Raw genomic sequence first — 72,089 nt, 5'->3', positions numbered from 1 at the left:
TTTCATAATTTAGGCCGCAGGGACCTACTTTAACCTTTCCTTCAACTAGCAGTCACATTAGTCCATTACATGGTTCCATTATGCTGATTTGACTTAGAAAGGAAGAAGTATGATGCTGCACTTACTGGTAACACATCTGCATGCTAAAGGGTGGGAAACCAACCCAACAAAAACTCAGCCGCCTTCTACCTCAGTGAAATCTCTAGAGGTCCAGTGGTGTGGGTCATGCTGAGCTGGTCCTACCAAAGTGAAGTAAAAATGATTGAATACGGCCCTTTCCATGGCTGAAAAGGAGGTACAACAGCAAGAAGGCTTCTTTGGATTTTGGAAGTAATATACCCTTCAGCTGCTAGTTTTGAATGGGACTCAGTGTTTATCATGGAATTAACTATTGGTCCAGTTGTGAGGATTTGTGTTTTATTACAATCCATAACTCAGCCTGCAGACCTTGATCTTCATCATCAAGTATTTCAAATGCTCCTTGCTTTTAGCAAGCAATGTTATATTGTCAGCAAATCACAAGTTGTTAATAAACCAATACTGATGCTGTATTCTTTTTTTTATTTAATCCAGCGTCTTAGATTATCTGCTCAGCATACAGATTGAATAAATATGGTGAAAGGATATGACCCTGTCACACATCTCTCCTGCTTTCAAATCACCAGTATTCCTTTGTTCAGTTTACATGACTGCCTCTTGTTCCATGTATAGGTTATGTAAAAGGACAAGAAAGTGGAATTCCCATTCTTCTTAAGGCAGTCATAGTTTGTTATGATTCACACATAACTTGTTCTTGAGCATACTGTATAAGCAAATAGAAGAAACTATGATGTAAAAGAGCTGAAGGTAAAATTTCAAAGGGCAATTTAGAAGACAAAATATTATAATGAATGTGCAAAGATCTGGAATTAGACAACCAGAAAGGAGCAACATGTTCAACATACATGCATAACATGATGAAAACCAAACTCACTGCCATCAAGTCAGTTCTGACTCATGGTGACCTTATAGGGCAGGGTAGAACTGCCACTGTGGGTTTCCAAGACTGTAACTCTATGAGAGTAGGAAGCCCCACTTTTCTCCCACAGTGGGCTGGTGGTTTTGAACTGCTGACCTTGGAGCTAGCAACTCAATGTGTAACCACTACATTACTAGGGCTTCTCAAGCACATTGAAATGTCCTGGAATTCCGATTCTTCTCAATGCTACTCATAGTTCGTTATGATCCACACACCTTTGCATAGTCAACAAAACACAAGTAAACAACTTTCTAGTATTTGATGACATCAGCCCTAATGTCCCTCTTTTCACATCCTCTTTTTGAGTCTGGCTTGAATTCCTGACAGCTCCCTGTCCATACACTTCAGCAAACGCTTTTGAATTGTCTTCAACAACATTTTGTTTGCATGTGATGGTAATAATATCATTTAACAATCTCCACATTCTGTTGGGTCATCTTTTAAAAAAATAGACACAAATATGTGTTTCTTCCAGTTGGTTGGCCAGGTAGCAGTCTTCCAGATTTCCTCAGTGCCTGCTCAGCTTGTTAATCGGCATTCCATCCATTCCTGGAGTCCTATTTTCCCGAATGCTGTCATGCATTTTAGATTTCTTCCTTTGGGACCATTGGTTCTGAATCATATACTGCTTCTTAAAACGGCTGAAGGTTGACCAACTCTTTTTGGTAGTGACTCTGTATTCCTGCCATCTTCCTTGGATGCTTTCTGCATAATTCAATATTTCCGCCCATAGTATCCTTCAATATTTCAATTGGAGGCTTACATTTTTCTTCACTTCTTTCAGCTAAATATATGCTGAGCATGTTGCTCCTTTTTGGTTTTCTAACTCCCCATCTTTGCATATTTCATTATAATATTTTGTCTTTATAATTTATCCTTTCAAATTTTATATTCAGCTCTTTCACATCATAATTTTTTCTATTAGCTTATGCTCTATGATCAAGAGTACACTTCGGAGTCTCTTTGGATACACACTTCTCTCTTTCTTTCTTTCCTGTCTTTTAAAGGACCTTCTGCTCTCCTGTATGATATTCTTTTTTTATGCCAATCCAGTTCATGTTCTGCAATTTCCAAGTTTTCTAGATTCATACCTTGTATATTCTTTTTTTCCTCTTTATTTTTATTTATTTATTTTAAACATTTTATTAGGGGCTCATACAACTCTTATCACAATCCTTACATACATCAATTGTGTAAAGCACATCTGTACATTCTTTACCCTCATCATTTTCAAAGCATTTGCTCTCCACTTAAGCCCTTTGCATCAGGTCCTCTTTATTTTCCTCTCCCTCCCCACCGCCCCCTCCCTCATGAGCCCTTGATAATTTATAAATTATTATATCTTGCCCTCTCCAACGTCTCCCTTCACCCCATTTTCTGTTTTCCATCCCCCAGCGAGGAGGTCACATGTAGATCCTTGTAATCGGTTCCCCCTTTCCAACCCACTCACCCTCTACTCTCCCAGTATCGCCCCTCACACCCCTGGTCCTGAAGGTATCATCTGCCCTGTATTCCCTGTGCCTCCAGCTCCTTTCTGCACCAGTGTACATCCTCTGCTCTATCCAGACTTGCAAGGTAGAATTCGGATCATGATAGTTGGAGGGAAGGAAGCATTTAGGAACTAGAGGAAAGCTGTATTCTTCATCGGTGCCTGACTGACTCATCGCACCCTGACTGACTCATCTCCTCCCCTAGGCCCCTGCAAGGGCATCTCCAGTGGCCAACAGATGGGCTTTGGGTCTCCACTCTGCCCTTCCCCCTTCATTCACTATGGTAAGATTTTTTTTTTGATGATGCCTTATACCTGATCCCTTTGACACCTCATGATTGCACAGGCTGGTGTGCTTCTTCCATGTGGGCTTTGTTGCTTCTGAGCAAGATGGCCGCTTGTTCACCTTCAAACCTTTAAGGCCCCAGACACTATCTCTTTTGATAGCCGGGCACCATCAGCTTTCTTCGCCACATTTGCTTATGTACCCTTTTATCCTCAGCGATCCTATCATGGAGGTGTGCAGTCAATGATATGATTTTTTGTTCTTTGATGCCTGATAACTGATCCCTTCGGAACCACGTGATCACACAGGCTGGTGTGTTCTTCCATGTGGGCTTTGTTGCTTCTGAGCTAGATGGCTGCTTGTTTATCTTCAAGCCTTTAAGACCCCAGACACTATCTCTTTTGATAGCCAGGCACCATCAGCTTTCTTTACCGCATTTGCTTGTTCACCTGCTTTGTCTTCAGCAGTTGTGTCGGGGTGGTGAGCATCGTAGAATGCCAATTTAATAGAAGAAAATTTCATGCATTGAGGGAGTGCTTGAGTAGAGGCCCAAGGTCCTTCCACCACCTTAATACTAAACCTATAAATATAGGCACATAGATCTATTTCCCCATACTCATATATAAATTTGCATATGTACACGTCTTTGTCTAGACCTCTATAAATGCCCTTTGCCTCCTAGCTCTATTCTCTATTTCCCTTGACTTTCCTCCTGTCCCACTATCAAGCTCCGTCCCCATCTGGGTTTCAGCTATACCTCTTCGTTACCTTACCTTGATCATTCCCTACCAGGCCTGCCACACCCACCTCACCACCAATTTGGATCCCTTGTTGTTCCCGTGTCCCTGGGTTTGTTAACACCACTTCCTTACTCCCCACCTCCCCCTATCCCATGTACCCCCGGAACTGTCGGTCCCGTTGTTTTTCCTCCAGATAATTAATCCATGTATGATATTCTTGATATCATCCCACAACTTGTCAAGTTTGTCATTATTGTTTAATGAGTCAAATCTGTTCTTCTGATGTTCATGAAATTCAGGTGTTTTTTACTCAAGGTCAAATCTCAGCTTTCATGGACTTTGTTTAATTTTCTTCAAATTCAAGTTAAAAATGACAACTTGATGATCTGTTCCATAGTCAGCCCCTGGCCTTATTTGGCTGATGAGATTGAGTTCCTCCATCAACTCTTCCCACAAATGTAATCCATTTGATTCCTCAGTTTTCTTTTTTTTTAAACATTTTATTAGGGACTCACACAACTCTTATCACAATCCATACATATACATACATCAATTGTATAAAGCACATCTGTACATTCTTTGCCTTCATCATTTTCAAAACATTTGCTCTCCACTTAAGCCCTTTGCCTCAGGTCCTCTTTATTTTCCTCTCCCTCCCCACCACCCCCTCCCTCATGAGCCCTTGATAATTATTTTGTCATATCTTGCCCTATCCAGCGTCTCCCTTCACCCCCTTTTCTGTTGTCCGTCCCCCAGGGAGGAGGTCACATGTAGATCCTTGTAATCGGTTCCCTCTTTCCAACCCACTCACCCTCTACCCTCTCTGATTCCTCTGTTTTCTGTTTGTTGAAGTCTATGGCTGTACTCGGTGCATAAGGAGATTAAGAGAGATTTTTGCAATGAAGAAGACGCTGGTCTTGAAAAACCTATCATGTGAACTCTAGTTTAATTTCTATCAGTCATATTTTCAACTATTGTTTCTTGCTCTTGATTTTCAACGTCTGCATTCTAATCATCAATACTTAACGATGTACTTTGCTTGAATATTTTCTCAATTTCGGAATGTAGCTTAGTAGAATTATTTCATTTCTCTATCCATACCTTTTGTGGTTGGCACATAAATTTGAATCATAACTGCATGAAGTAGTGATGTAAAGGCTCATGCCACCCACTCCTGTCACATGACCTCCCCTCTTAGTTCACAACTATGGCCTCATGGGGGAATTCCTTATAATCAATTGACAGAAGAAGAGAAAAGTAGTGATTGGTTTACAAATGTCTCTGTGGACTATACAAGTACCACCCAAAATCAGACAGCAGAGCACTACAGCCCCTGCCTGGTACTTCCCCAAAGGACAGGGTAGAAGGGAAACCCTCCTAATGGGCAGAACTTCCAGCAAAGGACTTAGTTGTTCATTTTTCTTGGAAGGAGAAATTTCCAGATAGGCAGTTGCATACTTATCCATGGGCTGTGGCAGATGGTTTCACTGGATGATCAGAGACATGGAAGGAGCATGAATGGAACATTGTAACAGAGCTTTCTGAATAGGCAAAAAAAAAAGTGAAGATATTTGTGTCTCGTGTGAAGGCTTACTTCAGTAGAAGAGGATTTTAGCAATAAAATGCATAAGAGGGCATGGTCTGTGGAAACCAGTCATCCTCTTCCTCCAGCCTGTCATCGTTACTTGAGGGTTGCATGAAAAGATAGCCATGGTGGAGGTTATGCATGGGCTCATCAAAATAGATTTTCACTAGCTGTCACATTTGACTACGGTCACTCCTAAGTGCCCAATCTGACAACATCCCAAACCAACACCGAGTCCAAGATATAGGACCATTCCAACACTGAGTCTAAGATATGGGAAATCTCAGTGTAAGACATGAAAAAATAATAATTTATAAGTTGGCAAGGGTTCATTGAGGGAGGGAGGGTGGGGAAGGGAGAGTAAAATTAAAGAGCTAATACCAAGGGCTCAAGTAGAAAATGTTTTGAAAATGATGATGGCAACAAATGTACACATGTGCTTGACACAATGGATGGATGGAGTGTGATAAGAGTTGTAAAAAAAAAAAGAGTTGTATGAGCCCACAATAAAATGATTTATAAAAAAGAAAAGATCCCCCCCAAAATATGATGGGAAAAAAAGATATGGAAAATCAACCAGTAACTTGGTTATAGATTGATCAGGCCTAGTTACATCAGGCCACTTTAGGGAAAGGGCAGAATTTTGTTCTTATTGAAATAGACACTCTGGGTATGAATTTACCTCCCCTGAAGGCTATGCTTCTGCCAAAACTATCTGTGAACTTACAGAACTTACAGGATGTTTTGCTAACTGGCATGATACTCCACACAGAATTCCCTCAGATCACTCACTTCTGAGCAAATGAAATGTGGCCATTGGTCCCTGCTCATGGAATCCACTGATCTTACCATGTTCCCCATCAGCAGGAGCTAGTTTGATAGAGCAATAGGATGGCCTTCTAAAGAGTCAATTAAGATGCCATCATGGTGGCTACACCTTGTAGGGTTGGAATAATGTTCTCTAGGAGGCTGTGCTGTTGTTAAGCGTTGTCAAGTCAGATCTGATTCGTAGCGACTCTACCACAGAACGAAATACTGACGGGTCCTGCACCATCCTCACAATTTTTCTTATGTTTGAGCCCATTGTTGCAGCCACGGTTCCAGTTCACATTGTCCAAGGTCTTTCTTCTTTTTCCCCAGCCCTCTACGTTACCAAACATAATGTCCTTTTTTCAGTGACTAGTCTCTCTTAATAACATACCCAGAGTTCATGAGAGTGACATCTTGCCATCTTTGCTTCTAAGAAGCGTTCTGGCTGTACTTTTTCTAAATCAGATTTGTTTGTTCTTTTGTCATTCTATAGTACTTTCAACATTCTTTCCCAGAATCATAATTCAAATGCATTGATTCTTCTTTGGTCTTCCTTATTCATTATCCAACTTTCATAATCCTACACAGCAATTGAAAACACCATGGCTTGGGTCAGGTGCACCATATTCCTCAAATAACAAAGTTGCTTTTCAGCACTTTAAAGTGGTCTTGTGCTGCAGATTTATCCAATACAACGTGTCCTTTGATCTCCTAACTGTTGCTTCCATGAGCACTGATTGTGGATACAAACAAGATCAAATCCCTGACAACTTCCATCTTTCCTCCATTTATCATGACCTTACCTATAAAAAGTGGTGTATGCTCTAAATCAATGTCCAATATACGCGTATGGTGCTGTTTTTCCAATAGCCACAGTTCAGGGGTCCAGGAACCAAGAGGTGGCAATGGGAGTGGCACCACTCACTCTTTCTCCTAGTGACCTGTTGGCACCATTTCTGTTTCCTATTCCCACAACCTTATGGCCCCCCAGCCTGGAGGGCTAAGTCCCACCTAGAAACACAACACTAATTTCAATGAACTGAAATTTAAGAATGCCTCTCGGTTGATTTGGGCTCTCTGGATCAACAGGAAAAGAAGGGTGCAAATGTATTGAGTGGTGTGATCTATCCTAATCAGTAATAGGAAATCGTATTGATATTACCCAAATGAGGTAAAGAAGAAAATGTTTGGAATACAGAGTGTTCGTTAGGACCTCTCTTAGTACTACCATACACCGTGATTAAAATCACTGATATACTAGAGCAACTCAGTTTCAAAATGGCTTGTGATGACTCAGATCCTTTAGGAATACAGATTTGGGTCATGTCTCCAGGCAAAGAACCACGAGCAGTGGAAGCACTGTGGTAATCATTTCTTTTGTAAGAATTCATACCAGACCGGTTCCAAGGAGATGGAGATTGAAGTTGTCTCAAATGTCCAACTCTTTCAAGATACTATTTTGCTCTATTTCTCACCCTTGAATATAATCCCTCACATCCCTGGGATTTGCTGCCCAGTCTAAATGAAACTCACAGACTTTGAGGAAATGTCTCACATGGTGGTGGATGCTGTTTAGTCCAAAATCCAAGGGTCAGGCAGAGGTGAGCCAAATGCAGGGTCCAGAGCCAGAAACCAGAAATGTCCAAAAGTAACAGCAGGTCTTCTTGCTTCTCCCAACGCTCCATCAGGAAAATAAAGATCTGGCCTTCCAGGTGAGGCAATATGTGTATAACTGTATGGTGGTGCCATTGAATATTCAAGGAAAACAAAGAGTGTGGCCTGGTCCACACCTGTACTATGGTAAAGTCTTTATTATTATTTAAATCATTTTATTGGAGGCTCTTACAGCTCTTATAACATTACGTACATCAACCATATCAAGCATATTTGTACACATGTTGCCATCATCATTTCCAAAACATCTTTCTACTTGAGCCCTTGGTTTAAGCTCCTCTTTTATCCCCCTCCCTCTCCCACCTTCATGAATCCTTCATTAATTATATATTATTATTATTATTTTGTATCTTACACTGTCCATTGTCTCCCTTCACCCACATTTCTGTTATTATTCCCCTTTGGGGCAGGCTATATATCCAATCTCAAGATGGGTTCCCTCTTTCGCCTCCTTCCCCCTTCCTGATCATCCCCCTACCCTCATGATATCACTTCTCACATTACTGTTCCTTAGGGGTTTATCTGTCCTGAATTCCATGTGTCCAGAGCTCTTATCTGTTTCAATGTATGTTCTCTAGTCTAGCTAGATTTGTAAGGTAGAATTGGGTTATGGTAGTGTGGGGTGGGGTGGGGTTTGGGGGAAGAAGCATTCAGGAACTAGAGGGCTGATGTGTGTTTCTTTGAGGCTATACTGCAAAAAGTAAAGTCTTAAGGATGTTATCAAGGAAACAAATAGTGTGGCCTCTTTCACACTCAGTCCTAAAGTAGAGTCTCAAAGATTTACTCAAGGAAATAAAGGATGTGGCTGTGCACACACCCTCCACCAAGGTCAGGGCTGAATCCCAGACCATCAGTTTAGAAGAGAATGCCCCCCAAAATGAAACCATAGATAAAGGCATATAAAGTCTAGAACTGTAACATATTATGTAAGGAACAGTGGCTAGAAGGGTCATATTAATTCATCATAACTCAGGTACTTACTGAGGGCAAAGGGAATACATGGTAGGAAAAGGTCATATGAATCAATATAGAAATGAGGATTGTAACTGTCATGAGTATTTCCTCCTTGTACGTATGCATCTTATATTTTTGTTTTGTTCACTTACAAAATTTAAGATATAAATGAGAAAGTATGTTTTCAATTGTACATGTGTTAGTTGTGTCAAGTTCAGCACAAGGGTGGTTTTATAGAGAGATTATGTATGGTTTAATGAGATTAGGTATTACAGGTACCATATTGACAAGTTATGGGTTGTGATCATTATGTTTTTATATCAATTTAGCTAAATGAGGAATCTCAGTGGTTTGGCAGTTAAGACCTAATAATCACCCATGATAAGATCTCTTAAAGGTTGTGGCCTGCTTCCAATATAAGTGGACATTATGGGGAAAGCTTGCTTGCTTTTTTGCTGGGTCTGGATCTTGCATCTGGCTCATTGGCCTCCAGTTCTTTGGACTTGAGTCAATGGCCTGCTGTATTGCCTGACAATCCTGAGTATCATCAGCGGCCTACCATCTTACCTGCTGGCCTTGAATTTGCTCTCTTTGGTAGCCACAAGCCTGACCTGCTGACTCTGAATTGATTCATCTTTGCAATCATTAGCCTATTATCTTTATGCTGATCTTCAGTTAATCGGACCCTGCTATTACACAAAAAGTTTCCATCCTAACAGCTAACTCATGGATTTTGAACTTGCTTGAATATGGAACTTGCCTGCTTCTGCAACTGTGTGAGTCATTTTCTTGTTATAAACTTCTCTGTAGATTAACATATATCAGCCTCATTATTTCTGATTCTCTAGAGGACCCAGCCTAAGGCATACACCATAAATTAAAAATGTTATATACACTCCATCATAAACAAATCACAAATGCATTATGATAAGTGAAAGAAGTACAAAGATTACAGAGTTTGATTCTATTTATAAAGTTATCTGGAAAGGAAAAACTATAGTTACAGAAACTAAAGCAGTGGTAGCCGGTTCTGGAGGCAGGAGCAATTAATTACAAAGGGATATAAGGAGTATATTGGGGTGATGGAACGATTCCGTATCTTGTGGTCGTAGTTATAGGACTGTATCTAAAACCAAACGTATTACCAAGAAGTCAATATTGATTCATAGTGACCCTTTAGGACAGAGTAGAACGGCTCCACTAGTGAAACTTGCACATTGTCCTTCCATTGAGCGGCTAATGGGTTCAAATCACTGACCTGTCAGTTAGCCACCACGCACTTATAACACTGCATCAGCAGGACTCCTTACAGAAGTGTACATTTGTCAAAATACACAGAATTACCAGTTAAAAGAATGGAATAAGGGTTCTGTTAACTAAAAGGAGGAGGTTGGAGGAAGAGCTAGTGTCATGGTTGTAGAATCAATGTTCTTTTTCAAATATATTGAACTTGAGCTTCCTGTTAGACATCTAAGTGGAAATGTAAATTACTTTATCAGTATATCCCAGTCATGCGCCTTTTCCCACGTCTATATTCCTGCCTGCAACTATAGTGAATTGATCTGCTGTCAATCATGATTTTGTGACCCATTTGGCTAATTCTCACAATATTTCAAACTTTTAAAATAATGCTATTACAATTAATAGATTACAAATCCAAACCCACTTCCACAGAGTTCATAATGACCCCATCTGGTATTCCCAAGCTTGTAAGTCTTTATGGGAGCACAGAGCCCCATCTTTCTTCCTTTGAGCAATTGGGGGGTTTGAACTGCTGGGTTTCCCATTAGAAGCCTAACCCACAGTAGCAGGTCTCCTTTAATAGACTACCATGTAGTGTCAACATAACTTTTAAATGTCCTAGGGAAAAAATAATAATTGTAACTTTATACAATTCCTCTGGTGGCATAATCATTATGTTTTGGGCTACTAGCAGCAAGGCTAGCAGTTTGAAACCTCCAGCCACCCCTCCAGAGAAAGATGGGCAGTTCCACCCTATCCCATGGGGTCGTTCTGAGTCAGCATCAACTCAATGGCATTGTGTTTGAGTTTTTGAGCTATGCTATATTTGTTTTATTGCGATCATCTGAAATTATACCTACGATATTCCTGATGTATGCCTGAACTGGTTAGTGTAGGTGCAGACTTAATCGAACGAGGTACCAGTGAGTCAACTCTGATTCATAGCAACCCTGCCCACATATGTCGGGGCAGGACTGTGATCCCTATGGCTTCCAGGGACTGATTTTTCAGAAGCAGACTGCCAGGCCTTTCTTCTAAGGCATCTTTCTTCTGAGTCTTCATAGGACTCAAACCTCTTAGCTAGCAACCAAGTGTATTGACTATTTAAAGCCATCGAGTGCATTTTCTCAATTGGTCCATCTATAAATGTGGTGAGACAGAGCTATTTGCTAACTCGTTGCTATTGAGTTCATTTCTACTCACACTGACCCTGCAGGACCGAGTGGAACTGCCCCATAGTGTTTCCAAGGCTGTAATCTTTCTGGAAGTAAACTGCCACATCATTCTCCCTCAGAGGGACATGGAATCCAACCACCAATTTTTGGTTAGCAGACAACCATTTAAAGTACTGCTCCATCAAGATCAAATCTAGATGCAGCTGGTGAATGGCAAGTGTCTGTAAATACAACCTTTGCCTTCTATCCACCTGTTTTTCAAGTTGCCTCTCAAAACAATAAGACCAAGACCTAAAAATTTTTGAACCACAGTAAGTTAAAAAAAACAATGCCAGATTTAATTGGTCCCATTAAAGTGATTAATTGTATATATGCATGTGTGCTTATGACTCATTTGTATTTTCAGCAAATTGAAAACATTTTTTTCCAATTTATGAAACTTAAGTGAACCCAAAAGCAAATGATAAATAATAAGGAAAACAGTACACTAGATTTGTGGCTTCATGGAAGTAGGGAGAAAAAACTATCTCAAACAAATCCATTTTATGTAAATAAAAAGTTAAAGGAAACAAATCGGTGCTAATTTACTGTATGTTTACACTTCTGCAGACAAGAGTATTTCATTTTGGTTTTGTAATGCCTTGAAATTTATTCCCACATATAACATGTAAAAATAGCTAGAAAATATGATTAACTATTCCAGCTAAAGTTTTTGTTCCATAGTATCACTCTCTTTTAATATCCATTTTCCTTTTATATTTTGGGTGCTATGAACTAGTGTTGGGACCATACAAGCAATGCAGTGCTGTAGAACAGAGAATTTTAGGGTTTGGGCTTCTAACTTGCCTCTATAATTAATTCACAATGAAATCCTGCCAGACTTTAGTTTACTATGAAGTTTTGGGATTTTCTTGGATTTTGTTGTGTATTTTCAGTTTGTTTGCTTGCTATAGGTTAGGTTCCTGTGTTACAGAAAGAGGGAAAAGCAATTTAATCGCATGTGGGGTGGGGACCAGTGCAGAGGCAATGATCTAAGATAGATGTGGTGCTGATTTTACAATTTCCCTTGATATAACTGACCGATTGATATATTCAATTATATGATATGCAAATTGCCAATAAAAGGTTAGGGGGAAAAGTGGCCATCTAAGGAACAACTAGTGTTCTTTCCCTGTCTGGAGGAAAGAAGAATGATGGAGGGTAGGGTGGGGAAAGGGCGGGAAAAAATATGAGGAGCAGATACCAAAGGTTCAAGTAGGAAGAAATATTTTGAAAATGATGATGGCAACATATATACAAATGTGCTTGACACAATGGAAGTATGTATGGATTGTGATAAGAGCTTTAAAATGATTTTTTTAAAGAGTGATAGAAATAAAAATATACATGAAAGCAATTAACCCAGTGGACTAATAGACCATATAAATATCACTTTCCATAACCCTGAGACCCCAAAATCTAGATGGTTCTCAGCTATTATTACCAGTTTCTCTAGACAGGACCATATTAGTAGGTCCTGAGTAGACCGAAATAAAAATGTGAAACAAAACCCAAATCTTCAATAAGACCAAGCTTCCTAGTCAAATAAAGACTGATGGACTCCTCAATAGGACGGTCCTTAGTCATCCTTCAGTTTCAAAACTGCACTCACCCCCATGTTAGAATAATCAACCATTTGAGATCAAAAGGGCAGCATTTACCCAAGGATAAAGTTCAAAGGGTTAGGAAAGGAGGGATGGAAACAGCAAACACAGGAAGGAAGTAGGATAACTGATGGTTCATTGAGGGGATTGAATGCATGCGTTGGAACAAAATGTACATGAATCACTGAATGTGAAACTGATGATCTGCTCTATGGACCCTCGCTCAGTCCACAATAAACCCCAGACTCACTGCCATCATGTCATTTCCAACTCATTGTGGCCTTGCGGATCAGAATAGAACTGTCCCTTTCTTTGGGCTTCCGGAGCTAAATATTTATGGGAGCAGAAAATCTCATTTGTCTCCCAGAGAGCTTCTGATAGTTTTGAACTGCTGACCTTGCAATTAGCAGCCTACTGAGTAACTCGCTGAACCAAAAGGGGTCATAAGGGACAAAAGGGTAATATGCCAAAGTCAGGAGTCAGAATAACCTCCTACTTCTCAGCAGTCTCACTAGAAACCAGAGTACAAAATTAAAAACACAAAAATCTTAGGAATAAAATTTTAAACCAAGAATTTTATACTTAAATTAATTCTCCTAAGTGTAGGAGTAATATCTTTATACATTTATGCTTCCAAAATTGGGTCTCTACTAAAAGAGGAGAAAACCAAGAAAATTATGGGATTCATCATACAGAAGACCCAACCAGGATGCTCAGGGAGTCCTCAGGGAAATGATTAAAAGAGATCCTAAGATGACAGTAAAAAAAGTAACCAGACTGCAATGGGTAAAGAGCTACCAAGAGAGACATTTTTAAGATGCTAGAATTAAAAGAGTAGATATTGTGATCAACTGTATTTTTTTTTAAAGTGTGCAACTTGGAAGCATTTGGAGGTGATTCAACTGACAAGTATATTAAAAAGGTAGGAAAAAACTAAAAAGGAAGATTAGTACTAATTCCACAGAAAATAAAAAGCTGTTCATAAATGTCTTAGTTTCCTCGGCCTGTGTTGTGGTTAAGGTTGTGTGTCAACATGGGAATACCAAGGTCAATTGGCATAACCATCCACAAAGATAATGTTTTACATCTTACTTTGGTGAATAGCAACTTGAGCAGCGGTTTTCAACCTATGGGTTATGACCCTTTGGGGGTTGAATAACCCTTTCACAGGGGTCGCCTAAGAGCATCGGAAGACACACATATTTCTGATGGTCTTAGGAACCGCGACACTGCTCCTCTATCTGTCTCCAGGTGGGTCTGCCCATATGCAGATACGTCCGCATAATGAGCACCCAGTGTGAAGACTGTTACCCATGCTACACCATGTTTCAATACAAAATTTCATTTATTTGTAATTAGAAATAAATATTTCACAATGGAACATTGAAAATACATCCTGCGTATCAGATATTTACATTATAATTCATAACATCAAAATTACAGTTATGAAGTAGCAACGAAAATAATTTTATGGTTGGGGGTCACCATAACATAAGGAACTGTATTAAAGGGTCACAACATTAGCAAGGTTAAGAACCACTGAACAAGAGTCTTAAAACCTCATGTGTGGTCATCTGAGGCCACTATAAATCTTTCCCTAACAGAAGAAAGAAGAGTAAAAAAAATCAAAGAGGCATGGAAGCAGTTAGTTCAATGGATTGATGGCCCACATAAGCATAAGTCTTCTTGATCCTGAGATCAAAAGAGCTAGTTGGTGCCCAAATACAACTAGCAACTGAAGGAACCATATTAAAAAGTTCTGGATGATGGAACAAAATACAAAAGCATAGCAGAACCCCCTGTGACTTTAATCTCTACTTAACCTTCAAGACTTGAACTGAACTCATATCTTTGGCTCAGTTTTCTGTCAAACAATTAAAGGGTCTATGAGAGGTACAATAATGCTGAAAACAATAATGCAAAGTATCGCACACTTTATATTAAGCAGCCATTTTCAATCAGAAGGACCGCATTTTCCCAAGACATCATTCAGAATGGTTAAAGAAGGATGAATGGAAATAGGAAACTCAGGAAATGGGATTAGTGATGTCATATTATGGGTTTTGTAATCAATGATATGAAACAAAAAGTGTATGAAATGCTGAATGGAAAATTGATCTGCTGGGTAAACCACTTAGTCACAATAAGATGTTTTTAAGGTGTTGATTTTCATAATAAACCTTGTAGATAATTTTATTTCTTTAGAAGTAATTGCATGCAGATGGATGTTGTAACTCTACATATCAATGGACTGAACTTGCCCATTAAAAGCCAGACACTAGCAGACTGGCTGAGACAGTACAACCCATTGTTCTGCTGCCTACAAGTGTCACATCTCAAGCTCACAGAGAAAAAATAGACTGGGAATCAAAGGCTACAGAAAAAAATACAAAGCAAATGGCAATTTGAAAAAAAAACAGGGAGTTTAATCCTAATATCATACAAAACTGATCTCAAGGTGAAAGCCATAACAAAATAGGATGGGCACTATATAATGCTCAAAGGATCAGTAGACCAAGAACTAGTGAGCATAATAAATACATATGCACCCAACGAGAGACCTGCAAAATTCATCAATCAAATTCTCCAAAAGATGAAAAAAATCCACAGGCTCAAAAATCATAGTAGGTGACTTTAATACACTGCTGTCCGAGAATGATAGACCACAAGGAAAGACGCATAACAAGGAAACTAAAGAACTAAACTCTACAATTAGGCGCGTTGACCTGATAGACATTTTCAGGGCTCTCCACCCAAATGAAGAAAAACAAATAAACACTCTTTTCAAGCTCACATGGCACATACTCCAAAATAAATCACATGCAGAGACACAAGTTCAGTCTATGAAAATTCAATCCCTAGAGATCACCCAGAATTCCCTTTTAGAGCACTATACCAACAAAAGGATGATTAAGAAAACAAGGGCAATCAATAGAATAGGAGGATGAATAATTCTGTACTGCAAAATGAGTGGGCACTGGCCCAGATAAGTGACCAAATTAAGAAGTTTTTTAGAAACCAACAAGAATGAGAATATGAAATACCAAAACCTTTGTGACACAGTAAAAGCCACTATCATAGGAAGTTTGATAATGATAAATGCACACAGGAAAAGAAGGAGAGATTTATAATTGATACACTTGCATAAAACCTCCATCAATTAGAGTGACACAACAGGACAATCCTACTAACAGAAAAAGAAATAATAAAAATCAAGGAAGAGGCTCCAGAGCCACGATGCCATACAATCAGCAGCTTGGAGATAGACTGGAACATTAAGAGGTAAGGAGGCCAATGCTGGGAGCCTGGGTGCTAGCAATGGATTCAGTGTACTTGGGTTTGGTGCAGACCTCCCCTTGTGATTTTCACCCATGAAGCAACCCAAGAACTGACTGAAACACTGACTCTATCTGTCTGCAGGCTCCGCTATCCTGTTGCCTGATCCAGCAGGACGGTGTCTGCCATCCCTTCCTGCACCCAAAATACAAGACCTGCAGTAAGCAGTAATTTCCCCAGGCTGCTGTCTAAAAGTGGTCATAATACCAGGCTCATGGAGAGCCTTCAAGAACTAGTCACAAGACCTCACTGGTGTTCCCTCTGTGTTATCCTCCCTGCTCCTGCAATCCAGGAACAGAGTGATGACATTGGCCGTCCCCTTTATCCCTCTCCCCAGCTCAATGCTTGCCAGAGTGGGTAACAATAGATAATTATGTAACGATTTGCAGCAATTGAAGAGCCGCTGGGATATTTATCTGCAACAGAACAGTTCCCCAGAGAACAACCATCAGGGCTGGGTAGGATAAAGACAGGAGTGACACCAGAGTACAGCTAGGGGAGAATTCAGTTCTAGTCATCCCAAACTCTCTCCACTTGTCCAGTCCCCTTCCTGGGGGACCGTATGGCACAGCCCTGATGAGAAAGACAGTCAAACATGATCATCAAAGATGTGGAAGAAAACCTGAGAACAATGACAGATGCTATGAATAGGAACAATATTTGAATAACTGGTCTTCCAGAACAAGATACAACAAAGAAGAAAATAGCTAGATTAGCAAGGGAATAGACTTCAGGCTAGGAGGGGCAGTTCCTGAAACCCCCTGGACCAGTAAGGAAATAGTCATAAAGGTCAGCGGACAGACTGGAAATATCTATGCTTTTTCAGAAATTTTTGGTAGTTTTTTTTTTAGCTATGTACTTTTTCTTTTTTTCTATTTTAATTCAATTTTTGTGTTTTCTTTGTGTATTGTCTCTGCTATTCTTGGTCTGTTTCCCTATTTAAGATAGGCATGGGAAGCAATTCCAAGGAGAAAGACAGGGACCAAAGGATTTGGAGGGACTTAGGGGGAGGAGAAGACAGGGGAAGGGAGCAGTGAGCAGGCAATGCCATAGACAGGAGAACAATTAGGGAATTGAAATAAAAAATGAGGACGATACAGAGATCTTTGAAGGTTTTGGACAACAGTAATCTAGCTAAAATGAATTATTAAGAGGTAGAAGAAGGGTGAGTATGATGGTGGATCAGGAGGAAGGGAAAAGGAAACAGAGGAAAGACATAGGAAGCAAAGCTATGAATAGAGATATGAACATAGGTGTGTACATATGTAAATATGTTAATTAATAAAAATAGAGGTATTGGCCTATGTACATGTATTTATATGGCAATACATTGAGAAACTGGACAGACTTTGGCTGTTCCTCAAAGGCAAAGTCTTTGCTCGAGCCATCCCTCAATGCAAGAACACTTTGTTCTAACAACCTGGTATTCTGTGATGTGCACCCTCCTGGCACAATTGCTGAAAACCAAATGGCTACACATACAAATGTGGTGAAGAAATCTGATGGTGCCTGGCTATCAAAAGATATAGTATCTGGGGTTTTAAAGGCTTGAAGTTAAACAAGTGGCCATCTGGCAGAGAAGGAACAAGTCCACACAGAAAAGCACACTAGCCTGTGTGATTATGAGGTGTCAACAGGATCAGGTAACAGGCATCAGAAGACCTAAACAAACAAACAAACCAATAAAAAGCCATATTGTTGAGAATGAGGGGGTTCACAGCAGAGACCCCCAAACCATCTGTAGACAATGGGACATCCCCACAAGGTAGGGATGAGTCAACCAGGTTGAAGCATAGCACCAATGAAACACACAATATTCCTCTGGTTCCTTGAAGCTTTCTCACCTTCCACTATCATGACCCCAATTCTGCCTTTCACTATGGGCTAGGCTGGAGCATGTACACAAGTACCAATAAGAACTCACAACACACAGAATTCAAGTCAGATAAACTCATCAGGAACAGAAAGGGAGTAGCGATACCAGGATGGTAGGGGGAAGGAGGGGGGAAGAAATCAAGGGGAAAAGGAGACAGCAGTCAGTGTAAGATATTAAAATAATAATAGTTTATAGTTTTTCATGGAGTCTCGAGGGTGGGAAGGGGGGAGGGTAAAAAGAGGAACTTATACCAAGGACTCCAATAGAAAGTAAATGTTTAGAATAGAATGCTTAGAAATAATTATGGCAACATATGTACAGATATGCTTGATACAATTGACGTGTGGATTGTTGTAAGAGCTGAAAGAGTCCCCAAAAAAAGATCTTAAAAAAAATAAACCAAGGCTGAGATAAATGTGAGGGAAAACTAGAAACCAATGCAAAAAATCAAGGCAGCTAAAAAAGTTGGTTCTTTAAAAGGATTGGCAGAATTGATAGACCGTTGGCAAATCTAATCGAAGAAAGGAAGAAACAAATATCAATAGTCAGGATGAGGGATGAAACAGAGGCTATTACAGCGGGCCCTAATGAAATCAAAAGGCTAATAACACAGTATTATGAAGACCTGTATTGCAATGAATTCAACATCTTAGAAGTCATGGACAAATAATTAGAAAAAACAATGTCGCCCTCGATCACCCCAGATGGATGTTAAGAACCTCAACAGACCCTTAGCAACAAAAGAAATAGAACAAGTTATCAAGGGAATATCAACCAAAAAAGGCCCCCAGGACGACAGCTTCACAAAAAAAAATTCTGCCAAGCATTCAGGGAAGAATCAATCTTACACAAACTCTTCCAGAGCATTGAAAAAGATGGCAAACTTCTGAACCCTTTCTATGAAGCTGGTATAACACTGATACCTAAAGCGGGCAAGGATTCCACAAGAATTGAGAACTACAGACTGATATCTCTAATGAACATCGATGCAAAAATCCTTAACAAAATACTGGTCAATAGAATACAAAAGCACATAAAATAATGAATTCACCATGACCAAGTGGGATGCATTCTAGGGATTCAGGGATGGTTCAACATCTGAAAGCTCATCAACATTATTTGCCACCTTGACAAGAAGGATAAGAACCACATAATAATATTGATAGACGCAGAAAAGGCGTTCAACAAAATCCAACACCCATTCCTGTTTAAGACACTCAAAAGATAGGAATGAAAGGGAAATTCCGCAATCTAATACAAGCTATATATGAAAAACCAATAGCCAATGTGGCAGTCGATGGAGAAAAGATGAAAACAATTCAATTGAAAAAGGGGATCAGTCAAGGTTGCTCCTTGTTCAATTTTTGTTTAGCATGGTACTGGAGATCCTAGCTAACAACACAAGGCAAACGAAAGACATAAAGGTTTTCACCTGGAGAAAGAAGAGCTGAGACTATCGTTATTCAGAGATGATATGATTTTATATGTGGAAAACCCCCAAAAGTGCCACAAGAGAAGGGCTGGAAGCAATAGAGGAGTATGGCAGAGTGGCAGAATACAGGATCAACAAACAGAAGTCTTTCGAACTGCTCTATGCATCAGACAAGATCACATAAGAGGAGATCAAAAAGGTAGTACCCTTCACAATAACCAAGCACAAATAGAAATATCTAGGGATATACCTAACCAAAAGAACAAAAGATTTGTACAAGGAAATCTACAGAACACTATTAAAAGAAACCAAGTGTGTTAGTCTGGGTACATTAGAGAAACAAAACCACAGAAACTCAAATGTATAAGAGAAAGTTTTATATAAAGGGTGAATGCACATCAAGAAAACATCCCAACCCAGTGCCGTCCAAGCCCACAAGTCCATAAAGTCCTCCTCCATCTCACAAAAGACAAGCAATGATGCCGACTGCACAAAGAAAGCCAAATCAGTGAATGTGTAAGCATCTCAGCACTGGCAGGGGTCTCCACACGACTGCTCCATCACTCAGGGCTGCATCGGAGTAGGTCCATGCGGCTTCTCTTCAGGGATGTCTTGCAGGAAGTGAGCCTTGCCAGCTGAAGTAGGGAACTGGCTAAAGCAGCTGGCACCCTGATCTGACCATCAGAAAGCAAGAGACTCGAGAACTCAAAAGGTGAGGCTTACTGAGCCATTTATCTCTCTACCCTTCAATTAACCCCCCTTGTGTTTATTGGCCAGGTTGGCACAATAAACTTTAACTGTTTCACCAAGATTGACCTCCACAAATGGAAGAGTATCCCATGCTCACAGATCAGAAGACTTGATAAAGATGTGCCTACTCATGGCATTGTATAAGTTTAACGCTACCCCGATACAAATACCAACATATTTCATCAGAGAATTGGAAAAACTGACTACCAACCTCACATGGAGAGGGAAGGCACCAAGAATTAGCAGAGAACTCAAGAAGGACTAAGCAGGAAGAATTGTGCTGCTTGACTTTTAGCACCTATTATATACCCACTGTGGCCAAACCAGTATAGTATTGGTATAATGACAGATACTCAGACCAATGGAAAAGAACTGAAAACCGTGAATGGAATCATCAGCATCCAGTCAACTGATCTTCAATAACTGGTCCCAAAATATCATATGGGCAAAAGGTGCCCTCTTCAATAAGTAGTGCTGGAAAAAATAGATAGCTACCTGCAGAAAAATGAAGCAAGACCCTTACCTCACTCCATGCACAAGAATTAATTCAAGGTGGACCACAGACCTTGAGGTAAAACCCCAATAGAGCTATCAATAAGGGAATTGGGACAAACATAAGAATTTTGACACAGGGAATACATAGGCAATCAGAAATGGGGAAGCACATAAACACAGAAGCACAAGTTAACAAGTGGGATATACGGAAGATAAAACACCTGTGTACATTGAAAGACTTCGCTAAGTATAGGAGAGCCCACAGACTGAGAAAATGGCTTTAGCAATTATACATCAAACAGAGGCCTTATTACTACTACTAAAATCTATAATACTCTTCTAGCCTATAATACGAAAAAAATAAATAGCCCATTGAGAAGGCAGGCAAAAGACCCGAACAGAAGTTTCACAAGTGGAAATCTGAATCGTCAATAAACATATGCAAAAATGTTCCTAATCATCAGCCAAAATTGAAATGCAAATTAAAACAACTATGAGATATCACCTAACACCCTCAAAGACAGCCCAATTAAAAAAATCAGACAGCAACAAGTGTTGGAGGGGTTGTGGTGAGATAGGAGCTCTCATCCGCTGCTCGTAGACCTGTAGGTATGTGCAGCCATTATGGAAATGATTTGGTGATACCTAAAGCAAAGAGAAACTGAGCTGCCATATGACCCAGCAATCCCCCTACTGGGCATATACCCAGAGAAACAGAACAGGACCAGCCTGCTGCAGTCCAATGTTCATTGTGGCGCAGTTCACAATCGCAGTTGGAAGCAACCTCAATTTCCATCAACAGATGAATGGATTAAAAAACTGGTAAATACATACAGTGGAGTACTAAGCATCACTAAAAAGCCGTGATAAATGCTTGAAGTACATCGTCTCATGGGAAGAGTTGGAGGAAATTTTGCTAAGTGAAGTAAGCCAAGCACAAAAGGAAAAAAAAGTACGAGTCCACTGAGGTCAGCTTAAAAAGCACAAGGGGCACAGGGGAAAAGCCACTAAATCAGTGGTTCTCAACCTTCCTAATGCCATAACCTTCAATACAGTTCCTCATGTTGTGCTGACCCCCCGCCCCAACCCTAAAATTATCTTCATTGCAACTTCATAACTATAATTTTGCTACTGTTATGAATCAGATGCCCCCTGTTAAAGGGTCGTTTGACCATGTACTAAATGTATAAATTCCTGGGGTGAAGTCCAGGCTCTCTGACATTTATTATTTGCATTAAAATAAAAACTTTCAAACATTAGTTAAAACAGAAAAAGGAAGATGGAATTCCCTCATGGAATTCCTTACTAGCATGTATTGCTCTTGAGAAGAAAAACGAAATATGTTGTTAGGCTGGTTTCTCTAGAGAGGCAAAATTAGTGATACATATATATATATAAAGAGAGAAATTTATATCAAGAAACTGGCTCACAATAGTTGTCAAAGTGAATAAGTCCTGGCAGGTTCCAATTCATGGGCCATATGTTAAGTTGAAAGCTTCTCCTGACTCAGGTAGCTTTGGGGGCAGATGAACCCAAGATCAGCAAGAATACCACAGACTAATGGCGGCAGAGGTGGATGAGTCCCAAGTCAACAGGTCGTGTTTGTAACTGGAGAAATGAAGGAAGGTTGTCAGGTGATATGGAAGGCCACGAATGGTTCCTAGAATTGGCAGGCAATACGGCGGGCCATTGGTTCAAGTTCAAAGAGCTGGAGGTCAACAAGTGGATATAGGATCCAGGCCACCCCCTACCCCGCCCCCACCCCAAAAAACAAGCAAGCTTTTCCAGCGTGTTCTCTTACATGTATAGGAAGTAGGCCAAATATACTTCCTATCAATTGTTAGCAGGACAGTGACCTGAGTATGAAGTTACATTCCACTCCATTCTTCTTACAATTGATTGGCTACTTACAGCAGTTTCCACTGTGGAGTTGATATTATGTTATATTATGTTCGGACACACCATGGGAAATTATTAGGCCTGAACAGCCAAACCACTGAGAATCCTGGCCCAGCCAAGTTGACACAAACCTTAACTACTATCAAACAAACAAACTCAGTGCCATCAAGTTGGTTCCGACTCATGGCAACCCTTTGGAACCAGGTAGAACTGCCCCTGCTAGTTTCGAGGACTGCAGCTGTTTGTGAAAGTAGAAAACCTCATCTTCTCGCTCAGAGCAGCTGGTGGCTTAGAACTGCTGGCCTTGTTGCTAACAGCCACTGTGTAGCTTTCTATGCCATTAGGGTTCCTCTCACTGCCACAATATATCTAAAATATTTTTTTCTAAGTTCATTCTAAAACTCAGTGTACTCAGTGAGCGCAGACAGTTCCTTACAGACAGGCAGTTCCTTACAGAATCAGATGCAAAGACAACCTGTTGCTGCCCAAGAACACCACACAGAACCATCCCAGCGATGTGTCACTTATCTCAGGCACATGTCACCTGAGAGTGGGGGTAGGTTTGAGAGCATCTAAACCATACAGAATAAATCGGAATCTGAGCACCAGAAAGGTCGTCAAAGGAGTGAAGTGCCAATCTATTGCTTTATAAATGAAAACACCGAGGCTCAGAGAAGTTACAGAGATTAAGAAAGCAAAAAACCCTCAGTACCATCAAGTCGATGGTGACTCATAGCAACCCCACAGGACAGGGTAGAACTGCCACTGTGAGTTTCTGAGACCGTAACACTTTATGGGAGTAGAAAGCTGACCTTGCAGATTGCCACCCAATCCATAAAGGAAATGAAAGGTAAAGTGATTCATTGATGGAGTATTGCTGCATTATCTGACTACTAAGAACTAGGCAATATTTGCTTTTACTGAATGCTGTCAAGTGAACTGGCTCACAGTGATCCCAGGCACAAGAGAATAAAACATAACCTAGTCTCTTGCCATCTTTGCAACAATGTTGTGACTATTGTGTATGTTGAGTACTTTCCATGCCAGGAAACTTCTCTTTCAGCACTATATCAGGCAATATTCTATTGTAATATATAGATTTTCTTTGGCTAAATTAAGGAAATTGGTAACCGGGCCTTCTTTTCTAGTCTGTCTTAACCTGGAAGCTTCGCAGGAACCTATCCACCAGGGGTGACCCTCCTCCTATTTGAAATTCTGAAGCATAGCGTCCAGCACCACAGCAGGCCATCACAGTGTGACAGAATGACAGACCCGTGGTAAAGAAAGTATTACTGGTCCTGTCTTCCCAATGAAGAAAATGAGACACTAAGAAACGTTCTCAAGTGTCCATGGCTAGTTAAATGGCAGGTTCAACTCCAAGTTCAAGGCATGTATTCTAGCTTCTATGCCTGACTTACTTCTTTAACACTTATCTTCATAAAAATGTAAGTCTTGATAAAATTATTTTAGCATTTGTTTTGAATTTTAATCATACTGAGAGCAATTCATTCTTTTCCTTGGTTTGTTTTCTGGTCCTTTTTGGACCAGACATTTTAGGACAGTTTATTCCAACTGTGCTATATTATCCAAAACAAAAACAATCCAAAAAAACCCTTATGATCCCTCCAGTCCCAAACACAACATTCCAAAGTCATCAATGGCAACAGCCACTCCGATATAACTTTCATATGTGTATTTAAATGGGTAAACTAAAAAGGTACTTTTGAAAGACTGATTTCTTTCATTTAATTATTACTTGATTCAGCAGATATTCATTGAGCAGTTACTATGTGCTCTGCCTTGGGTACACAGGGAGTACATGCTGTGTCACTCTGGGTAGACTAGAAAAATAAATCCATGGACACTCATATGTGTATAAGAAAGAGACTTATATACAGGAGCAATTGAACATTGAGAATACATCCCAGCCTGGTCCAGATCAAGTCCATAAGTCCAACATTAGCCCATATGTCCGATACCCATCTATAAAGTCCTCTTCAGACTCACGAAACACATGCAATGACACCAAATGCAGATTACAGGTCAGTGGGTAAAAGTGTTTGGATCCAGTGCTATTGTAAGCATCTCAGTGCTGGCAGGGGTCTCTCTGTGGCTTCTCCGGCTTCCAAGGTCTGGTTGCGTCCATGTAGCTTGTCTTCTGCAATGTCTCTCAGGGAGTGACAAAGAATGCGAATGTCTCCTGCCTCCAAGAAAGAATTACCAGATTTCCCAGAATTCTCAGGAGAAGGCCATGTCCACACAGAAGTCTCATTGGCTATCTCCAGATTGACAGCCCAGACTCCACTTCTACACTCTTAATCCTTCGGGGGTCCTCAAACTTTTTAAACAAGGGGCCAGTTCACTGTCCCTCAGACCCGTTGGAGGGCTGGACTATAGTTTAAAAAAAAAAACCCCAAAACTATGAACAAGTTCCTATGCACAATGCACATACCTTATTTTAAAGTAAAAACCCAAACTGGGCAAAAACACCCGGCGGGCCGGATAAATGTCCTCAGTGGGCCGCATGTGGGCCACTGGCTGTAGTTTGGGCACCCCTGCAAGAGTCTTAAGTTGACACCAGACTAGGTGACTGGCACACATGCGTACCCACATGGTACTTGCACTCAAGAGTCGTGGTTCTTACACTCATCAAGTTGACACTCTAGTGGGAGAGATTGGAAATTAATAAATAGATCAATATTTTCAATTGCAAAGAATCTTCAGCACTTCAAGGAAAGTATATGAAAAAGTGATATTTAAGCTCAGACCAAAAGAAGAACGAATAAGAAGCAGACAGATTAATTTCAGGTGGAAAATGGAAACAGTAAGTAAGGCCGAATTTTAAGCAATTTGGGCAAACGCATGTGCAAATAAGAAGGCTCTGAAACAAGAAAGGGGGTGTGGGCTAAGAATCTAAAAGAACCCACACAGCTGAGCACACTGAACAAGGAGAAAAGTGATGAGAGCTGGTTGGAGAAGTAAACAGAGATGCAGTCATGTGGGTCTTTGTCGGCTTTGTAAGGGTGCTTCGTTTCCTATTAACTGCTATGGAAAGTCATGGGAACGCTTGTGTTGAAAGTCTCTCTGGCTTCTATAGAGGAACACTGAGGAGAAGGAGCAAGAGAGGGGGCAGAGGGGTGCTTAGGCGTTCAATGCTGTAGTCCCTCTGAGAGGTATGCGGGGCTTGAACATGGAGAGATGTAGCTAGATTTGAAATATATTTTGAAAGGGAAATTGTTGGGTTATGAGATGCTTTTCCTTGGTCCCTTTTCCCCCTTTGGCATGGAAAGAATTCACAAAGCAGAAGCACAAAAGTGAGTAAAAGTAAGTCTTTATCAGTGAAAGCAAAGTTTTGATTGTACATTCTCACAGACGAGAACAGGTCATCTCCAGAGAAGGACGTGGGGAAAAGGTTGTGTGGTTGCGCTCTTTGATGCTATATACCCTGGCTGCCCAACCAATCTCTTCCCATCTCCACTGGGAGGGTTGTGTGTTGGTTGGCTTTCAGTGGGTATGCTCAGCCATGCATGAGACATAAAGAGTTCTTACTGTGCATGTTTTCCCCCTGTAGCATTATAACACATGTCTTATCTCTTAAGAAATACCCTTTTCCTTACGGGCTTGGCTTGCAATTCCTTGATGATTGGTGGGTCATTTGAGGGTCAACACCTGTTCCCCTAAGCTTCTTGCCTATCAAAATCAGTAGGAGTTGTCAGTGGGTTAGAGAATTTATGAAGATGACTCCTAGCTTTGTGGCTTTAGCAAATAAACAGATGACTGCTCCATCTAATGAGAAAAGGAAGGAGGAGAGGGATGGTCAAGAGTGAGTTTTGCACAAGTGAAGTTTGAGTTGCCTCTGAGATAGCTAAGTGGGCCATTGTATATACAAGCCTATAACGAAAAAAAAACTGCTCTGGAGATTAAAATATGGAAGTCAACAGCATTTTGGTGATCCTTAAAGCCATAGGAGTAGATGGGATCAACTGTGGGGAAATGTAGAGAGGAAACAGAAAGAGACCTCAGACGGAGTGCTGATTATCTGAGGCAGAGGAGAGGAGAAAGAGCTGGCAACGAAACTTAAATTAGTTGGAGAACAGAACGGAGGAAAAATGGTCTGTCAACTATGAATACCGCCGAGAGGTTAAGTTACGGTTTGTAAAATATTTACTGGATTTGATACCATCAGAGAGGTGCGCTAAAGCTGATGTCTCCAGACGCAGAACCTATTGTGGGAATCTCTTGCTAACTCTATAATCAATAAAAACACATTTGACGCTCGAAACCAGCCTTCGTGGGACACACCACATGAGTGGGCAAACACTAGACATTTTTTTAAATTTTGTTTTTCCATAATGAGCTTTGCCAATTCATGCCAGCACAGTGTTGGCAATAGGATGCCATTTGTAATTAAAGCAAAATTTTAAAAACTTCTTGCCACTAAGTTGTTTTCAGGTTATAGGGACCTGGGAGGGTAGAGAACTGCTCCTTAGAGTTTCCAAATCTGTAAATCATTATGAGAACAGTCTCATTTTTATCCCATGTATTAGCTGGTGGATTTGAACTGCTGACCTTGTGGTTAGAATTCCAATGCTCAACCCAAAACACCACCAAAAGACCTTCTCTGCTCTCTCTGGTGCCATCAGTAAGTTTTCAGAACATTTCTTCATGGAAATGAATTCTCTTCAAAGGAATCAATTGAGTGTCTGAGCTTCCTTTGAAGTAAGCTTTTACCTTTGCCACAGGATTCCCTAAAGTCAGCCAAATTTGATGCTGATCAACAGGAAAATATTTCATGTGGTCATATGAAGAATTTCTTCCAACTCTGAAATGCTATAATTTTGAGTTGGCTGCTAGAAATTCCAGGAAAAATAAGTTGTAGACCACATTTCATTTATTTCTGGGTTTATTTACTTGGTAAAAATAATCATTAACAGCTTCCAAAATTCAGAGGCTAATGGATGGCAGTCTCTGTATTTCTTTATATTTTAACAATGCTTGTTATTCTATGCACATATAGCTAAGAAAATTAATTGGAAAATAGAAAGTTTATTTTTATAGTATCAGTGTTATGACATCTGAATCAGGGCATTTAGTAATCACACGTTGTTTCAGTTATCAGTTAAAATTACTATGCTTTTGACATTTTAGTTGTAGCATACAAGTATAGTCACAGTCTAAATCCTGCTGTCTGTCATGTCAAGGTGCTCTTGAATTTACTGAGAAAGTTGACAAGTAAACCTAGTACAGACAGCTCTGAATGTTTGTTCTTTGAAACATCTTTACTCTAAACAGGTAGCTATGATAAAGGAAATGTATCGAGATTAAAAATTAAAGATTATGTAAATAAAAATGAGACAGAAACCCAGAACTAAGAGCCGAGCTAGGCTACAAACTAATTGGCCTCTGATCTGGAACTAGGCAATATTAGTTAGAGTTTGGCTCCTACAGGGTAAATTAGAATTAAAAAGTTCCTTGCTGGGATGGGAACTGAAGCCAGGCTCGCTGCTTGACGCTAGAGCCAAAGGCAGAGGCAGAGGCAGAGGCAGAGGCAGGCTCTTCCTGCTCATGAAACGAGGCCGAAATAGAAGCTATTTCCTCCTGGGGCTACAGCTTTGAGCAAGCTGTGGGCTTAGGGAAGACGAAGGGCACATGTCTAACCTTGTGACCAGGAAAATGAAGCAGTCCATTCCCGCTTGGTGGCTGGATTTGTTTTATCCCCAATATCGTTGTGGGCAAGAGCCACAAAGTCCCATTAGAAGATCTGGATCTTAACTGGGTCAGTCCAGGAGCAAGTGAAGAATAAAGGAAATCACAAAATCACTAGACAGGAAGGGCGGTCACTGGAAGTGGAAGAAAGAAGAGAGAGAGACCAAAAACACAAGCCTAGTCTCAAATGAGTACCCCTGCCAACATCCAATGCTATGAAAGACAGCCAAGAAATTAGAAGCAAGGGGATCCCCTTACAGTATGATGGCGGGGAGGAGAAGAGCCAGTCAGGGTGCAGCATAGCACCGATGAAACACACAACTAGTTCTTTAATGCTCTCCCCACCCCCATGATCCCAATTCTACCTTACAAATCCGGCTAGACCAGAGGATGGACACTGCTACAGATAGGAACTGGAAACACAGGGAACCCAGGACAGATAAACCCCTCAGGACCAATAATGAGAGTAGCAATACCAGAAGGATAAGGGGAAGGTGGGGTAGAAAGAGGGAACCAATCACAATGATCTACATAGAACCCCCTCCCTGGGGGACAGACAACAGGAAAGTGGGTGAAGGGAGATGTTAGACAGTGTAAGACATGAAAAAAGAAATTTATAAATTAGCAAGGGTTTGTGAGGGAGGGAGGGAGGGGAAAATGAGCTGATACCAAGGGCTCAAGTAGAAAGAAAATGTTTTGAAAATGATGATGGCAACAAATGCACAAATGTGCTTGACACAATGGATGGATATATGGATTGTGATAAGTGTTGCACAAGCCCCCAATAAAATAATTTTAAAAAAAGAAAATAGGAGTAATCTGATTTTCTTTCAGATTATTTTTTAATCTGAGAAAAAGATTTAAATATGTTTAAAATGCTCTAAGAAAAATGTGAATGGGGTAACTTCTACTTAAGGAAAAAAATTAAAGCATAAAATAAATCGTAATAGAGATAGATATTGAAAAATATGTTAGACATTTTGTTAATGAAAAAAGTCATTAAAATAAAAGCCCAATGGCCATCTAGCTCAGAAGCAACAAAGCCCACATGGAAGAAGCACACCAGTCTGTGCGATCACGAGGTGTCGAAGGGATCAGGTATCAGTCATCGTCAGAACAAAAAATCATATTGTGAATGAGGGGGGTAGTATGGAGTAGAGACCCAAAGCTCAACTGTAGGCCACTGGACATCCCCTTACAGAAGGGTCTCGGGGAGGAGATGAGCCAGTCAGGGTGCAATGTAGCAATGATGAAACATACAACTTTCCTCTAGTTTCTAAATGCTTCCTCCTCCCCCACTATCATGATCCCAATTCTACCTTACAAATCTGGCTAGACCAGAGGATGTCCACTGGTACAGATAGGAACTGGAAACGCAGGGAATCCAGGCCAGATGATCCCTTCAGGACCAGTGGTGAGAGTGGCGATACTGGGAGGGTGGCAGGAGGGTGGGTTGGAAAGGGAAAACCAATTACAAGGAACTACATATAACCTCCTCCCTGGGGGACAGACAACAGAGAAGTGGGTGAAGGGAGACATTGGACAATGAAAGATATGACAAAATAATAATATGTAAAATATCAAGTATTCATAAGGGAGGGGGAAGCAGGGATGGAGGGGAAAAATGACTAGCTGTAGCCAGGGACTTGGGTAGAGAGTGGATGTTTTGAGAATGATGAGGGCAATGAATGTACAAATGTGCCTTACACAATGTATGTATGGATTGTGATAAGAGTTGTATGAGCCCCTAATAAAATGATCAAAAAATAAAATAAAACCCACTAGGTGCGATAAGCTGTTTTTTTGAATAGCTCAAGAGAAAATTAGTGTTTTGAAGCAGTGTTGAGAGGCAAAGAGATGAAAACAAAAATGTGAGAAAATGAGCAAAAAAGATACATTGACCATCAACAAATTTTTAAAATTATGCCTCAAGAACATTATAAAAAATGTTAAAGGTTAGCCTATGGATTGGGGGAAATATATTGGAATTATATACCTAATGAGTGTTTACTTTCCAGAATATATAGAAACTGCTATAACCCAATAACAGAAAGCCATCCAAATCTTAAAAACGGGCAAAGAACTTGAATAAAGTTATTTCTACAAAGAAAATATATACATGTCCAATAAGCACATGAAAAGATGCTCAAAAGCATTAATCATTAGGGACATGCAAATGAAACCTTAATAAGATACTACTTTACATATATTAATTTGACCTTAAAAACAAAAGAGAAAATTATAAATTTGGAGAGGGTGTGGAAAGACCAAAAATTTGTGGGAATGTAAAATGTTATAACCTTTCTGGAAACAGTTTGGTCGTACTGAAAAATGTTAAGCTTATTATTACCATAGGACTTACTAATTTCACCAAATTAATTTCAACAATTTAGTATAGGAATATACAAAAAAAAAAACCCTTGAAAGCAGGAATTCTCAAGTATGTATACACCGATGTTCCAAATGGTACTAGTCACAATAACTGAAAGGTAAAAAGAAATCAAGTGCTCGTCAATGGATGAATGGCTAAACAAAGTGGTACATACTTACAATAGACATAAAAAGGAATATAATTTGGTTACATGCTCTGACAAGGATGACTCTTCAAAGCATTACATTAAAGGAAATTAGTGAGACACAAAACAGAAAAGTTTTAAAATGGAGACTGCAATTACAGCAGTAACTAGAGATACATGAATAAGTATATTGATTAAGAAATAAAATTGAAAATAAATAAGTTAGACTTTTAACTTCAAATCTAGAAAAATAATAATATAATAAACTTCAAAGTAGAGAAGGAAGGAATTAATAAATATAAAAGCAGAAAAGATTGAAATTTTACTAAGTCCAAGTAAGTGGTAGCTCTTGGGAAAACTGTAATATAAAGGCACAGCCATTAGTAAGACTGATCAAAAACTAAAAAGGCACAAACATTGTATCAGCAACTCAAAACCACCAGCCACTCTGAGGGAGAAAGATGGGGCTTTCTACTCCAGTCAGGAGTTAGTCTCGGAAACTCACAAGGGTAGCTCTCCCCTGTCTTATAGGGTCACTGAGTCTACACAACATAATGGCAGTGAGTGACACAGAACAAGTTTACAAAATCACAAATCACTGCACTCTGAATGAAGACTAGAGGAACGGGAGAGTCTAAAGTTTAGACGGACCCATTTGAAAGCTGACCTGGACATTTTTCCTTAAAGCGTGTATCAGCAACTGAATACAATCATTGAAAGTCCAATTTGATATGCAAGTTCTGAGAACAAATACTTCAGCAATCTTTCATTTTGAATTCTTGCTGGCTAGAATTATCCTGACTTTATTATGACTAGAGTTAAATTATTCTGGAGCACATGTTTCAGAAAAATATATGAAAGAAACAGGCGGGGGGAAAGAACATGCAAAAAACTAGTTCTAGGATTTCTAACAAGATAGCAGGGTAGGCAAGCATATTACACTATCTACAAAAAAGGCACGAAAGACCAAATGAAATAGATATACAGATAATCCCAGAATCCTAAGCTTCAGAAGACAGTTAAAATCTCCAGCCCCCAAAATGAGAAGCTGATATCAAGGCATCAAGTAGAAAGAAAATGTTTTGAAAAGGATGATGGCAATGTATGTACAGATGTGCTTGACACGGTGGATGTATGGATTGTTATAGAACTGTAAGAGCCCCTAATAAAAAGATTTATTAAAATTAAAAAAATTTAATCCAGCCAAATGTGTCCTCAAATGTGTTAAACAACAGAGAAATGAACACACACACACACATTCACATTCTCTGTTACACCCACGAGGAAATATATATATATATATCTGAAGAAAGACTATGAATTATGTGGGACACCACTAAGAGGATAGCTTATGTGAGAACAGAATTCCAGAACAGGAAAATGCAAAAAAAAAAAAAAAAAAAAAAGCACAGGGAAAAAATGTCAAACAGTTGCTGCAAGAAAAACTTTCCTGGCATCACGAAAATATGAGAAGCTATGCGTTCAAGGGGCTGAACAAATCCCAAATAAGGTAGATCCCCAAGAAAAACCACCAAAACATAGCATGGTCAAACTTTCCAAAACTAAAGACAAGAAAAGAATACTGAAAGCTCAGGAAAAAATAATTTTAAGTTATCTGAAAAGGGGGATTGATAAGACTAAGGCTGATTTCTCAAAAAGAACCATGAAGGCAAGGAGGTGATGGGATGACACATAGAAAATTCTGAAAGAAAGAAAAATAGACCAACCATGAATCACACACTCAACAAATGTTCCTGAAATACAACCATGAAATTAGAATGGTTCCAGAAAAATTCAAGGAGTCTGTAAAAACCAGGCCAACATTACAGCAAATACTAAGGGAATTTCTTTGGATAAAGAACCCACAACAGTAGATAACAACCTGAAATTAACATTGTGGCAATAATTTCTTTTAGAAGAATTAATATCAGACCAATCCCAAGGAGTTAGAGATTAAAGATATTCCAAAATGTCCAACTCTTAATTCCAAGATAATATTCTGCTCCATTCTTCCCCTACTCCTTTCTTGAGTATTTTTCCCAATCCTAGGTTCTAGGATGCATTGCAACATCTACAGAATCTCACAAAACTTTAAGGGAATGTCTCACCGGGCTGTGGGTGCATTCAGTCTCAAATCTAAAGTTCAGGCAGAGGCAATGTCCAAAAGTAGTAAGTCTTCTAACTTCTACTAAAGCTCAGACAGAGAATAGAAGTATAGATTTTCAGGTGATGTGGTGCATAACTGTACAGTGGCACCAGCATGTACACCCCAACCAAGGAAAACAAAGGATGGTGTCTTCAGTCACATCCTATAGCAGTCTTAAACTTAAAGATGTCCTTGAGGGAACAAAGGATATGATTTGATTCACACCCTCTACTAAAGTCAGGGTAATGCCACCTGAATCCTGCCCATCCGCCATTTGTTTGTTTGTCCTACGGGGCTACTGTGATGCTGAAAGTTATGTCACTGGTATAATACCAAAAGTGTAACAAAAAATTACTAAGAACACACTATAAAGAAGGCATGGAAACATTGTCAAATACTGAAGGTCTAATGAATGTAAGCAGAACTTTGTGGAAGACAGTTCCAGAGGATAGGGCCCTTGGGTCAGAAGGCACTCAAAATGTGACTGAGGAGGAGGAGTTATCTCACAGCCGAGACCATGGTGACATAAACGAAGTAAATCCTGTGGGAGGGGATCTTCCTTGACTGGTGGGGTATGTATTAGATAGGGTTACTCTAGCAAAACAAAACCAGAATGCTAATAATTATATATATATGTATATATACAGATAGATTAATAACATAAGAAATAAACAGTTAATTAAATTATAAAGCAATACAAATGGCCCAGTACAACTCACTCCTGTGAGAGAGTTGTGAGACACTGGCAGTCCTTCAAGTCTTCAGGGCCGCCGGGTCGTCCTCTGTCAAGCAATTCAGGTTACTCGGGCACAGGGAGCAAACAGCAAGGCAGGTCACCAACAGTCAGCCAGATGATAGGGTCTGACAGTCCCCACTCAAGACATGTAAATTCCAATGTTGTGAAGAAGCAGATCTTCAAGGAACCTCAAATTACAGCAACACAGTCCGCTGGTTAGGTGTCCCACAGGTAGTGTAGCTTGCAAATTGAGGCACAGAACAAGCAAGGCAGCCACACACTGGTCCGATGATCAAAGAGCAAGAGACAAGAAAGATGATGCTCGCAGATCCATTTATCTCTCCGCTTCTCAATTAATCCCACATGTGTTTATCAGTCAAGTTGGCACAATAAACTAACTACCTCAGGTTACAACTCCATGTAAGAAGAAACCATTGCAAAAATCTACTAATAGTCTGGACCTGGAACGGATAATGTATGAATCTAGGAAAATTGGAAGTCTTAAAAAAATGAAATGGAATCCATAAAGATCTATATCCTGGGCATTAGTGACCTGAAATAGACTAGTTTTGTCCATTTTGAATCAGAAAATAATATGCTTTACTATGCTGGGAATAACATAATCAAGAGGAAAGGCATGATATCCATCGCCTTAAAGGGCATTTCAAGATCTAGCTTTAAGTGCAATGCTGTCTGTGATAGGATTATATCTATCTGCCTTCAAGGAAAACCAATCAATGCAACTATTATTAAAATGTATGCCCCAACCACAAAAGCTAGTGATATCTTCATTAGCTAGTGATGTCTACTGAGTGAAGAAGTCTACCAATTACTCCAGTCAGAATTTTTTCAAATATGCAATAAAAATGCATGGATATTTTCTATTGGAATGCAAAAGATGGAAACAAAGAAGGAACAGTACTTAGAAAATATGGTCTTGGGATAGAAAGGAAACTAACGATTAGATAATAGAATTTTGCAAGCCCAATTAAACAAATCCACCAGAGTCAAAATACAACCTTGAGTCTATCTTACCTTGTGAAGGACCAACCCCACAACCAATAGGGTCTTAAGGAGGGGTTGTGTAACTGACAAGTACAATTAAAGAGACAACAGACACAACATGCAAATGTTCACCTCTTCCAAGGAGTTTGAAACCAGAGAAAGGAACTAATGTATTCTCCAAGAAGTTTATATAATCTTGGGGCATGCAAGCCATGTAATGCACATGCATAACAGGAAGGGCATGTGCTAGAGGCATACAAGTTATAGGAAGGGGAGGTATTAGGGGCATACATGTGACAGGAAGGCACTTACATAACAAGGTGGCGGGCTCTAGAGTTAAAATGGCGGCTTAACCTTGGCTGTCCCTCAGCCAACTTGGCCTTAAGTATCCCTGAGCTCGTCTATAGGGAGACAATCTATGATCTTCATCTCATCAGAAGGGATTGTGCTGTACAGAGGGTGGGATTGGCAATAGGATCTGATAGCTCTTCATGGCAGACAAGTACATAGCAAGCCACCATGTGCTTTTAAGAAGCATCTTAAAATTGGCATTATTGTGGGAGGACATTTGGGGAATAATTTTTATTGAGCAGAATGTGACTGGAATTCATCTCCAACTCACTAGCATGAAGGCCTCCCTCCCCCAGAGTCTCAGCCTCGCAGATTCCTTAAATATGAGCCTAGAGAATTTGTCCACATACATTCTCTTCCCGTTCTCAGTTTCACACATTACCTGAATTTTGAGTAGAAATCAAGTACAGATTTGATGCATTGCCCACTAATGACAGAAGACCTGATGAAGTATGGGAAGACATTAAGAACATCACCAATGAAGAAGGGAAAAGGTAATTGAAAAGACAGGAAAGAATCAAAGTGGATTTCAAAAGAGACTCTGAAACTTGCTCTTAATCAGAGAGTAGCTAAAGCAAATGAAAGAAATGATGAAGTTAAAGAACTGAACAGAAAATTTCAAAAACAGCTCAAGAAGACAAAGTAAAATATTGTAGTGAAATATTCAAATCCTAGAGTTAGAAAACCAAAAAGGAAGCCCATGCTCAGCATATCTTAACCTAAAAGAACTCAAGAAAACACTCAAGCCTTGAGTTGAAAATTTTTTAATAAATCATTTTATAGGGGCTCATGCAACTCTTATCACAATCCATACATATAGCAATTGAGTAAAGCACCCTTATACATTCGTTGCCCTCATCATTCTCAAAATTCGCCTTCCACTTGGGTTCCTGGAATCAGCTCATTTTCCTACCCCTCCGCCCCTCCTCTCTCCCCTCCTTCATGAACCCTTAATAATTTTTTAAAATATTTTATTAGGGGCTCATACAACTCTTATCACAATCCATACATATACATACATCAATTGTATAAAGCACATCTGGAAGCATACAAATGAAAACTAGAAATAGCAGTTTTTAACAAAGACAATTACCAAGTAAATAGCAGTAATGAGAGTAGTTACAGAATTTTCAAATGGAGAGGAAATCAAGTAGATTTCAAGATAGAACAAGCTGTTTAAACCAGGAAAAAACTAATGAACTACAGGGTAAACTCAAAGAAAATTAATAACCTCATCAAAATAAAAAAGAGAAAAATCATAAAGATTTAATGAACAGTACAACAGCAATGAAGAAAATGAAAAGAAAACCCACAAACAAAATGTACACAAGACAGAAAATTGTGGAATAAAGAAAACCCACAGAAATACACAGCAACACTCTCCCGACACAACTGCTGGAGCCAAAGTGGGTGAACAAGTAAATGTGGTGAAGAAAGCTGATGGTGCCCGGCTATCAAAAGAGATAGTGACTGGGGTCTTAAAGGCTTGAAGATAAACAAGCGGCCATCTAGCTCAGAAGCAACAAAGTCCACATGGAAGAACACACCAGCCTGTGTGACGAGTGGTCCCGAAGGAATCAGTTATCAGGCAACAAAGAACAAAAAATCATATCATTGACTGCACACCTCCATGATAGGATCGCTGAAGACAAATGGGTGCATAAGCAAAGGTGGTGAAGAAAGCTGATGGTGCCCGGCTATCAAAAGAGATAGTGTCTGGGGTCTTAAAGGCTTGAAGGTGAACAAGCGGCCATCTAGCTCAGAAGCAAAAAAGCCCACATGGAAGAAGCACACCGGCCAGTGCGATCACGAGGTGCCAAAGGGACCAGGTATAAGGCATCATGCAAAAAAAAAAAAAGATATATGTGTGTATATGTATATATGTGTGTATGTGTAGATATGTATGTATATACATATATATACATATATATATATATATACCATATTGAATGAAGGGCGAAGTGCAGAGTGGAGACCCAAGGCCCAAATGTCGGCCAATGGAGATCCCCTCATAGAGGGGTTTAGGAGGGGAGATGGGTTTATTAGGGTGTGAGGTAGTACCGATGAAGAACACAGCTTTTCCCCAGATCCTGGATGCTTCCTCCCCCCAACTACCATGATCCGAATTCTACCTTGCAGGGCTGGATAGGGCAGAGGTTGCACACTGGTACATATGAGGGCTGGAGGCACAGGGAATCCAGGGTGGATGGTACCTTCAGGACCAAGGGTGCGAGGGGCGATGCTGGGAGAGTGTAGGGTGAGTGGGTTGGAAAGGGGGAACTGATTACAGGGATCCACATGTGACCTCCTCCCTGGGAGAGGGACGGCAGAGAAGTGGGGGAAGGGAGACTCCGGATAGAGCAAGATATGACAAAATAACGATGTATAAATTACCAAGGGCACATGAGGGAGGGGGAAGCGGGGAGGGAGGGGGAAAAAAAAGAGGACCTGATGCAAAGGGCTTAAGTGGAGAGCAAATGCTTTGAGAATGATTGGGGCGGGGAATGTATGGATGTGCTTTATACAATTGATGTATGTATATGTATGGATTGTGATAAGAGTTGTATGAGTCCCTAATAAAATGTAAAAAAAGAAAAGAGGAGAAAAAAAAGAAAATGATTAGGGCAAAGACTGTACAGATGTGCTTTATACAATTGTTGTATGTATATGTATGGACTGTGATAAGAGTTGTATGAGCCCCAATAAATTGTTTAAAAAAAGAAAGAAATACACAGCAAAATGACAGCAATAAGTTCTATCAATTTTTACAGTGAATGTAAATAGATTAAATGCACCAGTAAAGAGAGAGAGGGTAGTAGAATGGCTAAGAATCAAGACCTATCAATATACTATCTATAAGAGACACACCTTAAACACAGGCAAAAAAAGACTGAAAAATCAAATGGTGGAAAAAATATATTAAGATAACAGCAATAGAAAAGCAGGGTACCGAGAGGCATTACTGAAACCCAAAATGAAGACTGAGCTTGATAGTGGGACAAAAGGAAAGTAAAAGGAAATAGAGGAAAGAACTAGGAGGCAAAGAGCATTCATAGAAGTCTAAACAAAGGCAGGTACAAATGTAAATATGTACATGAGGATGGGGAAATAGATTTATGTGCATATATTTATAGGTTTAGTATTAAGGCAGCAGATTGCAAGAATACTTTGTTCTATTAAACTGGCATTCCATGATACTCACCTTCCTGACACAATCGCTGAAGACAAAGAGGGTGCATAAACATATGTGGTGAAGAAAGCTGATGGTGCCCGGCTATCAAAAGATATAATGTCTAGTGTCTTTAAGACTTGAAGGTAAACAAGGGGCCATTTGGCTCAGAAGCAACAAAGTCCACATGGAAGAAGCACGCCAGGCTGTGTGATCACGAGGTGTTGAAGGGATGAGGTATCAGGCAGCAAAGAACAAAATATCATATCATTGTGAATGAGGGGGAGTGCCGATTGGGGACCCAAAACCATCTGTAGACAACTGGACATTGCCTCAAGGAGACGAGCCAGTCAGGGTGCAGTGTAGCAATGATGAAACATACAACTTTCCTCTAGTTCCTAAATCTTCCTCTACTACCACCCTCCCCACTACCATGATCCCAATTATATCTTATAAATCTGGCTAGCCCAGAGGATGTACACTGGTACAGAGAGCAACTGGAAATGCAGGGAATCCAGGACAGATGATCCCTTGAGGACCGGTGGTGAGAGTGGCGATACCAGGAGGGTGGAGAGAGGGTGGGGTGGAAAGGGGGAACCGATTACAAGGATATACATTTAACCTCCTCCCTGGAGTCAGAAAACAGAAAAATGTGTGAAGGGAGATGTTGGACAGTGTAAGATATGACAAAATAATAATTTATCAATTATCAAGGGTTCATGATGGAGGGGGAGTAGGGAGGGAGGGGGGAAATGAGGAGCTGATGCCAGGGGTTTATGTGGAGAGCAAATGTTTTGAGAATGATGAGGCTAACAAATGTACAAATGTGCTTTATACAATTGATGTATGTATGGATTGTGATGAGTTGTATGAGTCCCCAATGAAATGATTTTAAAATAAAGAAAAAAATACAGAACACATAATATTAATTTCTTTTTTCCCAATGTTTTTATTGACAAGTAATTTACATATCATATTATCATATAGTTCAATGGTTCAATCATTCAATCATATCATGGAGCATTGTACAATCATCCCCACATCAATTTTAAAGTATTTCCCTCTAATTTCTGATAAAGTAGACTTAAAGGCAAAAGAAGGACAGTATAAGTGATTAATGGATCAGTTAAACAAAGGATAGGATATAACCATAATAAATAACTATGTACTCAATTAAAGAGCTTCAAAAAGTATTCATCAAACTCTTCCAGAGTTAAAGAAAGAAATAGACAACTTGAAGTAGAGGAAGAAGGAGAGGGGCAGGAAAGTAAAGAGAGAGGGAGGATGGGAAAAGGGGTGGGGGAGAACCACATATACAAAGGGGTTAATGGAATACTGTCACTGGTTTGATGAAATGTGCTCCACAAGTACATGGAAGATGATTTCCTTTGTGTTTAATATGTTCCACAAAGGGAAATATATACAAAAATATAAACAAAGCAAAACTAAATAGTTATTTTTGAAAAGAGAGGGCCACAGTCTAAAACCCCACCAGATTTCTAACCCAGCAGATGTAAACATTGGTCTGAATGGCTCCAAAGGAGGAAAGGTAAAACTGAAATGGATTTGGATTCTTTTGTGACATACAAGCTTGTTTCAAACAAACATATCAAATGAAAAAAAAAGGGTGTCCATGAAGTAATTGATGTTGCAAAATTCTATCATGCTATCTACAGCTTCATTTCTATCATCAAGGCCATATTTTCCAACGACTGTTCCTCTTTGTTTCCAACTCTTTTCATTCGAATAACTAATAATTATCCATGCATATTGATTGCATGTTTCATCAATTTCAGAACATAGTTCTTAGTGAATTTCTCCATTAACTAGCTTTAGTGGTTCATAAATAATAGTTACATTGCTGGACTTTCTTGTAGGTATATAGATATTATCCTATCACAGACCACACATGCACTCTATCATGTGCTGCATCACAGATCTTGACTGTCTGATTCAAATCCAACATCAGCTCATTTCAGCTCAATAATGCCTAAGATATTGATCTTGATGTGTTCTATTTCATTTTTTGAGGACTTCTAATTTTCCTAGATTCATACTTTGTACATTCTGTGCTTCAATCATTACTGGTTGTTTGCAGCTGTTTTTTATTTTGAGTCATGCTCCATCCACAAAGGCCCCAATGCTTTGCTCCATGTGTCGTAAAGTCGACTGCACTTTGAGACGATAGCTTTTCCCCAGTCATTTGTTGAGTGCCTTCCAATCTGAGCGGCTCCTTCTGACAAGAGTTTTTATGTTTTTGTTGATATGTGCCTTTGAGTGAGCTCCAACTCATAAAGACTTTAGGTACAACAGAACAAAACACCGAGGGCCCTGTCCCATCCTCCACAGGTAAGCTGTTTTCTGTTGTAGACATTATGTCAATCTTCTTAAAATCTTCCTTTTTGTGTGTGCTGACTTTATCCATCATGATTGCATATTGGGTACATTTCAGAGCGAGAAGCTCGGTAAATTGCTTCACCACTAACTTTAGTGCGTAAACTTTTGTGCGTAAACGTGAAAAGTAATTGTAGTGGCCAGACTTCCTTGTAGCCATATGACTACTGTCTTATCACAAACAACACCGTGCAGCTGTCCATACCACCTTAGCAGGTGACAATTGTTTTGTTAAGGTACTACATACCCAGTGACGGTGCACAGTACTGAATTCCAATTTACAGCCACACCTGTACCTGTGAGTCAGCCTGCACCTAAGGTTTTAATCTCTTTAAAACATTCTTCTTATTAATAGACCAGGCATACACATCTGGGGCAGACATGGAAATTTCATGTTATAATCCAGGATCTTTTGACTTGCTGTGTGGGCTTCCGTGTATCATTTCACCCTCAGTTCTCGCTTCACTTCAATGTGGAAATAATGCTTATTACTCTCTTGTGAGTCTCAATGCTCATGGAAGCAGCAGTCAAGAGATCCAACAGCACATTACATTGGGTAAATAATTTGCACAAGATCTTGAGGACTAAGGTATGCCTGACCCAAGCCATGGTATTTTCTATCACCACATATGCATGTGAGAGTTGGACATTGAATAAGGGTGACCAAAGAAAAATCAATGCATTCGAACAATGGTGTTGGCAAAGACCAATGAAAGTAAACCTGACTTGAAGAGTTAAAACCTTGTCACTTGATCCCCCCTCTGATACACTTTGGGCCTAATCTAGTTTTGAATATTTTCTGTGGAGTTCCCCCCACCCCCACAATATTGGGGTTTATCTCTGATGTATTTTGTCATTGTGAGTAACCCTCCTGAATATTTGTTATGTTTTTCTGGGGTTGTTTTGGTATATGAAACCCAGAATTGATGAAGCTATAGAGACAAAGGCAGAACAAGGGTCTCTGGGGGGCACATTGTGGTAGTAGGGGGTGTGTGTAAATGGGAGCTTATATCAAGGAGTTCAAGAAGGAAGAAAACGTTTTGAAACTGATTGTATGGCATCTATAATAGCTCCCAATAAAAGCAGCTTGCACTGCCAGAAGAACAGACAGATGTGTCTTGGAAGAAATATAGTCAGAACGTACCCTAGAGGCAAGGATGCCCAGGCTTTGACTGACATGCTTTGGGCATGTTATCAGGAGAAACCAGTCCCCGGAGAAGGATCATGCTTGTAAAGTGGAGCTGAGCGAAAGAGGAAGGACTTCAATGAGAAGAATGGACACAGAGGCTGCCACAAAGGCCTTAAGCCTAAGAAACCCTGTGAGTCTGGTAGAGGACCAGCCATGTTCCACCCTGTTGTACATGGGGTCGCTATGAGTCAGAGCCAACTCAAGGGCACTTGACAGCACCACAATCTTGCGACGGTATGAAAAGGGGGAAAACAGTTGTCTAAAAGAAAATTAGATGAAGATGCCTAGATCCCCTCAATTGCTTTGACCTGAAGCAAGGAAAAAACCAAACCAAACAAGGAGTATTGGAAAAATCAGCATGGATAAAGCCCCAAACCAAAGGCTTGTTGTTTTTATAAAGAAAAAGGAACAACATCTGAATTTCACATTCACATCTTCCAAGCCGCAGCCTTCTAACCCTCACTCGCACTGCCAAGCCTCATGGTGAGAGCCAGAGGTGGGAGAAAATTTCCGGAAAGCAGATTTTGGCAAAGCGCTCCTTTAAAGCTGCAGAAAACACAGCTCAGTGTTTTGTTTTGTTGTTTTTGCTTTTTTGCTATTTTAAAGAACAGTTTTGTTCCTTTTTGCCCAGAATTTAATGGATTGTGTTTATTTTTCCCTTTTCAAGTCAGAGTATACGTATTTTTCAGTCAGATGCGAGGAACCAACGGGTTCTTATTTGTTTTCGCGTTTTCCTTCCCTTCTCTTTCAAAAATTTTCCGACTCGTGGGTGGAGCCAAAACTATGCTTTAGGAATTCATGTTTCATATGTTATCATTAAAGGTCTTCAGAGGAAGAGAAAAGTACTAGAGTCCACTTTCTGACTGCTCTGGGACGAGATTAACACATGCCAAATGAAAGGATCAATTATGGATTTTAGTCACTTGCCCTGGACAAGTGGCCTATGTGCTTTGGAGATCTGGCACCCAGATAGGGCAGTGGGCCTTGAGTCTGTGTCGGATAGTTTTGTAAACCAAACACAACCACTGCAAGTGCACAGGTTTGAGAGGAATGTCCAGGAAAATTGCCCTCCTTTTCCTCACCACATGTCATTATAGGAAATTGAAGCCTGTGCATTCCTATCTGATTTTCATTGAACTCTGCAAGCCAGTGAACTTTGCCATGAGATAAGAGACTCTCAGAATTCCAAAATCCTTGTTATACCACAGACAGTATTGTAGAGTGGATATTCCTTTGGGTATAACTCACTGTTATTCTGAGAGGGTCATAGACTAAATGGAGCTCTGTCTGATGAGACTGTCAGATTTTGTAGCCAAGAACCGGGCTGTCTGGTGGTGAAATACTGCCTCGTGTTGTATAGGTTACGAGTTCAAACCTTTTGAGTTTGCAGTTGAGTTAAAGTACACCTGTGGATAGGAATCTGGCCTATTCACAAGTGAATCTGGCTACAATTAATTAAACAAATACTCCATAGGAATATGGAATTCTTTACCTTATGGTTCTGGGACAAAGAGCCCACTATCCAGAAGGCATGGCAAATCTGTGTTTTCAGAGATTCTTATCACCTACCGTCTATATATACTTGGATTCTATCACATAGATACAGAGTTCATATTGACCACATTCTTTATATGTTTATATACTTGTTTATTTCCCCTTTTCATTTTGTTTCTCCCGTGTTTTGTTTTTATTTTGAGACAATAATTTATAGACTTAAAGACTTGTACTACTGACCCACTGAACACAGGTCCTATGGGAGGAAAATATAGCTTGTATTGGGGCTTATATTTTTAGTGGGCCAACTTTCCTAATTCCTCAATTTTTTATAGCACTTTACTGTTTAAGAAGCACTTTATATTGGTCCAAGCTCGGTCCGTTCCATTCCTCTTGTGATCCCGGTCGCTCATCAAACCCCAGTGGTCAAGACGGTGAAGGAGATCAATAGCAAAGAAGAGTTTCAGGCCACCCTGCACAGTGCCGGCAAGAAGATTGTAGGGGCTGACTTCTCAGCCACGTGGTGTGGGTCCTGCAAAATGATCAAGCCTTTCTCTCGTTCCCTCTGTGAAAAGTATGGCAATGTGGTCCTCCTTGAAGTTGATGTGGATGACTGCCAGGATGTTGCTTCAGAGTGTGAAGTCAAATGCATGCCAACATTTCAGTTTTATGAAAGGCGACCAAAGGTGGGTAAATTTTCTGGGGCTAATAAGGAAAATCTCGAAGCTACCATTAACAAGTTAATTATGCTTCCTGAAAACATAACCAGCCAGCAGCTGTGGAAACCTTTTTTCTATTTACGAAAAAGAAGAATCAAGTATGAGGACTATATACCCAATCACCATCTGATTATAAATGACAATAAAATATTAATTCTACCATTTAAAAAAAGCACTTTATAAATATAAGTAGGATACAAAAAGTTCATGTAAAAGTCAATTTTCTTTCCTTTTTCTTAGTTATTTTATATGCATATAATTTGAGTATGATGCAATTCAGTGGTTTAAAGATATTAAAAGTTATGAAATCATCTCCACAGTCCATTTTTTAATCACTTTCTTCATTCTTGTATCCATTGTTACTAGATCCCCATTGCCCCCAAAACTTGCCTGTCAAACCCTAAGTATCTATTAATCTAGTTACTTTCTCTAGAGATTTACCTATCTTGGATTTCACATAAAGGAAGTGGCACAAGAAAAATCTCATCAGTGATAACAAAATAAAGCACAGATAAACTTCAATCTAAAAGAAAACAGAAAATAAAACTAGCTAAAACAAATTAATAATGGGTCAAGAAGGAAAACGACTGGTAAAATCTCAAATTTTAAGCAAACTATATCTGCAACCATCTATTTTGCAACACGCTCGGTCTGAGGACACAACCATTCACGTCACTGGTCCCAGGGAGACTGAATCCACATGAGGACTCTGCAAACGGCTTTTGGGCTTCCACTGTCAGCCATGACCTTCTGCAAACTGGGCATTCCGAATTTAAGCTCTAATAAAATTCTAATACAATTCAAACTCTGGGCTTGTGTTTTATCATGGACAGTCCTTGGATTTCACAGGATAGTGTGCTTCTTCTATGTAGACTTTACTTACACCTTATTTAGATGGCTGCTTGTTGTATTTTAAGACAAGCCTTTAAGACCTCAAATGCTATTCTTTCTGGTAGCCAGGCACCATCTGCTTTCTTCTGTACATTTTACCAAAGCACCATATCTTCATAATCACATCATGAGGGCAAGCAATCTGCTGGGCCATACCACAGAACTAATTGTTCTTAAATCAGGGCTTACAGTTAAGTGCAAACGCAATATCCATTCTGAGAAATAATATAAGTAACCTGCAGGGGCCACTTAGTATTTCTAATAACAGAATCATTAATCTAGCCAATGGTACTGAATTTTAAATATCAGTGGGAAAAGGAGAAAACGCATATCTAGGAAAGCTTATTATAATAAAATGCATGGAGTGTTCATTTATACAGATTTAAGTGACAGAACAGATTTAAGTGTTTAAGAATACAAAGTTAGACACGAACCAAAAATAATACATTAAATGTTTTAACTAAGGCAGAACTATGGCATGCTTTTTTTAAAAAGCAAAGAAACTATAAAAATAGGAAATATATGTTTGCCTTGGGTTATCGGTTACTGGGTCCCTTTGAAAGCAAGATATTTGAACCAAAGTCCAATGATTTCTAAGACCACAATGTTGGGATAGCAGCCAGCTGATTCTTCTCACCCTAAGAAGTTTCAACTTAAGTTCAAAGGAGAATTTCAGTTCTTTTCACCTGTAACAGGTATGTTTAAGGTAAAGCACAATTGATTTAGAGGGTTTCCAAGTGGAATTCTTCTGATGTGGCCTATGAACAATACTGTACACCTTGAAAAGACAAAATCTAAAGTCCAGATAGTCTGTAATACAAGACCTGGGTCACGAAGGGCAAAAAGAAAATTCAGTTTAAAAAATGACTGTTTAGCAGTGTACTACAGGTATAGACAGCACCCCACCCCCCAATTGGGAGTCTGTATGTGTAAGGCAAGTGTTTTCTGCAGGGGCAGGCTGTCCTTCCCTAGTTTACCCAGTAACAGAAGAAAAATCAACTTCACCCAGACACGCATAACACCCGCCAACTCCCGGTCCTAAATTTCCATCAAAGGTCACTGAAAACCATTGTAGGAGTATCTGTTATATTAGGGTGACTGTGGGGTAAATCCTCATCTTCAATTCCATGAACTTTTTAAAGTGCCCTTCTATGATCACCTTTTATCATTTTAGCAATCTGGAAGAGTAATTAAGAAAGTAAGTAAACAAATATTGTCACAAAATCATGGAAAACTTTATCAAGAGAAATATCAAAATGTGAAGCCATTGTTTCCTCACATGCCCTCCATCTATGTCTATACATTTCTAAAGGTGGCATTTCCATCCCTCTAGGCCTCCCTAAAGAATGTTGTGCTCTTCTATTTTACCACATCAAAATGACAGTTTGGGCGACCTTGAGGGACTCATACTGTGTTCCCTTATTGTGTCCTTTGGATTTGAAGAACAAAAAGACATCTAAAGGGGACAAACGTGGGGCTGTAGGGTAGTTGGGGTAAGGCTTTGCAGCAAAATTCTCATAGAATAGCCCTTGCTGCCCCTCTGGGGTCTTCAAGGCTTGAAGATAAACAAGCAGCCATCTAGCTGAAAAGCAACAAAGTCCACATGGAAGAAGCACGCCAGCCTGTGTGACCATGAGGTGTCAATGGGATCAGGAATCAGGAACCAAAGACCCAGAATAAAAATCATATCAATATGAATGAGGGGGAGGGCAGAGTGGAGACCCAAAACCCATCTATAGACAACTGGACATCCCCTTACAGAAGGGTCACAAGGAAGAGATGAGCCAGTCAGGGTGCAGTATAGCACTGTTGAAACAAACAACTTTCCTCTAGTTCTTTAATGGTTCCTCTCCCCCGACCGCCCCACCACCCAACTATCATGACCCCAATTCTATCTTACAAATCCGGCTAGACCAGAGCATGTACATGGGTAGAGATAAGAGCTGGAAACACAGGGAATCCAGGACAGATAAACCCCTCTGGACCAATATTGAGAGTAGCCATACCAGGAGAGTAAGGGGAAAGTAGGGAGGAGAAAGGCGGAACCTATAACAATGATCTACATATAACCCCATCTCAGGGGGACAGACAACAGAAAAGTGGGTGAAGGGAGACATCGGTCAGTGTAAGACATGAACAAATAATAATAACTTATAAATTATCAAGGGTTCATGAGGGAGAGTGGGTGGGGGAGTGAGGGAAAAATGAGCTGATACCAAGGGCTCAAGTAGAAAGCAGATGTTTTCAGAATGATGATGGCAGCAAATGTACAATTGTGCTTGACACAATGGATGGATGTATAGACTGTGATAAGAGCTGTAGGAGCCCCCAATAAAGTGATTAAAAAAAAGAATAGCCCTTGCTACCCTCAAAGAATGAATATGTGCATTGGTTTTTTGTTGTTGTTGGGGGCTCTTACAACTCTTGTTATAATCCATACATCAGTTGTACATATATTCCATCATTCTTATCTAGATATTTACTTTCCATTGAGCCCTTGGGATCAGCTCCTCTTTTCTTCCCTCCTTTCTCCCCCACCACACCCCTTGTGGCCCCTTGATAGATTGTAGGTTGTTAATTATCTTCAAATCTCACACCGATCTCTGCCTCCCTCCCCCTCGGGTTTTTGTTGTTCTTCCCCCTGGATGGCCAGAGATAAAGTTCACAACACATGGAACCCAGGTACCTTGTTTTAATGGGAAAATTTTAAATACTTCAGTGCAACTTTCATGACCTCACAGATGCAGCTTTTGATTTTCTTAAAACTTTATGATCTTGTGATAAGAGTTCTACAAGCCCCCAATAAAATGATTTTTAAAATAAGATATTAAAAAACACTTATGATCATCCTGTATCCTTTGGAAAGATCTCACAAGGTGACCCCTTTGTAATCTCCACCCCCCAAAACAGTTGCCAAAACCTTCTACGCTGACCTCTCGGTCGTGAATTGAACTGGGTCAGCAGATCCTCCAGGAACCCACTGTTTTGTCTGAACCGTTTAGGACGGTGTCCCGAGACGAGGACAGATGTATTCCAGAGGGACCTTGTCTGCAGTCATTCACTGATTGCAGGGACACTGTAAGAAACATTTGGTTTGGAACAAATTAGCACATGTATGAACTAGATCCTTAGTAGTATTTTCACCTACTCTCGTTTTACCCATTTTGCAGATTTAAAAAAAGAGTCAGAGATATTAAGAGACTTGCTCAGAATCAGTCAGCTAATAAGTTTCAGAACTTCATGTACTTGAATGCAGGCTCTTCCACTTGCAAATATTTTTTTGGCAAATATTTTTATCACTATAGTTGAGCCACCTTGAATCCAAACAAAATTGACATGGAATTGCATTCAGGTTGCAGATTCTGAAGCTTGCTCTATTTTGTGAAGCTATGCCTGTTGATAACACCGCCATTACACAGACGATGTATATTGAAGCTCGGTGAACATGCTGGACGCTTGAAATGTGGCAACAGTTGAATTGATAAAATTATATTATCTGCTACTCCACTTCCTTCGACACCCACGAGTAAGAAGAATAACTAGCCCTTTATGCTTTCTTCCGCTAAGAATTCCTGAAATTAGAACTATCCCAGCATTGTGACCTGAAGTTACCTCCAGAGGAAGTTCTACTTTGTAAGTTAAGAGTCCAGTTACTTTCTTTCCAGCTGCTTCTATTGTCAATGAGTTAAAAAAATACTAGAGATGCTCTGTGTGTGTGTTTGTGTGTGTGGGTGTGTGTGTAGTGAGATATAGATATATTCATAATGAAGACAGTAATGATATCAATTCTCTACTTGGCAAGAATATTAGGAAACAATAAGATATCTATTATGTACATTGAAGGTCTAGGATGAAGGACACACGTTATATATAAGTATATGATTATAATGAAGCAGCAATGATATTACCATTTATTCTTTACATGCGTGCTTCTTGTCTAAGCTATTTCCGATTATCATTTGGCACTCATGTTGATGTTTTCAGGAAAGGATGTGGCATTAAATTAGGAGATGAGCCTAAGTTAAGTAAGTAGGGCATCCTCTTTTCTTAAAATTCCTGTCTGCCTGAAATTTGTTTGTGTTTCTTCTCCAGCTTGTCTTGTAATTAGGACAGCCTCCAGGTTCAGAAAGCACTTCTTCCATTTATTATTCAAGTGACTCCAGAATGCTAAGACAGGCTGGCTACTCAGAGAAAGGGAAAATGTGACACATTTTATTGTGCAGTGCCCAGGATTTCAAAACCCTAATGGAGTATTCCTATAGTCATACATCTAGAGGACCTAGGACTAAAGTCCTCTCCCAGTGCAGACAGGGCCAAATCAGAAGACCTTTCCGAATCACTATGTAAATGTGTTCACACAGATGCTTCTAAAACTTAAAAGTACAGCTCCTATACCGTTGTGAGTAGTCTCGTGGGTCAGGCGCTGTGTGAAGCACTGGTGAGGTTGTGTGGTTAGTTTCCATCAAGTCAGTCCCCGGTGACCCTCTGCACAACAGAGCAAAGCGCTGCCTGGTCCTGTGCTGTCCTCACAATTGTTCCTGTGCTTCAACCCTGGGTTGTAGCCACTACGTCCACCCACTTGTTGAAGGCCTTCCTCTCTTTCGCTGTCCCTCTACTTTACCGAGCATGATGTCCTTCTCCAGGGACTGGTGTCTCCCGCCAACATGCCCCAAGTAGGTAAGACAATGTCTTGCCATCCTTGCCTCTAAGGAGCAATCTGGCTGGAATTCTTCCAAGATTGTTCGTCCTTTCAGCAGATCACGGTACTTTCAATATTCTTTGCCAGTACCACAATTCAAGCACAATTCTCCTCCAGTCAGTTCATTCCAACTCATAGCAACTCTGGAACAATGAAAGGAAATGGCCTTGGGTCGTTTTCAGCAGTGTCATGCTTGAGCCCATCGTAGCAGCATGGTGTCAGTCTATCTTGTTGAGGACTTTCTCTCTTTTGCTGACCCTCTACTGTACCAAGTCACTTTCCAGGGACCAGTCTCTCCTAACAATGTGTCCAAAGTGTGTTAAATAGTCTGCCATCCGTGTTTCTATGGAGCGTCATCACTGCACTTCTTTCAAGACAGATGTGTTGGTTCTTCTGCAAGTTGATGGTGCTTTCAATATTCTTCACCAGAACCCTAATTCAAATACATCGACTCTTCTTTGATCCACCTTGCTCACTGCATATGAGACAATTGGAAATGGCATGGCTTGAGTCAGGCCCACCTTACTCCTCAAGGTGACATTGTTGCTCTTTAACACTTTACAGAGCCCCTGTGCAGCAGATGTGCCCAATGCAATATATATTATTTGATTTCTTGATTGCGGCCTCCATGAGGGTTGATTGTGTATCTAAGCAAAATGAGATCCTTGACAACTTCAGTCTTTTCTGTTTACCACAATGTTGTCCGGGAGTGAGGACTTTGCTTTTCTTTACATTGAGATGCAATTCATACTGAAGAATATCATCTTTGTCATGAGTAAGTGTGCCTTGTCCTCCTCAATTTCAGGAAACAAGGTTGTGTCATCTGCATGTCATGTGTTGATACTAAGCCTTCTTCCAATCTTAAAATACCTTCAATTTCCTATATTCCTGATCCTGAGATTTGCTCAGCATGCAGATTGAATAAATACGGTAAAAAGATATAACTTGGTCGTACACCATTCCTTATTTTGAATCATGCAATATTCCCTTAGTCTACTTGAGTGACTATGTCTTGGTTCATGTACAGGTTCCATAAAAGCACATCGACTGCTCTGGAATTCCCATTCTTCTCAATGTTATCCATAGTTTGTTAGATTCACACAGTCAAATGCCTTTGCAGAGTCAATAAAACACAGGTAAACATCTTTCTGTTATTTTTCTACTTTAACCCAAGATCCATCTGACATCAACAATATCTGTCGTGCCCAGCACTAAAGCTACAGCTCAGGGACAGGGGTATGTCTGATCTGAGCACACAGGAGCAAATGAAGAAAGAGGAAGAGAGAGTGGAACACATCCTGGCCCACAAAGCCCTGAGGACAATTTCCTGCCCAGAGCAGCCAATGCAGAGAGGACCATAGGGCCAGCCTCACGACGAGACACAATGTCCCTCACTCACCCATAGCACTTTGAGGGTCAACACTGGAAACACAGTGTAAGAACTATGCCCGATCTGACCCTACCACACTGAGGTGAAACACTAAGGGCGTGCAACAGAAGAGCAGGGGGAGCAGAGCAAGAAGTCTCGAAGGAATACCAAAAATAGACTTTGGGGCCAGGGTGTGGCACCGTATCAGACTCAACTGGAAAACACTCCTAAAGGTCAACAAACAGACCTTGAACTATTTATTGGTTTTTCTTTTTGTGTCATTGGTTTTTGTTGTTTTGTTTTGTTGCTTTGTTTTGCCCTGTCTTATTTTTGTGCATATTATTATCTCTGCATGTCTATCTAAATAAGGTAGGCTGGATAAACAATCCAGAGGAGAAAATAACAATGGATTCGATGGTTCTGGGAAGACATGGGAGAGGGGAGGCGGGGGGGAAAGAACTGGGTGTTAAAAAAAAAAACCAGGAACAACAAATGTTCTAAAATTGATGGCGAGGAGGGTGCAGAGGCCTGGTAGGGCTTGATCAAGGGCAATGTCCCCGAGAGGAATTACTGAAACCCAAAGGAAGACTGAACATAATAGTGGGACAAGAGAAAAGTAAAAGGAAATAGAGGAAAGAACTAGGAGGCAAAGGGCATTTATAGAGGTCTATATACAGGCATGTGCATAAGTAAATATATTTATATATGACAATGGGAAAATAGATTTATGTCCATATATTTATAGGTTTACTATCAAGGTAGCAGATGGACATTAGACCTCTACTCAAGTACTCCCTCAATGCAAGAACACTTTTTTTTTATTAACCTGGCATTCCATGATGCTCACTTTCCTGACAGGATTGCTGAAGACAAAGTGGGTACAAACCAAATGTGGTGAAGAAAGCGGATGGTGCCCGGCTATCAAAGGAGATAGCGTCTGGAGTCTTAAAGGCTTGAAAATAAACAAGTGGATATCTAGCTGAAAAGTAATAAAGTCCACATGGAAGAAGCAAACCAGCATGTGTGATCATGAGGTATTAATAGGATCAGGTATCAGGCATCAAAGAACAAAACAATCATATCATTGTGAATGAGGGGGGGTGTGGAGTGGAGACCCAGAGCCCATCTGGAGGCAACTAGACATTCCCTTACAGAAGGGTTGCAGTGAGGAAACGAGCCAGTCAGGGTACAATGTAGCAATGATGAAACACTCAACTTTCCTCTAGTTTTTTAATGCTTCCTCTTCCCTACTATCATGACCCCAATTCTACCTTACAAATCTGGCTAGACCAGAGCATGTACATGGGTACAGATAAGAACTGAAACACAGGCAATCGAGGACAGATAAACCCTTCAGAACCAATACTGAGATTAGCAATACCAGGAGGGGAAGGGGAAGGTGGGGGGACATAGGGGGAACCGATCACAATAATCTAGGGGGGACTGACAACAGAAAAGTGGATGAAGGGAGACATCAGTCTGTGTAAGACATGGACAAATAATAGTAATTTATAAATTACCAAGGGCTCATGAGGGAGAGAGGGTGGGTGAGGGAGGGGAAAAATGAGAAGCTAATACCAAGGGCTCAAGTAGAAAGAAAATGTTTTGAAAATGATGATAGCAACAAATGTACAAATGTGCTTGATACGATGGATGGATGGATGGATGGATGGATGGATGGATGGATGGATGGATGGATGGATTGTGATAAGAGTAGTACGAGCCTCAAATAAAATGATTTTTTTTTAAGAAAAAAATTTAGTGGTGAAAATTCACTCAGAGATCCCGCAGAAGAATGGTCTGCTGATCTACTTCTGAAACATCAGCCACTGGAAACCCTAAAGAGTCCAGTTCTGCCCTAAAACACATGATTCACAATGATTCGGAGTTGATATGATAGCAAATGCTCCTGAGACTGTAGAACACCCCACCTTGGTTGTGCTGTTGGGTGACTGGACAGTGGAGCATGAGCACAAAGTCTCTTGGTGTGGCCAAAGAGGGTAGAAGCAGGAGCAGACTCCATGCTCACAATGCTGCAGCTCTCATCTGGCCTTTGGAAATGAGTTTGGACATTGAGAACAAAATGTTCCCAGTTGTGTAAAAATATGGTGTTTTTAGCCTGACAACTTGTATTTTATTTTATTTTTTAAAACATTTTTTAGAGACTCATACAACACTTATCACAATCCATACATACATCAATTGTATAAAGCACATCTGTACATTCTTTGCCCTCATCATTTTCAAAGCATTTGCTCTTCACTTAAGCCCTTTGCATCAGGTCCTCTTTTTTTCCCCTCCCTCCCCGCTCCCCCTCCCTCAGGAGCCCTTGATAATTTATAAATTATTATTTTGTCATATCTTAGTACTGCCCCCGTCGGGTTGAGAAGGCCCGGCCAGGGGGTCAAAGAGCTCGAAAGATTCCAAAAGATTTTACCCGTGGCCCTTTGCGTCTGCGCGCGTGCTCCTTGCAGGGTCCTAAATTCGGCTGTAAGTAACTCGGATCTGCTCTGAATTTGATTTGTGAGGGAAGGGAACTGGGTGTGCGACTTTCCAGGAGCCCTCAGCGGCAGCTGCGGTCCTCTCGGCCCCTCCTTGCGAGAGTGGCGGTGGGTGTGGCCGACGCAACAACTTGTATTTTCATCTCCCTTTATCCCTTTTACTGGCTGTTCAACTTTGGAGATACTAATGAAAACTTTTCTGTGTCTCACTTTTATCATCTTATAAAAGGGCGATAAGAATATGACTTACTTCTTAGTGTTCTTATGAGTAATTAATATGTTAATTCATGTAAGGTTCTTAGAACAGTGCCTGATACATAAAAATTACTTGATAAATATTAGGCATCAGAATTATCATAATTGGTCACCATTTACTAGAATGAGGGTGATATTTTTCACCTATGAGGTTCATAAGGGTCATCCAGGTAAACTTTGATTCCGTGTAAACTCAGCCTTTTACTTTAATCTGATTGAAGTTAGTCAAGCATTTCTGTGCTGGAAATAATTAACTAGCAGATATAATATTAACAGATTACTAATATTAAAATCCTATTTAAGGTGACCAGACGTCCGGCTTTCGGCAGGACAGTCCCAATTTTTAACAATTTGTCCGGCGTCCCGCAGCATTTTTTAAAAGTCCCAATTTTTGGAAAGAAAGCACGACAAGCTAGGGTATACGGTTTTCAGCTGCCATGTGGCTATTTCACCAGGATATGAGTTTTATCAATGGTGTCCCACTGGCGTCCCGCTTTACCAATGTTAAAATCCGGTCACCTTATATTAGTAGCAAATGCTTTGTTCATCAGAGCTTCTCCAGAGTGCTGAGCAACTTGATTGAAATGCATACCCTTTCAAATGGAGTTCTTCCATATATTACCCCTTAGTATGTACATCTTAAAAACCATATTCACAGGGGTGACCTCACCTCAACTGGAGTCAGTTTTTGGAGATAGGGAATGGGGAGAAGACCAGTTACTGCTATAAAACCTGTGTTAAGGTCACCCCAAATCAATGGACCCGCCTTTAATAATGATAAGCACATCTTATCCAAAATTCAAGTCAAGATGGGGACAGGGAAGCATATATGTCTCAGAGAAAGTGATTCCATTTCTGTTGGTAGGGAAGCTGGGAGGAACAACCTCCCATTGGGGGAAATATTTAAAAATACTTATAGAACCCAAGGAGAGAATATGCCTCATTCTGTGTTCCTAATTGAACACTTTTGACCTAATTTCCAGGAAGCCCTTGGTGGTCCAGGCTGTGTGCGATGGATTATTGTGAGGAGAAATAGATGATTGCTAGCCTAAGGTTTGGACTTGGTGGTTAGTGGACTTTGGTTCAGAGTTTTTGCTTTGAGGGTGCTTAAGCATGGTGGTTCAGGACTACCATATATATATATATATATATATATATTAAACGTTTATTAGGGGCTCATACTACTATTATCACAGTCCATACATAAACATACATCAATTGTATAAAGCACATCTGTATATTCCCCGCCCCAATCATTCTCAAAGCATTTGCTCTCCACTTAAGCCCTTTGCATCAGGTCCTCTTTTTTTTGCCCCTCCCTCCCCGCTTCCCCCTCCCTCATGTGCCCTTTGTAATTTATACATCGTTATTTTGTCATATCTTGCTCTATCCGGAGTCTCCCTTCCCCTACTTCTCTGCCGTCCCTCTCCCAGGGAGGAGGTCACATGTGGATCCCTGTAATCAGTTCCCCCTTTCCAAACCACTCACCCTACACTCTCCCAGCATCGCCCCTCACACCCTTGGTCCTGAAGGTATCATCCACCCTGGATTCCCTGTGCCTCCAGCCCTCATATGTACCAGTGTACAACCTCTGCCCTATCCAGCCCTGCAAGGTGGACTACCATATATTTACTAACTCGATATCCTCCTTCCTTTATTATGACACGCACTATAATATGGTAGGCATGGCTCTGCTTTGTGAAGGAATGTTCTTAAATTTTTTTCCCTATCACCAACTCCCATTGTTTGTGTAAATATTGTCTAGTTGCTTAAGAACTTAATCTGTACATGTCAAAAATTAATGTATTGCAGTCGAAAGTTGGCCTATACTTGTATAATTTCTTTTTCTCAGCAGTATTTTATATTCTATGCCATTGACTAAATAAATGACATTATCAATAGAATTACTTTATTCCAAGGAGGGTGATTGATAATGTTCTCTAGCATAAAATAATAATGATATCTCTCAAGTGAACAAGAGACATATGTAAATCACAGATAGATGAATGAATTAGGGATTCTTATTTAATTATAGCCCTGTGTGATACGAAGGTTTGTTGTGCCAACATGGCCAATGGACATATGGTGAGATTGGTTGAAGGGCAGAGAGATAAGTAGCTCAGCAAGCCTCACCTCTCACTCTCTTGCTCTTTGATCATCAGGCGAGTGTATGACTGCCTTGCTCTGTGCCTCCATTTGCAAGCTACACTACCTGTGGGACATCTAACTCCTGGACTGTGGCACTGTAACTTGAGATTCCTTCAAGACCTGCTTTGCACGCTACTGGAAGGTACATCTCTTGAGCTGGGGACTGTCAGACCCTGTCATCTGGCTGACTGTTGGTGACCTGCTTGCTGTTTGCTGCCTGTGTCCAGATAGCCTGAATTGCTCCACGGAGGACAACCCGCCGGCCCTGAAGACTTGAAGGACTGCCAGTGTCTCACAACTGTCTCACGGGAGTGAGTTGCACTGAGCCATTTGCACTGCTTTTAAAAAAAACATGGTTAGATGCCACAAAGTAGGTGGCAATGCCTTAACCGTATGCGTGTTGTAAGGCGTAAAGGCCTCGTCCATCCTTGTCAAGGGGAATGCTAACCTCTCTCCTTTCATATAAAGCAGAGATCTGATCTTCTCTTTTTAGGATGTGCTCCAGGGAAAACTAAGATTCCAGTGTCTGATATGAAAGCTACCCAAAAATAATAATTTGGTCGGTTGATTCATATTTTGCATTCCTGGAAGGTATATTCTTGCTCTCTGTTCATCTAAAGAGTCTGATTACCACCTGCTGGATCTTGTAAATCCCTCCTCTATGGCTTTATTGACAATCCTCAACAGATTCTTATAAATAGCTGACAATCTAGAAGCCAAGGAGAAGTATCTCACTATAAAAACTGCAATAGCCTAGAGATCATATAAGTTTAACTTCCTGAGGTTCTAAATTGTACCTTTCTTATTCTGAGGTGATGCATACACCTAAATTCATATTAATCCAAAAGTAGAGTATCTTTTTCTCAAGCCTTGGTTTCCAGTTTCTAAGGCTGACAGCGCTAAAAGCTAAGGCTTAAAACTCTAAAATGGTTAACCTCCTAGAGTTCTTCTGCACAGCTCAATTTTGGATCTGTGACTGGTGTCTAGGAATTGAACAACTGCCACAGTAGTAACAACTCTTTCCTTGGAATCTTTCTGATGGTCTCTGGACTCAACCCCAACATTCGCAAGCAGAAAGATATGTTCCAGAAAAAGGAAGTCAAGAAAAAAGATGTGTTTATATTTTCCACTCCTTTGCACATTCCCTGCACTTATAGGGACCTTCTCAGAGCTCTCACAGCGGTAGCTTCCCTACACTGTAAGCGCTTCGGAGAAAAACACATCCTCTAACGTCTCACTATCCCCCTTCTCTCTTGGACAATGACAAATAGAGAATCTGCATAGTTGGCAGATGAAGGAGCAACCAGCCCAAGTCCCCACAGCTAGCTAGGCTTGCTACTTCTGCATCTGGACTTCTCAAATCAAAACTATTTCTATTTTGTTATTCAGTGTGTTTTTTGTAAAGACGCAGCAGTTCTTCTGGCGGTTAGATATTCTACCAAATGATCATGAAATCTGGAAGAGCTGTTCTCCAGTTTGGAAGAAAACCACCCTGTCTGTGCATGGCTACAAGGAGAGGGTGTTCGCTTCTGAACATGGCTGACACCATTTGGCTCCAGCCCACCTAATATCTTGGCAGTCCTACAACAGAATACCTAAGTGGTTCCCATATCGTCATTCTGGTTCCCCAGTTTTCTAACATCCTGTCTATTTTCAGGCAGGTGTGGGAGGGGGGAATCTCAGGACTTTCATTTACTCAAGAAAACAAAAAGGGCATAAATGTCTCTCTGTACCCTTAGCAATGGGGAAACCAGCAACCTACCGTGGCGCAGGCAGTCAGATGATCCAAAAAACCTGCCAGAGAGTGAAAGTCATCTTCAGTGACTTGGGTGGGGTTGAGAGCCCAGCAGCATGTAGACAAGTATCAGTGGGGGGGGGCAGCATCAGCAAGATATTGGCTATGTTGCCTCTATTTTATGCATCCCAATTACCTAGTGCTCCAGCCTTCCCTCTGATTATATGAGTTATACAACATTTTCCTACTAAATTAATTTTTGACTCATGTCAATCAGAGAAGATTTTTGTTGTTGTTTGCAACCAAGCATTCTGACTAGCATTACAACGTTCACTTTGTGAACAACTTAGTGCAGTGGATTTGATTGTGTCATTGTCTTCCCCAAGACTGACCTGTCATGATTTAATGCTGCTCCTTAATGTTACCTTCATACGAAGGGCCTATACTTAGGGAACAACACATCACCTTAGAAAATAAGTGTCCCACATGGAAGAAGCACATCAACTCATGTGATAACGAGGGGTCAACAGGATCAGGTATCAGGCATCAGAAGACCCCAAATAAACAGCTGTTTCTATGTAAATGAAGGGGTCAGAATGGAGACTCAAAGCCCATCTGTAGACAACTGGACATCCCCTCACAGAAGGGTCACAAGGAAGGGATGAGCCTGCCAGGGTGCAGTACAACACCAATGAAACACACAACATTCCTTTAATTCTTTAATGCTTCCTCGCCCACACATACACTATCATGGCTCCAGTTCTACCTTGCAAATCTGGTTAGACCAGAGTGTACAGATAAGAGCTCTCAACACACAGAATCCAAGACAGATAAAACCCTCAGGATCAATAATGAGAGTGGCAATACCATGAGGGCAGGGGAGGGTGGTGGGGAGAAGAGAGAGAAAAGGGGAACTGATCACAATGATCAATGTACAACAACCCCCTTCCCGGGGATGAACAACAGAAATGTGGGTAAAGGGAGACAGCAGAAGGTGTAAAATATGAAAATAAAAATAATTTATAAATTATCAAGGGTTCATGCGGGTGGGAGGGTGGGGGAGTGAGGGGGATAAAGAGGAGCTGATACCAAGGGCTCAAGTAGAAAGAAAATGTTTCGGAAAAGATGATGGCAACATATGTACAAATGTGCTTGATACAATTGATGTATGTATAGTTATAACAGCTGTAAGAGTCCCCAATAAGATGATTTATTAAAAACTTTAAAAAGAAGATAAGTGCCAAAGAGCAAAATTAGATAAATGGCTAAAAAATGGGAAAACACATCTGTTGGTTTTTCTGCAGTGAGGTGTATTTGTTCACATAAGATTCCACAAGAAAGCTTCAGATCTACTAAAATAATTCAGGATTATCATAGTATACATAGTATATATAGGATTATCATAGTATACATAGGATTATTATAGTATACATAGGATTATCATAGTATACATAGTATACAATCAAGACACATACAAAAATCTGAAAATCTGAAACCAAAACTATCTACCAAAAACCCAAAAATGTTACAATATCTAAGAATAAACCTAACCAGAATTGTTAAATTATAAAATATTAATACAAGTGCCCAAAAGATACCAACATAAATGAAAGAATCTCTGCTCATAAATTGGAAGATTTAATACTGTGAAAACATCAATATTACCCAAAGCCAGCTACAGCTACACTGCCATCTTGTTCCAAATACCAACAATATTTATGACTGGAATGGAAAATCCAATGATCAATTTTATGTGGAAAGGAAAGAGGTTCTGAGGGGCCAAAGCAATACTGAAGAAGAACAAAGTAGCATGCTTCCTACTCTGTCTTAAGACATACTATACAGGTTGCAGCAATCAAAACAGCCTGGTACTGGTTCCACAAAAGACACATAGAGAAGAGGTCAGAATTCATTCAGTGTGGAAGAAACAATCTCCTCAACATATTGTGCTGGCAAAATTGGATATCTATATACAGAAAATTTAAACTACTTGCAAATTATATAATTCTATACATAGGAAACCTTACGAACTCAACAAGAAAATTACTGGAACAGAATAATTCAGAAAAGTGGCAGGGTACAAGGTTGACATACATATACTAGTCAAATTCCTCCACACTAACAAAGAGACCGAATGAAGGTCAAATATGATAGTGGAACAGGAGGAAAGTAAAAGGAAAAAGATGAAAGAACGAGTAAGCAAAAGACATTTATAGAGGTATACATACAAGTACACACATATGTAAATATAATTATATATAATGATAGGGATATAGGTCTATGTATATATATTTAAATGTTAAGTATTAAGGTAGCCGACGGACACTGGACCTTTACTCAAGTATTCCCTCAACACAAGAACACTTTGTTCTAATAACCTGGCATTCTGTGATGCTCACCTTCCCGACATGATCGCTGAAGAAAAAATAGGTGTGTAAGCAAATGTGGTTAAAAAAAAAAAGTGGATGGTGCCCGGCTATGAAAAGATATAGCATCTGGGGTCTTAAAGGCTTGAAGATAAACAAGCGACCAGCTAGCTGGTAAGCAATAAAGTCCACGTGGAAGAAGCACACCAGCCTGTGTGATCATGAGGTGTTAACCAGGTAGCAGGCCCCAAACAAATAATCATATCAATGAGAATGTGCGGGGAAGGAGTGGAGACCCCAAACCCATCTGTAGACAATTGGACATGCCCTCACAGAAAGGTCACAGGAAGGGATGAGTCATCCAGGGTGCGGTATAGCACTGAGGAAACATACAACAGCCCTCTAGTTCTTTAATACTTCCTACCCCTTACCCACCTACCCATTATCATGGCCCCAGTTCTACTTTACAAATCTGGCTAGACCAAAGCATGTACACTAGTACAGATAAGGGCTCTTGACACACAGAACACAGGACAGATAAACCCCTCAGGAACAATAATGAAAGTAACAATACCATGAAGGTAGGGGAAAGGTCGGGGGTGGGGGAGGAGAAAGGCAGAACCAATCACAATGATTGACATATAACACACACAGGGTGACAAACAACAGAAACATGGGTGAAGGGAGACAGAAGACGGTTTAAGATATGAAAATAAAAATAATTTATAATTTATCCAGGTTCATGAGAGTGGGAGAGTGGGGGAGAGTGGAGGAGGAAAAAAAAATGAGGAGCTGATACCAAGGACTGAAGTAGAAAGAAAATGTTTTGAAAATTATATTGGTAACATATGTTCAAATGTGCTGGACACAATGATTGTATGGATTGTTATAAGAGCTGTAAGAGCCTCCAAATAGAATGATTTATTTATTTTTAAAACCACAAAAGTAAAGAGACTCTAAAACTAATGCAGAGGGAGGTAATACCATTTATAATAACTACTCCAAAAATAGAACTACGTAGAAATAAATCTAACCAGAGAAACAAAAGACCTTTACAAAGAAAGCACCGTTACAAGAAAAATGAGGTCTAAATAAATGGAAGAATGTATTTTGTTCATGGATAGGAGGATTTAATATTGTAAAAATGTTACTACTGCCCAAACAAATGTACAGGTACAATGCAACTTCACTCCAAATTACATAATCCTTCTTTAAAGAGGTTGAACAAAATGAATCACCCATTTTAAATCAGAAGGAAAGAGACCCCAGAGAAGCATAACATTACTAAGAATAAAGCAGGGGGCACCACAAGCCCCAAACTCAAAACTTACTAAAGAGACACAAAATCTACTATCGAGACAGCCCAATATTTGCGACAGCAATGGACATATAAGTCAACCAAATAGAACTAAGAACCCAGAAACATATCTATCCACTTATGGACAGCTGATATTTAACAAAGGTCCCAAACCCATTAAACAAGGAAGAGATAGTTCTTCTAAGAAATGGTGCTGGCAAAACTAGAAGTCCATTGCCACAAAAGATGGAACAGGATCCCTATCTCTCACCATATAAAAATACTAACAAGATGCATTCAAAACCTAAAACTATAAAGATCATCAGAGAGAAAAATAGAGTTCCTGATACAAGGCACAAATACACTATCAGATTAAAGAGTTATGCCTTTTAAAAGTCTTCACAAAAGAATAAAGGGAGTACCTACAGACTGGATAAAAATGACAACAACGTATCAGGCAAGTTGCTAATCTCTAAACTACAATGGTGAAAATAAGAATGATTCTAGGGTCCATATGCTGAATTAATTTAGTCAGCCATAAAATAACAAGTATCATATGAGACAGCTACTGTAAAAAGCTAGGGAAAGATAAAGACTTCTTAATTGAAAATGCCATTTTCAACAACACAAATCATGACTATATACACGGACTTCTCTGGATGGAATCCACAGAAATTAGGTTGACTACTTCCGTGGGAAGGGACAATAGGAAGCTCAGTATCAGTAGCTAACATAAGGCCATGGGCCAACAGTGAAACATATCATATACAAGCTCATATATCAGTTCAGAATGAAGCTGAAAAAAATCAATACAATTCCATGAGAGCCAAAAGATGACCTTGACTATATCCCACCTGAATTTCAAAAACAGATTTGATGTATTGAACACTAGTGACAAAAGACATGATGAGCTGTGGGCTGACATCAAGGTCATCCACGAAGAAAGCAAATGATCATAAAAAGACAGGTAAGAATGTGCAGATGTGCTTTATACAATTGATGTATGTATATGCATGGATTGTGATAAGAGTTGTATGAGCCCCTAATAAAATATTTTTTTAAAAAAGACAGGTAAGGAAAAAAAAAAAGATCAAAATGGAGGTCAGAAGAGACCCTGAAACTTGCTCTTAAGCATAGAGTAGCTAAGGCAAATGGAAGAAATGATAAAATCAAAGATCTGAACAGAAAATGTCAACAACTTAAGAAGACAAAGTAAAATATTATAACAAAATGTGCAAAGATCTAGAATTGGTAAACCAAAAACGGAAGGACAGGTTTGGCATATGAATCTTAAACTGAAAGAACGAAAGAAAAAAATTAAAACCTTGAGTTGCAATCTTGAAACTATTCTATGGGGAAAATATTGAATGATACAGGAAGCATCCAAAGAAGGGGGGGGAAATACACAGTCACTGTACCAAAAAGAACAAGTCAATATTCGACCATTTCTAGAAGTAGCACATGATCAAGAACCGATACAGAAGGGAAAATTACAAGCTATACCAAAAGCATTAGCCAAAACCAGCCAAAAACAGAACAATATCATTCATTCCTAGCACATGACAGAAAAATTTTGCTGAAGATCATCCAACAAATTTGAAGCAGTACATCAGAAGAGAGATGCCCAATATTCAGGCCAGATTCACAAGAGGGTGTGGAACAAGGGGGTTCATAGCTGTTGTCAGATAGATCATAGCTAAAAGTAGAAAATACCAGAAAGATGTTTATTTGTGTTTCATTGACTATACCAAGGCATTTGACTGAATGGATCATAAGATACTATGGACAGCCTGAAGAATGGCAATTTTAGAACACTTAATTGTGCCCATGCAGAAGCTGTACATGTGACCTGAACAAGGGAATACTGTGTGGTTTAAAATCAGGAAAGGTGTGTGTCAGGGCTGTATCGTCTCACCATACTTATTCACCCAATAGATTATCAAGAGCCTAGTCATCTAGTCACCAAGAGTCTAGCCCAACCCTTTGCCCTCCCCCACTTGGCATCCATCCAAATCTGTTCCCTTTGGTAAGAGTCTTTACCTATGCCCCCACCCCTTAATACCAATGATCTCATATAACATTTGTCCTTTTGTGATTGACTAATATTACTCAGTAGCATGTTCTCCAGGTCCATCTATATCATGAGGTGCTTCGTGGTATCATCATCGTTTTTTGTCCATGTATAGTATTAAATTGCACTTATGTACTAGAGGTTCTTTGTCTAGTCTTATACTGATGGACAGTTAGCTTGTTTCCATCTTCTTGCTCTTGTGAACAGCTCTTGCGTGCAGTGAATATGGATTTGCATAGGTTGATTTTGCATTCTGGTTCTTATTTCTTTAGGGTATGTACCCAGGAGAGGAATTGCTAGATTTGAAGGATTTCTATTCCTAGTTGTTTGCTGTCGTGCCACGTCAGTTTCCACAGGGGTTGTTCATAGTTCAGGCCCATCAACAGTGTGTTATGGTTCCAAACTCTCCACAGCCTCTCCAGCTTTTGTTATTTTCGGTGGTTTGTTTGTTTTTTAACTTTGCTCTCCATGCTGGTGTAAGGTGACATCTCATCACTGATTTTCTTTGTGTCTCCTGGGTAGTTAGTGATAGACAAGAATTTCTTCATGTTTGTTGGCCTTTAAGTGTCATCTTTGGTGAACTGTCTGATTTATCCTTTGACCACTTTTCAATTGTTATTTACCATATTAATCCTTTGTTATGTTGTCAAAAATATTTCCCATTCTGTATGTTTTTTCACTTTTTATGAAATCTTTTGATGCCTAGAAGTATTTCATTTTTAATAGATCCCCCCAGTCATCTATATTGCCATCTACTGTGTTTCCTCCATTATATTTCATAATGTGTCTATGCCCTACAATAGGGCCTTTAAATTTGTCTTTTTTTCTCATTGATGATCTTTAATGTTCTGTAATTTACATTTAGATCTTTGATCCATTTTGTATTTGTTTTTTGTACATGGGTTGAGGAATGACAGATCCTGCTTCCTTCTTCTACAGATAGATATCCAATTTTGCCAGAAGTATTTGTTGAGGAGATTCTCTTGCCCATTTAATTTCGGGGCCATTGGTCAAAAACTAGTTGTCTGTAAGAGGATGAATTTATTTCTGTGTTATCCATTCTGTTCCATTGACCTATGTATCTTTCCTTCTACCAATACCAGGCTGTTTCAACTACTGTGGTCCTGAGATCAGGTAGCGCGACATCTTTTGCTTTATTCTTCTTCCTAAGCAGTTCTTGTCTTATCCTGGCTGTCTTCCCTCTCTGTGTGAAGTAAGTAATTAGGTTTTCCATTTCTTGAAGAATAAAGTTGGGATGTGACTTATAATTATACTGTATTTATAGATTTCTTTGAGGAGTATTGACATTTTCACAAGATTCAGCCTTCCTGTTCATGAGCATGGTATATTCTTTCACTTAGGAAGGTCTCTCTTGGTTTCTTATAGTAGTGTTCTGTAGTTTTCTTTATAAAATCTTTTGTCTCTCTGGTTATATTTATATATATTTCTTTTTTTGTATGAGTGTTGTAAATGGTATTATTTTCTTGATTTCTTCTTCAGAGCTATTTTCATTAGTATAATGAAATTCAATTAATTTTTGTATGTTAATCTTGTATCCTGCTACACTGCAGAATATCTTGATTGTTTCCTATATTTTGTTGTTGTTGTTGTTGAGTCTTTGGGATTTACTACATATAAAAATATATCATTAAAAAACGCATGTCATCAACAGATAGTAAGACTTTCACTTCCAGATAGGGAAATATATGACAAAATAACAATCTATAAATTATCAAGGGCTCATGAGGGAGGAGGGAACGGGGAGGGAGGGGGAAAAAAAGAGGACCTGATGCAAAGGGCTTAAATGGAGAGCAAATGCTTTGAAAATGATTACGGGAAAGAATGTACGGATGTGCTTTATACAATTGATGTATGTGTATGTATGGATTGTGATAAGAATTGTATGAGCCCCTAATAAAATGTAAAAAAAAAGTTTCACCTCTTTACTAATCTGTATTTGATTTCTTTTTGTTGTCAAATAGCACTGGCTAAGACTTCCAACACAATGTTTAATAAGAGGGGTGGTAAGAGGCATCCTTGTTTAGTTCCATTTACAAAGGGAATTCGTTAAATATCTACCCATTGAACAAGATGTTGACCATTGGTTTTACATATATGTTGAGAAAATTTCCTTATATTCCTATTTTGATGAGTTTTTTAAAGCAAGAATGTATATTGTATATTTTCAAATTACTTTTCTGCATCAATTGATATGATCCTATGGCTATCTTTTGTTTGGTTCATATGATGAATTACATTAATTGCTTTTCTAATGTTGAACCATCCTGTGTGCCTGGTGTGAATCCCACTTGATCATGGGATATCTATATCGATATAGATATATAAATAGAGAGGTGGATTCTATTGACAAGTATTTTGTTGAGAATTTTTGCATGTATCTTCATGAGGGATGTTGGTCTGAAGTTTTTGATCTTAGGAATGTGTTTGCCTGGTTTTGATATCAGGGTTGTGCTTGCTTACTTCATAAAATGATTTTGGTAGGTCAAAAGGGAGATGAAAGTATAAGATATTATATTATGACCTAACTAGGTCTGCCATGATCACCTCTGCAACATTCTCTGGTAACAGGGCTATATCCATCCCTCAACTATGCTTGCAAAGGATCCACCAGACTTAGTCTATACGTGGATTCTGCACGTGGACTTTGGGCTTCCACTATAATCCATCCTCTTCTGCAAACTAGCTGCTCATCATTTAAGTTCCGATGCAATTTCCGCCTTCAGATTTGGATTAGACTATTTACCATCCAGATCACACAGACGAGGGTGCTTCTTCCCTATGGAGTTAGTTGATGCCTCATTTAAATGGCCGTGTGTTTGAAAACAAGCTTTTAGGACCACAGATGCTATTCTTGATGATGTCTAGTTTCTTGACCACGCTTTGCTAGAGCACCCATATCTTCAGTGATCTCTTTCTGAGGTCAAGCATCAAGCAGAGACATATCATAAGAACTAATTTTTCTTAGACTGGGGTAGCACTAAGTGCAAGCCCCAAATCCATTCATGCACCTATGGTTTATATATGGTCAACAGTTGTTTTCTGTAGTTACCCTGAAACCAGAGGTAATGTAAAACATCTATACATGACTCCCCAGAGTATAAATTCCAAAGCCCAATGTACATAATCTCTATATATTCTGGGGTCAAACTCAAACAGGACACCACAATTACTGTATGTTTTGCACTGCTGTAGTCTTCTGCCTGGTATACTTTCTGGGGGGAAAAACGCTCTTGAAAAAAAATTATTTTGGGAGGTTTTTGTCCCGTATGATTGGTGTCAACTCTTCTCTAAATATTTTATAGAATTCCCTGGTGAAGCCATCTGGCCCTTGACTTTTTTTGTCTGGAGCTTTTTTAATGACCTTGTATATTTCTTTCTTGTGTTATGGATATGTTGAGGTTTCCTACCTCCGTCTGTGGTAATTTAGGTAGGTAGTACATTTCTAGAGTATTTTCCAGTTCACTTAGGTTTTCAAATTAGTTGCAGTATTCACCCATACAAATGTGTTATTCTTTTTTATTTCTTTTGGATCTGTTGTGATGTCATTCATTCCATTCTTTACTTTTTTGTTTTGCTTTTTAAATTTAACACTTTTATTGACATAATTAACGTAACATACATTCCAATAGTCTAAACTTATAGAAAAGAGTTGTGCAATCATCACCACAATCAATTTTAGATTAACATCATTCTTGTACTCATTGTTATTAGCTCCCCATTTCACCCCAACTGCCCCTGCCACACCCCAAGGAACCATTAATCCAGTTACAGTCCATATGTATTTGCCTATCCTGGATTTCATATAAAGGAAAACATAGGGTGGAAAAGCCACCAAAGTAACAAAATAAAAAACAACAACAAAAGCCAACAACAACAATAAAATAAAGCATTGAAAATCCTTAGTCGAGAAGATAACAGTAAATAATAGAAATGAAAACAAATTAAAAGTAGATCAAAAGGCAGACATACTGTTATATTTCAACCTTACTACCTCTATGTTAGTGCCCTGCCCAACGCACTGCCTGAGAGCAAGGCTATTCACATTGTGGTAAAGGACCACAGGGGATCCGCCAGAGGCTGACTCCATGTAAGAACGCTGCAAATTGATTTTGGACTTTCACTGCCAATCATAGCTTTCTGAAAACTGGATGCTCAAAATTTATGCTCCTTTCCTGACTAGGATTTTGGATTTTATTGGTTATAATCCTTGGATCACATCGGCTGCTGTGCTTCTTTCATGTGGACTTAGCTGGCACCCCCCTTAGGTGACTGCTTATTTTCAGATAAGCCTTTAAGACCTCAGATTCTATTATTTCTGATAACTTCAGCAAATTTTACTATAGCATTTCCACAATCTCTTCATGAGGCCACGTATAATGTAGGGACACATCCTAAGAACTAATTGTTCTTAGTTTAAGTTACAATTAATTGTGAGCTTAAAATTCACCTATGTATCTATGGTTTACTTATGTCCCTAGTCCACTTTAGAGACATCATTGTCCTTTTATTGGGGAACATTATAAATAATTCCCATGGGGCATATGGTAATTGTTCTTTATTCTTGATGTTTGCATCTTCTCTTTTCTTCCCTTTATTAAATTTGTTAGTGGCTTATTGATTATGTTAATCCTTTCAAAGAACCAACTTCTTGTATTGTTGATTTTTTACCATTGTTTTTCTGTTTTCTGATTCACTTATTTCTACTCTAATCTTTATGGTTTTCTTTTTCTCCTGGTGACTGAATGCTTATTTAGTTGCTCTTTTCCTAGTTGTTAAAGATGCTAGGATAAGGTGTATGTTTGGATTCTTTTCTTTTTTCATGTTTGTGTTTATTGCTATGAATTGCCCTCTGAGTGCTGCTTTTGCTGTCTCAAAGGTTCCTTTATGTTGTGCTTCTGTTCTCATTTGTTTCCATGAATTATTTTAGTAGTTATTAAACTCAGTTGTGTGCAGTATTTGATAAATTGCTCTTGATCTTCCTATTGTTGATTTCTAATTTTATAGCATTGGGGTCTCAGAAAATTTATTGTAAAATCCAATATTTTTTAATTTATTAAGGTTTGATGTGTGTCTTAGCGTATGGTCTATTCTACAGAATGTTCCATATGCACTGGAAAAGACTATATTGTGACTATAGGGTGGAATGCTCTGTATACATAAAGGAGATCAAGTTAGTAAATAGCGTTGTTTAGTTCTTCTCCATATTTATTCAGTTTCTTGCCCAATGATCAATTCTTTCTCAAGAATGATGTGTTGAAGTTCCCTTTTCATTGCTGTATTATCGAGTACTCTCTTCTGTTCTATAGGAGTTTGATTAATCTATTTTGTGGGTCTTTCCTTGGGTTCATCTGTTTATTATGGTTATGTCTTCTATTTCTGTTGTCCCTTTAATCACTGTGTAGTGCTCTTTGGGTATCACAATGGATTTTGCTTCAAAATCTATGTTGTCAGAGATTAGTATTTCCACTCCTGCTTTTTAAAAATTACCATTAGCTTGGTAACCACCCCCTCCCACCCCATACCCCCATCCTTTAATCTTTAGTCAACATGTTTGTCTTTATATCAAAGATATGTTTCTTGTAAGAAGCATATCAAAGGCTCTAATTTTCTTATCCAATCTGATACTGTCTCTTTTGACTGGTGCACTGAATCAATTAACATTCCATATCATGATTGATATGTGTGGGTTTATTGCTGTCAATATCAGGTGTTGTGTTTTTTTGTAGTGTTACAGTTTCTTTGTTCTTCCCATATTTCTGGACTGTTTAGAATGTTGCTTTAAGTGTGTTGATTTCTGTGTGGGGTTGCCTCATATGTTGATCTTGCATGTTGTAGATTATCTATTCAGAGCACTCCATTTAGTATTTTCTGTAATATTGGTCTGGTTTTTACAAACTTAATTTTTTCCTTACCTGAAAACACTCTTATTTTTCCTTCATATTTAAGTGATAATTTTGATGTTTAATCCTGCTCTCAGGATTCTCTCCTTGTGCTTGATTCTGGAAAGCATGACTGCATTGTATTTCGATGTCTTATTTCAGAGTTTATTCTGTTTGGGGTTCTCTCTGTTTCCTGGATAATTATTTCCTCCTCATTTAGGCTTTCATAGTTTGGGTTTTTTTTTCCCAAGGATTTCTTATAATATTTCCTTTTTAAATTTTGTTGTTATTGCTGTTTCTTCTTGTTCTGGTGTAAGTTGTCCTCTTGATAGTGTCCCATATAATTCTTAGGCTTTCTCCTGCCTCCTTGGTTATTTTTGTTGGTCCTCCTGTGATTGGAGTTGAGTGATTTCTCTTTAAGTTCACTAATTCATCAACCCTCCTTTTCTTCAGTTCCATTACTCTGTTCTTTTAATGTGTTGTGTAGTTCTGTTACTTTAATATTCACCTCTTGGATTTCTGTTTGTTTTTTGGTAAGGTTTCTGGTTTTTTCATTCATTCCTTTTTCTCTTGCACTCTTTTCCCATCCATTGAATGTACCCAAATATCATTCATTCAAATTCTTTTCAGGTGGTTCCAGAGCCTGTTTTTTTTTTCCTTCAAAAAATTTCATTATATTGTGGTTTTTGTTCACTTTGTCTTGCTTAGTCTTTTTGTTGTTTTTCATGTGGACCATCTTGCTTCCTTTTCAGCATCATGGTGCAACAATTAGGAATAGGAGAGCTATGGGTCGTGTGAGGGTAGTTGTCTCTGCCCAATGATACCGGAAAGGAATAATGGAAATCATAATCCAGAATAGGAAGACTGGAAAATGAAAGTGGAGAGAGAATAAAAGAGAACAAAGTATCAAAAGAGAGGGAGAAACAAAAGTAATTTGAAAGAGAAAGAAAAAGATAAGAAAGGAAAAAAATCTGGTTTAGGAAAAGAAAAGTGAAAGAATAAACAAGGGTTATTGGGTTTTTTTTTTTGTTTTTTTTTTGCTTTTTGCTGTTTGTTTGTTTCTAAAAGAGGAACGGGAGAAAGAAAGAGGATCTTTTTAGGTAGATTATTTCTCTGTCCCAGGAGCATAGAGAACAAAGACCTGGCTGGGGTGCCAGGCTGAGCAGGCCCTGGGAGGTTCTAGAGCTATGTTGTGCCTAGCTCAGTAACTGAAAAACTTGTGCCCTGGTCAGGCACCAGGCTTGGCTTGGGCTCTCAGTTGGGTGCCAAGCTACGTCTGGCCTGGGTGGGTCATCAGGCTGCACATGTAACTCTGGTTGCGGGTCAGGTGTCAAGCCTTGCTGAGTCTTTAAACTGTGTCACTTAGGTCTTGGCTGGATAATTGGGCCATGTGTCACACGGGCCCTGGGTTGGGTACAATCCAGAATTCTGGCTGGGGAACCGGGCCCTTTGGGTCACATGGCCTCTGTGTCAGGTGCCAACCCCTGCAGGTCCTGACCGGGGTAACAAACTGCCGGGTTGGGTGCCGAGCCATGTCAGGTTTGGCTGGGTTACTAGGCCATGCTTGTCGTGTGGGCTCTCTTTGTTAGGATGGACCCTAGACTATATGGGTCTCAAGGATTCTGAGTTAGGCTCCAAGCCCTATGGGTCCTCCATGGGGCACCTGGCCTCACAGGTTTCACAGGCTCTTGATTGGATGCTAAGTGACATCAGCCCTGGATGAGTCCCTTGGTGTATGGGTAGTGTAGGCTAAGCATTGAGCCCTGGTGGGGACCAGCTGGAGCATGGATCCAAGTGGGTTGATCAGGCAGCTGGAGCCAAAGATGCTTAGCTAGTGCGGGGCACCTCATGAGTGCTCCTGCCCCTTGTTCTCTCTGCACTCACCCCCACAGGCTCCAGGTCATGAAAGTTCAATTTACTTAATCTTCAGGCTGTTTTCTGAGCTCGTAGTCACCCAGACCCTCTTTCATGCTGTTTCTTCTCAGGTGCTTACAGAAGGGTCCTCCCATATGAGCCTTCAGTTAGTCTTCTTTCTGTAGAAGTCATGGCTGTTTCTTAAGCATAATAAACACCTTGAGAAATGGGTTTCTAGGTTTGAAGGTTTAGGATTGTACTCTCATGGGACAATGCAGGCAAATAGCATAATGCTTTTTAAAAGTTTGAAAAGACTTTTTAAAAGTTTTTGTTCTACATACTACTCTGGGAGTAATGTCTGCGGTCTTCAAAGCTTTCAAAAGGCTATCTAAGATGAAATTATTGTTCTCTACTTGTCTGGGACACAAAAGAGCAAAAAGGAAACAAAACCCTCAGAGAGGAAGCTCGTCTACGGGATGAGGAAATTGTGCAGTGGGTCTCACCTGACCTCCTTCAACTACACAAGGGGGAAAAGGTAACCCAACTCCACACCAGCTCAAGGCCAGTTGCCATAAGTCAGATGTCGGACATGCATCGTGATAGATGATTTCATGTCAGCTGGTTAGGGGTGGAGTCAAACCTATCAATCAGATAAGCCTGATGCTGTGTCCTTAGGGTGTTGACTTCTCATAAGTAGGACCCTGGACCCTCCCTCTCTTTCTCTGATTACTGACCATCCCTGAAGCTGCTGGAGCCTTTCATGTTTCCCCCAACCTTGGACCTATGCTAATCAGCACCCACCAGCTGGTGATCTTCCTGTGGTCTGTGTCATTGCATGTGGTTGCGTGTATCTAAAGAGAGATTTATGTACTAATATCAGACTTATGAACTTGAGATGAACTGGGCTGGGATGCTTTCTTGATTTATAATTACTTCTTGATATAGAGCTCTCTCATACATAAATGAGTGTCGCTGCATTTGTTTCTCTAGTCAACTTGGCCTAACACATGCCCTCACCCTCCTTCTTTACCTTATTTTGACACCAACCATCCCTCCTCCCATGGCACACTACTCTGCTGAGTTCAGTAATTTGTTGCAATAACTACACATGCCTCACAGATGATATTTACGATGATGCGATTTCTTCGGGAAGTTAATAAAATTTTAGGTTACA

The 72,089-nt window shown here is 39.8% G+C and overlaps 1 protein-coding gene and 1 non-coding gene across 2 annotated transcripts; one reads left to right on the top strand and one right to left on the bottom strand.

Moving 5' to 3' along the window:
* Positions 1-41,117: 41,117 nt before the first annotated feature.
* On the top strand, positions 41,118-48,029 carry LOC142440145 (uncharacterized). The gene is made up of 3 exons (XM_075542701.1): positions 41,118-41,142; positions 43,462-43,927; positions 47,891-48,029. The coding sequence occupies exons 1-3, from the start codon at positions 41,118-41,120 to the stop codon at positions 48,027-48,029; spliced, it is 630 nt and encodes a 209-aa protein (XP_075398816.1).
* Positions 48,030-56,036: 8,007 nt separating this feature from the next.
* Positions 56,037-56,161, bottom strand: LOC142437912 (U6atac minor spliceosomal RNA). Its single transcript, XR_012782413.1, has one exon. It is a non-coding gene; the product is annotated as a U6atac minor spliceosomal RNA (small nuclear RNA).
* Positions 56,162-72,089: the final 15,928 nt, after the last annotated feature.

Source organism: Tenrec ecaudatus, chromosome 1 (genome assembly GCF_050624435.1).
Source record: "Tenrec ecaudatus isolate mTenEca1 chromosome 1, mTenEca1.hap1, whole genome shotgun sequence".
Classification (NCBI taxonomy): Eukaryota; Metazoa; Chordata; class Mammalia; order Afrosoricida; family Tenrecidae; genus Tenrec; species Tenrec ecaudatus.
This window is presented reverse-complemented; position numbering and strand designations above follow the sequence as displayed.

What these genes read in the sequence shown, in the direction of transcription:
- LOC142440145 (XM_075542701.1), top strand. Translation starts at nt 41,118, where the DNA reads ATGGTGTTGGCAAAGACCAATGAAA. An exon ending in GTTGGCAAAGACCAATGAAA is followed by an intron (nt 41,143 to 43,461) that starts GTAAACCTGACT and finishes TTACTGTTTAAG; the next exon opens with AAGCACTTTATATTGGTCCA. An exon ending in TTACGAAAAAGAAGAATCAA is followed by an intron (nt 43,928 to 47,890) that starts GTATGAGGACTA and finishes CCCATTTTGCAG; the next exon opens with ATTTAAAAAAAGAGTCAGAG.